Source organism: Salvelinus namaycush, chromosome 8, assembly GCF_016432855.1.
Source record: "Salvelinus namaycush isolate Seneca chromosome 8, SaNama_1.0, whole genome shotgun sequence".
In the NCBI taxonomy this organism is placed as follows: domain Eukaryota; kingdom Metazoa; phylum Chordata; class Actinopteri; order Salmoniformes; family Salmonidae; genus Salvelinus; species Salvelinus namaycush.
This window is the reverse complement of record NC_052314.1, coordinates 55,460,430-55,532,518: the sequence shown is the minus strand read 5'-3', so window position 1 is coordinate 55,532,518 and position 72,089 is coordinate 55,460,430.

Below are 72,089 nucleotides of genomic sequence, written 5' to 3'. Positions count from 1 at the left end.
GTGAGGCTATTTATTTCCATCCCCCAAGGGCCAAAGTACTGATGGTTATCTTTCTCCCTGGTAGTTTAATTGATCAATTAATGCAATTGATTGGTCAGATAGTTCACTAACTGGGAAAATAAATAACACATGAAAGACTGAAAACGAGCTAATGTTGCCTTTTAACGTAATTGAATAACCTTGATCTATATATGCAGTCTGTATACCCATAAAATACATACAATTATTTGACAATTCTCTGAAATCCACTACATAAAGTCATCTCACAGCAGAATTAACAAGGATGTTGCATTAGGCCTACATTGTGTTCAAGTTCTCTCCCCCATTTCTAACTTTCTGACATGATACATAGCCTGGGGGAGACTTCTTATCTTAACATTGTTATCTATGGTGGCAGGTAGCCTCAAGGTTAAAGTGTTGGGCAGAAAAGGTCGCTGGTTCAAATACCGGAGCCGACAAGGTGAAAAATCTTCCGATGTGCCCTTGAGCAAGGCACTTAACCCTAATTACACCCGGGGCGCATTACAAAGGATACCACGACCCCACTCCGTGCGTGTGTCTCAGGAGTAGTTGGGGATATGCAAAAAACACATTTCAATTACACACTTGTGTGTAACAGGACAAATATAAACACCCCCCAAATTATTATTTTTATCGTCCCTCCCTTTAATCACCTTTGGTAGATTGCTATTGCCGAAAATATGTTTTGAAAGTCAAATTTTCACGTGGAGGCAGGCAAACGTTTTATCTCATCGCCTTACTAATAGGTGATAATGTGTTGAGCGTCTTGTGAACGTGCCTGTTTGTCTGCTCATGTGGTAATTGGGCAATCAGCTCTAGTTATTACAATATGGTGATAGGAATCTCCCATCCCTCTCCTCTCTGTTGCATTTTACTATTAAAGAAAGGATGGACAGACTCACCAAAAGCCAAAGTCAGTCATGACTTCTGCTAAAAGTTACAAGGTAACTATGTCAGTCTAGAGTCTCTAGACAAAGGTCAAAGGTCGAAGTGGAAATAGGACAGAAATAGGAGCAGCTTCCAATGGATAGAAGCTTGAATCTGTCACACCCTGATCTGTTTCACCTGTTCTTGTTATTGTCTCCACCCCCTCCAGGTGTCGCTTGTTTTCCCCAGTGTATTTATCCCTGTGTTTCCTGTCTCTCTGTGCCAGTTCGTCTTGTATGTTCCAAGTCAACCAGCAGTTTTCCCCGTTCTCCTGCCTTTGCTATTCTCCTTTTTCTAGTCCTCCTGGTTTTGACCCTTGCCTGTTTCTGGACTCTGTGCCCGCCTGCCTGACCATTCTGCCTGTCTTGACCTCAAGCCTTTCTGCCGCTCTGTACCTCCTGGACTCTGAACTGGTTTTGACCTTTTGCCTGTCCACGACCATTCTCTTGCCCTACTCTTTTTTTGGATTATTAAACATCCTAAACTCCAAACAATCTGCCTCCTGTGTCTGCATCTGGATCTCGCCTTGTGTCATGATAGAATCCCTTCCAGCCAACAGTCAAAGATTCATCGAAACACTCGCTTCCAATTTCGGGAGTACGAAAAACTCGACCCTCACCCATTCCTGAATACTGCGTTTTTTAATGTCACTGATTGGTTAGAGTTTCCACACAACAAGTGTCCTTGGTTTGAATCAGTCCCTGATTGGAGGATAATAATTAAAAATGTGCTGTAGAGGTATAATTATGGATGTAATCAACTCTAAAATCCCGAGTTCACCGCCCATTGTGATTGTTCTACAAATAACTCAATATGTTCACACGGATGTTATGTTTGTTTTGCTTTGCTTACTCTATTGAAAATCGAATGACATGGGTCCTTCAGGTCTGACCTCGAAAACATCTGACCTACAACACTGAGAATAGCCTATGTGGACAATACATCTGAAGGGTTACGAATCCTGTATGTCTCTCTTATACATTGATTAGATTCACTCAGGGAAGTATACAGATCCATTAAAAAAGGTGACGACGGACAGGCAATCTTTATTTTGTTCTGTCACACTTTGGACAGACAGAACGGGTCCGAGCAGAATGGATCGAGTGCGTGAGGGTAGTTTCAGTACCCAAGTTGGAACGAGTTAAACTTTTTAGGCGATCAATCCTGAAATAGCATCTGTCAACCAATAGAGCTCGAATGACAAATCATCCACGCACACCACCAAACGCACTCAGTAGACAACTATCCATCGGAAATATGTGTTGTGTTTAAACTGGCCTCATCTCCATCCTACCTTGTCATAACATCCTATTTTCTGCAACAACAAGCCTTCTCTGAAAGATATTTCAACGTTCATGATTCAGCCATTGAAAATGAAATTGTGTTCTATTCGGAGAGCCTGTAATTATCTTCTTCCTCTACATGTGAGTCTGGGCTTTGCGCCACAGTGCAGATTGTAGGGGGTTACAGACTAGCAGAACATACTCTTTCATTCATTCACTCACTCACCCACTCACTCGCTCACTCTGAGAATCTCTATCTCAGCTTCTAGTCAGGTTAAATGGAGAGAGGTATGCCACACAAAGTAATGACAATTTGTTTTGCAGCTATAATAATTAGTCTGTTAAAATGGAACGAGATGAACGTGTCTCAGGAAATGTTAAATTAATTAAATTGCAAATTGAAATCATGCCGGAGTGCTGAGAACAGCCTTTCGTATTAAAACACCTCTCTGTTTTTCTGTTACGGCTGTGACAATTCAACGTTTACTTATTAACTTGTGTATTACTGCAAATTACTAAGTAATCAAGTTATACATTGGTCACATCATTGAGCCACAAAAGTGTGGCTAAAAAGGTGTCCTTTTTCGAATAAATTCTGGATTCCATGGGTTGTGGCGTCACAATAATATTCGTCCAACTTGACTTCATTGCACTGAATGACAACTTTAAACCAATTATAGATGCCATGCGTGAGTTTTGGCATCTATAAAGAGAACATTTTAGATTCAGGTTTTGTCATCAAAAAAGTTTTCCTTTAGAATCATCTTCAAATACTATTACAGTATTAATCCTCCCCACGGAACATAAAGTATATCAGACATTATGAATCAGTTTGACAAGCTTTTTTGTCAGATGCAAATGCTGTATTGTAAATAATGGTTTGCTGTGTGCGTCGGGACAGAGGCACCCAGGTAATGAGAAGTAGATGAGGCTGGCAGTCAGAACGCCAGGCAGCGTCCCACGTAGAGATTTCAAACCCTGTGTTCTCATCCTACGGCTGCCTGTCGCTTTTGGAACAGTGGGATACTACATCAAACAGCCTTTGCTGGAACAGCACACAGAGAGAGAGAGAGAGAGGTGCAGAGATGGAGGGAGGGAGTAGGAGAGAGAGGGAGAGCGATGGAGGGAGATAGTAGAAGAGAAAGAGGAAGGCAGAGAGAAAGGTGGGGAGAGAGAAGGGAAGTGAGAGGAAAAGGGAGGGAGTGAAAAAGGTGAGGAAAAGATAGAAAGGGAGGGGGCTGAAAAAAGAGAGCAGCAGAGACAAAGAATAGATGGAGGAGGAACGTATCTAGAAAGAGGAGGGTGGGGAAGAACAAAGACCGTGGAGGCAGGAGAGAGAGAGAGGAAAAGAACAAGTGAGAGTTAGAGGCGGTAGGTGACCTGCACAGCAGAATGTACATGGTCAGAGAGCTTGAACTGGGAGTCTCTACAAATGCCTGTGAACACAAGCTGAGTGCAGTGTAATCAGAGAGTGGCAGACAGGATGAATAATTCACAAGTTGCTCTGCTGTGGTCTAGATGCTTCTCACTGACACCTAGTCTGTCATGCCTTCTCACTGGCCTGTTCTGTGACGCCTTCTCAGTGAAGCATGCTCTGTGACGCCTTCTCACTGAAGCCTGCTCTGTGATGCCTGCATGGAGTCATTGTCAGATCACAGCCCGTGTGTTGTTTAAGTTTGGACAAACTCTGATAGATCAGTCATTAGTGTTTCTCCCGCACGCACGCACGCACACACACACACTACACGCACACAGTTGAAGTCGGAAGTTTACATACACCTTAGCCAAATACATTGAAACTCAGTTTCACAATTCTTGACATTTAGTCCTAGTAAAAATTCCCTGTCTTAGGTTAGTTAGGATCACCACTTTATTTTAAGAATGTGAAATGTCAGAATAATATTAGAGAGAATTATTTATTTCAGCTTTTATTTCTTTCATCACATTCCCAGTGGGTCAGAAGTTTACATACACTCAATTAGTATTTGGTAGCGTTGCCTTTCAATTGTTTAACTTGGGTCAAATGTTTTGGGTAGCCTTCCACAAGCTTCCCATAATAAGTTAGGTGATATTTGGCCCCTTCCTCCTGACAGAGCTGGTGTAACTGAGTCAGGTTTCTAGGCCTCCTTGCTGGCACACGCGTTTTCAGTTCTGCCCACAAATTTTCTATAGGATTGAGGTCAGGGCTTTGTGATGGCCACTCCACTACCTTGAACCTGTTGTCCTTAAGCCATTTTGCCACAACTTTGGAAGTATGCCTGGAGCCATTGTCCATTTGGAAGACCCATTTGCGACCAAGCTTTAACTTCCTAACTGATGGCTTGAGATGTTGCTTCAATATATCCACATCATTTTCCTACCTCATGATGCCATCTATTTTGTGAAGTGCACAAGTACTTCCTTCAGCGAAGGACATGGGTAGTCAACATGGCCGAGAAGAAGATACTGAAACCGACTGATGATAAACTGCTCCAATATTACAGTTCATAAATGATTCAAATTAACATGCTCCGTTGATGTACTTAAATGTCATGATTTTTTGTGACCCCACAACATGATGCTGCCACCCCCGTGCTTCACGGTTGGGATGGTGTTCTTTGGCTTGCAAGCCTCCCCCTTTTTCCTCCAAACATAACGATGGTCATTATGGCCAAACAGTTCAATTTTTGTTTCATCAGACCAGAGGACATTTCTCCAAAAAGTACGATCCCATGTGCAGTTGCAAACCGTAGTCTGGCTTTTTTATGGCGGTTTTGAAGCTGTGGCTTCTTCATTGCTGAGAGGCCTTTCAGGTTATGTCGATATAGGACTTGTTTTACTGTGGATATAGATACTTTTGTACCTGTTCCTCCATTATCTTCTCAAGGTCCTTTGCTGATGTTCTGGGTTTCATTTGCACTTTTCGCACCAAAGTACATTCATCTCTAGGAGGCAGAACGCTTCTCCTTCCTGAGTGGTATGATGGCTGCGTGGTCCCATGATGTTTATACTTGCGTACTATTGTTTGTACAGATGAACGTGGTACCTTCAGGCGTTTGGAAATTGCTCCCAAGGATGAACCAGACTTGCGGAGGTGTACACATTTTTTTCTGAGGTCTTAGCTGATTTCTTTTGATTTCCCCATGATGTCAACCAAAAAGCAACTGAGTTTGAAGGTAGGCCTTGAAATACATCTCAATACACATGTATCTGACCGCATTCAGCTACAGAAGAAGCCTGCCTAATGAATAAACACGCAGATGACTTTGCCATGGTGAAGTGACAGGAACTTGGTGTGCAGGGATTACATTTTTTCATCGTTAGGATTATGTTTGCTATTTATCTGTGGGCTACTTGCGAGTTAGATGTTTGTTGATTCAAACCAAAGTTGTTGGGAGAGATATTGACATTTTGAAACTTGCCGATGACGTGTTCAAATGTTCTCTGAACATAATCTGTGGCTTTATCAGTAGACCTGACTTTAAATACTATTTGAAACTTTTCAAATACATCAAGAGTTTCATATACTCTGAAGTGGCAGGTAGGTGGGGTTTGAGCTTTTGTAGGTATTCTATTGGTTACACTGCAAGAGTCAAGCTCAATCCAGCAGAGTTAAAGTATTTTAAATTATTTCAAATAGTATTTACAACCAGGTTTGGTTGTCAGCTTGGACTATAATATCAAATGTTAAAATGCAACTCAAGTCGTTTTTTCTGCAGTATAATTAATGTTAATGAATTTTAGTGTTTTTGTTTGGATTTTAGTAGGGGTTGTAATTTTGCATACCCGACCGTTCTCTCTCCCGAGATTCCTCGTAAGCTGTACTCCCAAAAGGTGCTAAAGTAATCGTCTGATCATTTTCTTTCCCCCAATTTTAATGAGATGGTGTAACTTGATACACAGCAGTTGCTATCATAGGTCAATTGGATAATTAATTAGTCAAGTAAGTTTAATGTAGTTTTAATTACTGTTCTTTGGTGATTCCTTCGCTCTGTTTTGTCATGGTGTCGCATCCTTGATCATTGACGTGACAAAGTGACAGATGAAAAGCTACATTAACTTTGTTTGAAAATGACATTGTTCCAAGGTAGTGAACTTTCACTGGGAGAGAGCTTACACAACCTGCCATGGCAAGGTTAACATTCAGTAACTTTGCTTACATAGCCTACAGTATCTACTGCCTACAGGTCAGCCTGCTACCTAACTGTGCTCAAAGCTATTCTGCTAAAAGTGATGTTTACCTGCCACTATATAAAACTTCTGCAACACAGGTTTGATTCAATAATAGCTCCTTTCTCGGTTTCAGAAGAGCTTTGATTTATCTAACAGAGTGCGAAGACATTCACAAGCAATTTGTGCCGAGAGCTCAGCGAAAGAATCTCCATGAATCATCATAACAGACAACTGACAATAATTACCTATATTAGATTATCTCCCCAGTCACAAATCCCCCACAGAGTAAAAATAGACGAGCAGCCTAATTCTCTTTTCCACTCTAGTGTTTTAAAGTGACTCCTCACATTTCTGAGTACTGCTGAGTCATCCAATATAAGTTGTGGGTCCGTCCATCTGCTGGACTGTGAACAGGGATCAAGCTCTGTGTGCATTTTTAGCATCCTGTATTGACATGGTTTCACACTGTGGTCTAGGCCGGTTACCTTTGCCTTATCGTCCTTCCGTGGGAACTTTCACATTTTTGCACTGATGGTTAGGGTTCGGATTGGGGGAGGGGAAGCTGATCCTAGATCTGTACCCAGTTGGAGGGAGGGAGCAGATTGGGGCTATTTTCTGGGTCTTCGTGGAGCTCTACACCTCAGAGCTCTGTGTGTGGCAGGTGGGGAGCAGAACTCCAATAAAACCACGGCAGCGAAGACACACACACAGACGCACCTCTAATAATGACCGGATGATTGAATAATCAATTGTGTTGTTTAATCAACATCGGTGGTGCATGTGTGCGAGGGTGTGTTTGTGCACCTGTACTTGTGTGCACATTGTTAAACACCCATTGCCCAGCCCCACTAGTGTTACATCACATTCCATCTGTCAGGACCGGGCGGCCAAGCTTCTTCCAGCTTAATGAACATGCCTGTCCCCGGAACCTCTTGGGGACCTCAGACCCCTCTGTGACTGGCAGCCCTTTAACATGCACATCAGAAAGAAAGTTTTTTTTTTTTTTGAATGATTAAGAAAGGCAGAAAGTGGTAGAGGGAGGAGATATACAGAGAGAGAGAGAGGACCCATGCCTTGCGATTAACAATAACCCAGTGCCCACTGGGAAAAGAGTTGGTGCTCAGTTGAGGTTGGGCAGGGTTGTCATGACCATTGTGTCACGCCGAAGGGACACCAACCGAACCCTTCTCAGTTCTAATGATATGTTTCAACCAATAAGGTGACTGTTCTGGACACGTGTCGCACACATACACACGACCACAGCTTGTCACAACACACTGTTATGACTTATCCTGTGGCTGCGAATTGATCTGTTGCTAGATCCCATGGAGCCTTAAGTGTGTTTCAGAGAGCTCTAATAAAGCTGGATGTCTGCTGTTGCTTCTCTGCCAGTCGGACCCCATTGAGATGTGTAGGGACTCATTAGCAGTCCCCTGAACAGGAGCCAACATCAGAAGATGTTCTCTCATGTTCCAACACTGTCACCATGCAGAGGAGGGAAAGGTTGAGAAGCCGTCTGACGATCCCTCACAAACCTCATATCGTGTTTCACCACTGAGGGGTTTTTGACATGTGTCAATGCGGCACTTTGTGTTATTCTCTAAGGCTCTCGAGCAAGGCAGACAAGACGTTCTCAAAACAATGGTGTAACACAAGTGCTGTCCTGTTGTGGTGGTTTAGCGATCCACACTCTCAGAGGAATTATTTTGGAGAATGTTATTGACACATGTTTTTTTTTTGTGTCTGTCTGGTTTGTCAGCATGAACAGTGCTTGAAGAATCTGATTCCCACACGCTCGCAGAAGTATGACGGTGTTTTATTAACGCTCAACTATTGGGAAATCATCGTTTTTAAAAGTAAAATCAGGCTACAATTTCAGCAAACTGCACCTCCAAAGACTTGGTACTAAGAGACAAATCATTGTTGTACTGTTGTACGGATTTACTACGGAGAGATCAAAATAATGATCTTATCTGATGAAGAACGTATGGTTTAAATAGTTGATGCGGACTGCTTCATGGCAGTTCTGAAAATGATTGCTGATTAATGCGTTGTGACCCAAGAAGAGACCGACAATGCTTTAGGAAAAGAGTTGTTAACCTTTAATCTGGTAAGAAGCAAAGCCTATTTAAAACAAAATGAATTGGCATGTTTCATCTCAACGATTCCGTGGACATCAAAGTCCCCTTTTTGTTCTACGCTTCCATCTTCTCTGATCAAATATTCCAAACCGTTCAGGAACGGAACAAATGCAGTGCTTGGAACATGCCTGGGCTGAGTGCGTATGCACGTACTGTACAGCGGCTAGGGAGTCTCACTTGGGCCTTGTCTGACAGTGAGTGAAGGCTACCTGGATTGAATCGGAGAGCAAACAAAAAGGAAACCTGTCAAAAAGCTGTTAAAGAAACAGTGTGACATTTCAGCAATAGGGAAAGTTGGGCATATCAGTGACATATCGTAGGCCCTGCAAACAGCTCCCAGTGAATTGAAAATAGTGCGATGCTTGTTCTCTATTAGCTCCTAGGTCTTTGCTCAAGGATGATTTATGGTTGTAGTGGATGGAGCCTCAGATTGGTGCTGGAAGTTGGCAGCGAGACACACAGCGACGACTGCAAGACCTCGAGAGGAAGCAGCAGGGAAATGGTTCTGAAAATAATCAGGATTTCATTACATTTTGAGATGAATTCATTCTGGCATGCTCGTCGGTTATTTCCAATGGCTACAAAATTGAATAAATACAGCAATCTGTTCTCGCCTTTACCAACCGAAGCCGATGCTTAGCTGTATTTTGGCAAAGAGACAAAATCGGTTAATGCCAGATTGCTTTAGAATTACAGTTGTTTAGACAGTTTTGATGCGGTACACTGCCAGACAAATCCCAGCTCTTCCATGATATCAAAATCTACCTTCAAATTTCAAGTACATCTTTTGATTTTTTATATCAATCCTATGTCTGAGATCAATCGTCTTACAGATGATTACGTAAATACAGTATATATCACAGGTTACATTCGAGCATTCATGCTTTTCGATGTTCTGCATGGCTGCCCAGTAGCTTGATCCGATGGAGACATGTGGAGCAAGGCTCAATTTCATTCCTGACTGGAAACACAGGTTGATAGTGTACATACCTGTCTCCCCTTGAAGATTAGAAGGGACACTTAAAAGCGAAACCCTGGAGCACGTCAAAAGGAAGTCAAGATCTGTGTAGGACTGCCGATGTTAATTTAGATGTCTCCCCCATATCCCTAATGTTCAGACCCAATGAAAAGATACCAAAGGAGACGAACGGTGGCAATCGTCAGAAGAAATAAAGAGGCGGGCCTGTGATGAGATATCTAATCAGATGCACTTTAAAGAGCATAATATTGGCAAAAATCTCTTGGAAGATATTTCCATTGATATGACAAGGCACCAACAACCTTTGAAGTTCCTCCTTTGAGAAATACGACTGCACTTTGAAAGGGATGGATGAAAAACTCTGAAAATTATTTTTTTCTAAATACTTTAAATACTTCTCAAGTTATTTTTCAAACATTTTTTTACAATTCTAATAGTATGCACATACTATAAATCTATTTGGACAGCTTTACAGAGAGATACACTGTCTGTTATCTACATCTCCTTCATTTCACCTTCATTCCCCTGGGAATCTAGAGCACTTCAAAGTCTCAAATCACTCTACCTGGTTTAGAAGTGGTGGAGAAGAGAGGAGTACAAAATGACTGACCAATTTTACCCTTCACCTCTTCAGCCCTGGCCAATGATTCAACTCTCAAATTAGATCAAGGGTTCTGCCAAAGCCTTACCAGGATCTCGTCTTTCTCGTTCTCCTCATTCTTAAGATGGTTACCGGTGTTGCAAATAGGGAGTGGCGGCAGACCGCAGTCTACAAGCTAAGTGGAAGGCAATGGACCAGGAAAGGCTAATGGCATGCATTGGCAGCTATGTTTTGTGGGGCACATAGATCTTTGTGATGTTTCAATATGCAGACGGACAATGAGAATCAATAGCCTACTGGTGACCAGCATGAAAATGACAAGTTAAAACGTCCCAAGTCATGCATTCGTTATTCAGGGGGAATCAAAAATGAGGTATGGATTGATTTAGCAGAGTAAGCTTTGTTGTAATGGGAAACTGAGTCGGCGTTCCAATTCATCCCAAAGGTGTTCGGTGGGATTGAGGTCAGGGCTCTGTGCAGACCAGTCAAGTTCTTCCACACCAATCTCGACAAACCATTTCTGTATGGACCTCGCTTTGTGCACGGGGGCATTGTCATGCTGAAACAGGAAAGGGCCTTCCCCAAACTGTTGCCTCAAAGTTGGAAGCACAGAATCATTGAAATTGTAATTATATGCTGTAGCATTAAGATTTCCCTTCACTGGAACTAAGGGGCCTAACCCAAACCATGAAAAACAGCCCCAGACCATTATTCCTCCTAAACCCAAACTTTACGTTTGGCAATAAGCATTGTTCGTAACTTGTTTTGTACATAATTCTTCTTCAAAGAGTCAGACGCTAGGGATATACTGCAGACACCCGACCAGGTCCGATCCCAGTGATTCACTGGAGAAGGAAACAGAGATTTTGAGGCAAATGATCAGGGTGTCTTGCGAGGATCAGGCGACGAATGGCTAATCTGCCCTTGCCTTCCGGTCTGCAAACTAACGTTCAATCGCTGGAAAATAAATGGGACGAACTGAAAGCACGTATATCCTACCAACAGGACATTAAAAACTGTAGCCTCTGGTAAGACACAGGGTGGGGGCCTATGCATTTATGTAAACAACATCTGGTGCATGATATCTAATGACGTCTCAAAGTTTTTCTCTTCTGAGGAAGAGTATCTCATGATAGGCTGTAGACCACACTATCTACCTAGAGAGTTTTCATTTGTATTTTTCGTAGCTGTCTACATACCACCACAGAGCGAGGTTGGCACTAAAAACACACTCAATGAGCTGTATTCCGCCATAAGCAAACAGGAAAATGCTCATCCAGAGGCGGATGAGTGGCCGGTGACATTAATGCAGGGAAACTTAAATCAGTTGTACCGAATTTCTGTCAGCATGTTCAATGTGCAATAAGAGGGAAAAAAATTCTACACCACCTTTACTCCACACACAGAGACGCGTACAAAGCTCTCCCTTGCCCTCCATTTGGCAAATCTGACCATAACTCTATCCTCCCCTGCTTACAAGCAAAAATTAAAGCAGGAAGCACCAGTGACTCGGTCTATAAAAAAATGTTCAGATGAAGCAGATGCTGAACTACAGGACTGTTTTGTTAGCACAGACTGGAATATGTTCCGGGATTCTTCCGATGGCACTGAGGAGTACACCACATCAGTCACTGGCTTTATCAATAAGTGCATCGAGGACGTCGTCCCCACAGTGACTGTACGTACATACCACAACCAGAAACCATGGATTACATGCAACATTCGCACTGAGCGAAAGGGTAGAGCTGCCGCTTTCAAGGAGCGGGACCCGGAAGCTTATAAGAAATCCCACTATGCCCTCCGACAAACCATCAAACAGGCAAAGCGTCAATACAGGACTGAGATCGAATCGTACTACACCGGCTCCGACACTTGTCGGATGTGGCAGGGCTTGTAAACTATTACAGACTACAAAGGGAAGCACAGCTGAGAGAGCCCAGTGACACGAGCCTACCAGACGAGCTAAATAACTTCTATGCTCTCTTCAAGGCAAGTAACACTGAAACATGCATGAGAGCATCAGCTGTTCTGGATGACTGTGTGGTCACACTCTCTGCTGCCGATGTGAGTAAGACCTTTAAACAGATCAATATTCACAAGGCCGCTGGGCCAGATGGAATACCAGGACGTGTACTCCAAGCATGCGCTGACCAACTGGCAAGTGTCTTCACAGACATTTTCAACCTCTCCCTGTCTGAGTCTGTAATACCAACATGTTTCAACCAGACCACCATAGTCCCTGTGCCCAAGAACACTAAGGTAACCTGCCTAAATGAGCACGTATGTCTGTAGCCATGTAATGCTTTGAAAGGCTGGTCATGGCTCACATCAACACCATTATCCCAGAAACCCTAGACCCACTCCAATTTGCATATTGTACCAACAGATCCACAAAGGATGCAATCTCTTTTGCACTCCACACGGCCCTTTCCCACCTGGACAAAAGGAACACCTATGTGAGAATGCTATTCATTGACTACAGCTCAGCGTTCAACACCATAGTACCCTCAAAGCTCATCACTAAGCTAAGGACCCTGGGACTAAGGACCTCCCTATGCAACTGGATCCTAGACTTCCTGACGTGCCGCTCCCAGCTGGTAAGGGTAGGTAACAACACATCTGCCATATTGATCCACAACACGTGGGCCCCTCAGGGGTGCGTGCTCAGTCCTCTCCTGTACTCCCTGTTCACTCATGACCTCACGGCCAGGCACAACTCCAAAACCATCATTAAGTTTGCTGATGACACAACAATGGTATGCCTGATCACTGACAACAATGAGACAGCCTATTGGGAGGAGGTCAGAGACCTGACCATGTGGTGCAAGGACAACAACCTCTCCCTCAACATGATCAAGACAAAGGAGATGATTGTAGACTCCAAGAAAAGGAGGACCGAGCATGCCCCCATTTTCATCAACGGGGCTGTGGTGGAGCAGTTTGAGAGCTTCAAGTTCCTTGGTGTCCACATCACCAACAAACTAACATGGTCCAAGCACACCAAGACAGTCGTGAAGAGGGCACAACAAAACCTAATCCCCTCAGGAGACTGAAAAGATTTTGTATGGGTCCTCAGATCCTCAAAAGGTTTTACAGCTGCACCATTGAGAGCATTCTGACTAGTTTCATCAATGCCTGGTATGGCAACTGCTCGGCCTCAGACCGCAAGACACTACAGAGGGTAGTGCGTATGGCCCAGTACAACACCGGGACAAGCTTCCTTCCACCCAGGACCTCTATAACAGGCGGTGTCAGAGGAAGGGCCTAAAAATTGTCAAAGACTCCAGCCACCCTAGTCATAGACTGTTCTCTCTGCTAACGCACGGCAAGCGGTACCGGAGTGCCAAGTCTTGGTCCAAAAAGCTTATAAACAGCTTCTACCCCCAAGGCATAAGACTCCTGAACAGATAATCAAATGGCTACCCAGAATATTTGCATCCCCCCAACGCTGCTGCTACTCTCTGTTATCATCTATGAATAGACACTTTAATAACCTTACCTGCATGTACATAATTACCTCAACTACCTCGCACAGGTGCCCCCGCACATTGACACATTGACTCTGAACCGGTACCCCTGTACTGTATATATATAGCCCAGCTATTGTTATTTACTGCTGCTCTTTAATTATGTTTTTACTCATCTCAATTTTTTTTGGGGGGGGGGTATTTTCTTAAAACTGCATTGTTGGTTAAGGTCTTGCAAGTAAGCATTTCACTGAATACTTGTAGTATTTGGCGCATGTGACAAATACAAATTGATTTGTTTGGGACAGGTAGCATTCTCCTGTCATCCACCAAACCCAGATACGCCTGTTGGACTGCCAGATGGTGAAGCGTGATTCATCACTCCAGAGAATGCATTTCCACTGCTCCAGAGTCCAATGGTTGGCGAGCTTTACACTATTCCAGCCGAGCTTGGCATTGTGCATGGTGATCTTAGGCTTGTGTGCGGCAGCACGGCCATGGAAACCCATTTCATGAAGCTCCTGACAAACAGTTTTTGTGCTGATGTTGCTTCCAGAGGCAGTTTGGAACTCGGTAGTGAGTTCTGCAATCGAGGACAGGCAATTTTTACGCGCTACGCGCTTCAGCACTCGCGGTCCCATTCTGTGAGCTTGTGTGGCCTACCACTTCACGGCTGAGCCATTGTTGCTCCTAGACATTTCCAATTCACAATAAGCTCTAGCAGGGCAGACATTTGACAAACTGACTTGTTGTTATGGTGGCGTCCTATGACAGTGCCACGTTGAAAGTCACAGAGCTCTTCAATCATGTCATTCTACTGCCAATCTTTGTCTATGGAGATTGCATGACTGTGTGCTCGATTTTATACACCTGTCAGAAACGGGTGTGGCTGAAATAGCCGAATCCACTAATTTGAAAGGGGCCTCCTCATAATTTTTTATATAGAGTGGCTTGCGAAAGTATTCGCCCCCTTTGCATTTTTCCTATTTTGTTGCCTTACAACCTGGAAATAAAACAGATTTTTTTGAGGTTTTGTATCATTTGATTTACACAACATGCCTACTACTTTGAAGATATGTTTTATTGAAAAACAAACAAGAAATAAGACAAAAAAACAGAACTTGAGCGTGCATAACTATTCACCACTATTCATCACCATCAATACTTTGTAGAGCAACCTTTTGCAGCAATTACAGCTGCAAGTCTCTTGGGGTATGTCTCTATAAGCGTGGCTCATCTAGCCACTGGGATATTTGCCCATTCTTCAAGGCAAAACTGCTCCAGCTCCTTCCAATTGGATGGTTTCCACTGGTGTACAGCAATCTTTAAGTCATACCACAGATTCTAAATTGGATTGAGGTCTGGGCTTTGACTAGGCCATTCCAAGACATTTAAATGTTTCCTCTTAAACCACTTGAGTGTTGATTTAGCAGTATGCTTAGGGTCATTGTCCTGCTGGAAGGTGAACCTCCGTCCCAGTCTCAAATCTCTGGAAGACTGAAACACGTTTCCCTGTATTTAGCGCCATCCATCATTCCTTCAATTCTGACCAGTTTCCCAGTCCCTGCTGATGAAAAACATCCCAACAGCATGATGCTGCCACCACCATGCTTCACTGTGGGGATGGTTTTCCCTGGGTGATGAGAGGTGTTTGGTTTGCGCCAGACATAGTGTTTTCCTTGATGGCCAAAAAGATCAATCAAAGTCCAGCTCTGTGGAGTCTACGGCTTAAAGTGGTCCTATGGACAGATACTTCAATCTCCGCTGTGGAGCTTTGCAGCTCCTTCAGGGTTATCTTTGGTCTCTTTGTTGCCTCTCTGATTTATGCCCTCCTTGCCTGGTCCGTGAGTTTTGGTAGGTGGCCCTCTATTGGCAGGTTTGTTGTGGTGCCATATTCTTTCCATTTTTTAATAATGGATTTAGTGGTGCTCCATGGGATGTTCAAAGTTTCGGATATTTTATTATAACCCAATCCCGATCTGTACTTCTCCACAACTTTGTCCTTGACCTGTTTGGAGCGCTCCTTGGTCTTCATGGTGCCGCTTGCTTGGTGGTTCCCCTTGCTTAGCGGTGATGCACTCTGCCGCCTTTCAGAACAGGTATATATATACTGAGATCATGTGACAGATCATGTGACACTTAGATTGCACACAGGTGGCCTTTATTTAACTAATTATGTGACTTCTGAAGGTAATTGGTTGCACCAGATCTTATTTAGGGGCTTCATGGCAAAAGGGGTGAATACATATGCACGCACCACTTTTCCGTTTTTATTCTTTAGAATTTTTTAAACAAGTTATGTTTTCATTTCACTTCAACAATCTGGACTACTTTGTGTATGTCCATTACATGACATCCAAATAAAAATCAATTTTAATTATAGGTTGTAATGCAACAAAATAGGAAAAACACCAAGGGTGATGAATGCTTTTGCAAGGCACTGTATAGTGTATTTGAAATGGTAAGCAAAAGGCTGTTAACAAGATTAATCTTTAGAGGGAAAACCCTGATCATATCAGATGGATCTACTATATAAATATATATATTAATTTATTCAACCTTTGTTTTAACAGGGAAGCCATATTGAGACGTAGTGTCTTTTACAAATGTGCCTTGTATATACAACATACATATACACATTATACCCAAACTACCCATTACAGCTAGGACCCATTTCTCAATACTTAGGTCACTTTTTCAAAACTCTTCACAGAGTTCTCCTAACCAACTTCCAGCTTGACACAGCAGTTAATTTCACATCCAAAATGCACTAAAACTACCAAAACACTTCATACATGTCTCAAATCAACTCGTTCTTCCATAATACTAGCAAAGGTTGTCACCCAACAAGCACACTTTGTCACTCATAAAACAATGACCTGAAAAACACTAACAACAGGTAGCGTTACACAATGTTTTGTTTTGTGAAATGTCTTTACAAAACAAGAATGACACCTCTCTACTGTTTAGAATTCACTGCAGTATATGTTACAGGAATGAATCAGACATGATGCAACATGCTTCAGTATGTTTTAAGTCATTTTTTGGCATTGAGTGATTCCAAAATACAAGAATTTGTATATACACCATCCACTGATACAGATACAGTAGCAATGCTCGTCAACACTGTCTTCTGCATTAGGCGACAGGTTCTCATCGACATTTCATCTTATGTCATCTTGGGCAATACACCTAGGAAAGAATCTTTGGCATGCCTGTCCATCCCTGGCAATCTTCTGCAGATATGTCCAGGCATCCAGCATTCATTGCATCCAGGAGGGACATTTGATCATGTGGATGGTGGTACATTTGATCATGTGGATGGTGGTCATAAACCTTCCACCTACATGAGGAAAATAATTCCTCTATGGGCTTGAGGAATGGAGAGTAAGGTGGGAGGAAAAGTGACACCATCCTGGGATGGGTTGCGTACCATTCTGTGACTACACGGGAGTGGTGAAATGACACATTGTCCCATACAATTACAAACGTTGGCAGATTTCGCCTCACTGCAACCCTTTCCTCACCTGGCACAACCCTTCAATAGAGGTCATCCAGGAACTAAATGAGACCCTCAGTGTTGTATGACCCAATTAGCAGTTTGTGTAACAGCAATCCATCAGAGGATATTTCTGCACACATTTTGATGTTGGCATCCCTCTGGCCCGGGACATCCACTGTGGCTCTTTTCCCAATCACATTCCTTCCTCGCCGCCGTGTTTTGGCCAAGTTGAAACCAGCCTCATCCACAAAGATGAATATGTGGGGTGTATGCCTGGCTTCAATCTCCATGACTCTAAAATAAATCCACAAGGCAACATAAGAGTTAGGCTATTACGGTAGTTTACATTATACCTAAAAACCTGCCATTGTTCGCCTCTGTCCTGTTTGGTTTTGTTCAAAACCAGTTCTATATTTTATAGTAATCTTACCTGGACATATTGGTTCCTGAGTTGCTTGAGTTCCTCTCAAAGGGGACAGTGTACAACTGCTTCATCCTGACTTGATGTTGTTTCAGGACTCAGAAATAGTTGTTATGCTGACATTGTGAATATTTCCAAATGTAATGGTGTCTGCCAACACACTGTCCCGAATCTCTGTGAGTTTTATGCCATTGTTTCTGATGACCATATCAACGATTGCAGTTTCTTACACAGCATTGGAAATCCTACCTCTCCTGCCTGTGGGAGGTAATGTTGGGTTCTAAGCAGAAATACAAAAACAATTACACACAAGTGGGTTTGGAGGCTTCGCTCAATTTACTTCTGTAATGTGCAGTTCAGTCAGATGATCTTGCAGAATGCACATCTTACCTGTTGTTTTGGCAGAAATGTCTCACAATAGATGCCACTGTTGAGCGTTGCAGATTTGGCTGCAATCTCAGACCAGCCTCTCTCATTGATAGATAATGATTTATTACATGATCAGTTATAGTAGCCCTAATCTCATCTGAGACTACAGCTCTTGATCTTCCTCTCAGTCTTCTTCCACCACGCATACGTACTCCTCTCCCTCTCCCAGCCACTCTTCTTCCTCTGTCAGGCACTTCTCTATCTCTGGCTGGGTCCATGTTTACATTACAGTACAGCATTACTCCTAAGATGTCCCCTTTTGTATGGATGGTAATGAAATTGAAAGACTAACACCTGGGTCGGTGTTCAGCTACAATGGGAATCAGCTGTGGTTGGTCTAATTGTTTTGATAGTATTTCATTTTTAGATTTGGAATATATTTCAATACGGTATTACTGTAGAAATGTAGCAAATTGCTGTCTTATTCAATTGTGTGTTATGTTAGGTTTTACCTTAAGTTTAACTCTTTTGAAAAGAGTATGTAAACATGTGCAAACTGGCCTGTAGGTAGATAGAGTTTTGGTGGTGGTTGTGTCTGAGTGATAAAATAATTCATGAAATTTGAAAGATGTAATCATTGAATGAATTTTGCGCCAAAGCAATGCCAAATTATCCACAGTTTAACACACATAGACTGCCGTTGTGTCCACTGTGTGAAGAGTTTTGAAAAAGTGACCTAAGTATTGAGAAATGGGTCCTAGCGATTGTAAAAAAACAACAACTGTTAAATACAAAAACACAGTCATGGGATGCACAAATACAACATCACAAATCACCCAGAAAAACGGTTACATTCCTCCACAAATAAGTCCCCAATCAATCATTTAAATTGCTCGAACGGCAATGGAACATTAAATCAGCTATGTAGGAGGATCATGTCATCAATTGACAACGTTTATTCACAAAGAGGGAAACAATAGATTATCTTTCCAGATACCCGTATAAAATTAAGATAACATCAGGACTGTGTCAGTAATGGTAAAAGGCCTAGGAGAGGAAGAAGACTTTATTGTCCATTGGAGAAGGGACATTTCTCTTTTTGGGTTAGATTACAACCCTATTTCCTACTCAAATCTGGTGCTGAACACAACACAACAAAGTTATGAGAACCAACGGATTTCGAAAGGGCCTTTTATTAACTTGGGCGACTTAAATGCCAGGCCTTATCTGATTTTCATCCTGGAAGGGATACAATTAAAGCTGTGTCTTGTAATACATAACCCTGATGCATGTGCAACAGATCCCGACGATGAGACACAAAGGGAGATGTCCCTGGCAAGTTGGGAGAGTGAACGATACATCTTTTAGAGCCTGCTGTAATTGGCCGGAGCTGAGATAGCGGAATTGCAGCGGGATACAAATGGCTTTCCTTTGAAGGCTCCTCAAATGGTAATCCTACATCCACTTTCATTGTTCACTTAAGACCAGGCAGTCATCATAAGCGAAATAACCATGATAAATCACAGGGCTCAGAGTTATTCATCAAAGCAAGTGCTGGTTCCTTATGGCTGAGAATAGTCCACTTTCAGACAGAATCACAGCAAAGGACTGTCTTTGGATATAAGGCTAAGACGCCATATACGGAGTTGTTAAAAGTATGGGAAGGGATAAGAGTATGGGATGGAACAAGACTTAGAATCAACATTGGCAGTGATTACAGCAGTGAGTCTGTCTGGGTAAGGCTCTAAGAACTTTGCACACCTGAATTGTACAATATTTGCACAAAATTCTTTGAGCTCTGTCAAGTTGGTTGTTGATCATTGCTAGACAGGTATTTTCAAGTCTTGCCATAGCTTTTCAATCCGATTTAAGCCAAATCTGTAACTAGACAACTCAGGAACATTCAAAATCATCTTGGTAAGCAAATCCAGTGTATTGTTGGCCTTGTGTTTTAGGTTATTGTCCTGCTGATAGGTGAATTTGTCTCTCAGTGTCTGTTGAAAAACACACTGAACCAGGTTTTCCTCTAGGATTTAGTCTGTGCTTAGCTATATTCTGTTTCTTTTTATCCTAAAAAACACCCTAGACTTTACTAATGACAAGTATGCCCATAACATGATGCAGCCACCACCATGCTAGAACATATGAAGAGTGGTACTCAGTGATGTGTTGTTTTGGATTTTTACCCCAAAGATAACACTTTGCTTCCTGGTCTTTGTGGTTGAATCTGTGTTTGAAAATCACTGCTCGACTGAGGGACTTTACAGATAATTGTATGTGTGGGTACAGAGATGAGGTATCATTCAAAAGTCATGTTAAACACTTTTATTGCACACAGTCCATGCAACTTATTATGTGACTTGTTAAGCACATTTGTATTCCTGAACTTATTTAGGCTTGCCATAACAAAGGAGTTCAATGCTTTCAGTTTTTAATTTTGTAATAAATATATTAACTTTTTATGGCTGCAGGGGCAGTATTGAGTAGCTTGGATGAAAAGGTGCCCATTGTAAATGGCCAGCTCCTCAGTCTCAGTTGCTAATATATGCATATTATTATTAGTATTGGATAGAAAACACTCTAAAGTTTCCAAAACTGTCAAAATATTGTCTGTGAGTATAACAGAACTGATATTGCAGGCGAAAACCTGAGAAAAATCCAAACAGGAAGTGTCTTCTATTTTGAAAACTCCATGTTCCATAGCCTCCCTTTGCTGGATTTAAAGGGATATGAACCAGATTCATTTTCCTATCGCTTCCTCAAGGTGTCAACAGTCTTCAGACATAGTTTCAGGCTTTTATTTTGAAAAATGAGCCAGAACGATAACATCTCGTCAAGTGGTCACATGAGTTTTGCTCGCGCAACAGAGTTTGGACAGCCATTGTTTTTCCCTCTCCTACTGTGAAAGACATTTGCGGTTGATATATTATTGATTATATATTTTAAAAACAACCTGAGGATTGATTATAAAAAACGTTTGACATGTTTCTGTGGACATTATGGAAACTATTTGGAATTTTCGTCTGCGTTGTTGTGACCGCTCTTTCCTGTGGATTTCTGAACATAATAATGGATATAAAAATAATCTTTAAGGAACAAAAGGAACATTTGTTGTCTAACTGGGAGTCTCGTGAGTGAAAACATCCGAAGATCATCAAAGGTAAACGATTAATTTGATTGCTTTTCTGATTTTCGTGACCGAGCTACTTGATGCTAAGTGTACTTAATGTTTTGTCGAGCGATCGATAAACTTACACAAACGCTTGGATTGCTTTCGCTGTAAAGCATAATTTCAAAATCTGACACGACAGGTGGATGAACAAAAGGCTAAGCTGTGTTTTCCTATATTGCACTTGTGATTTCATGAATATAAATATTTTTAGTAATATTTATTGAATGTAGCGCTATGCTATTCAGCGGTTGTTGATGACACTTATCCCGTTAACGGGATTGCAGCCATAACAACATTTCTAAAAACATAATTCCACTTTGACATTACGGGGTATTGTGGGTAGGCCAGTGACACTACATATGGGATGGAACATTGCTGTCGCACGTCCTATCAACACGTGAGGGAGAATGAATTCAAAACCATGATTAAAATAACATGCAAACATATACATATGATCTCCTGTTACAACCATTGGAAAGATGAACAAGCAGCATTGCAGAGCAACGGTGCACTACTAGACAGTATCTTGTCTGAATTAAATCAATGTAATATCTATTTTCCAATACAGCTCCTCTCACTATAATAGCATTGAGATTTAAAAATAGAAACAAGCATAGAAAAATAACGGATAATTCCAAGATATGGATTGTTTTAACATTCACATGTCTACCTAGATTCCTCCGTCGAATTACAAGTACGTGGTCACATGGTTATCTTTAATCATAGTCAGCACTTATTGGCCATTACACTAAACTATCCCATTCCGTGTAATTGCATTCTCTAATGGAAATATGGGATTCATTTCAAAACAACCGTATTGATAATAGTATGAAATGGAATGGGCGGCGTTAGTAGTGTCGGCTCATCTTATACTCTCATGATTTTGCTTTGGTCAGAATGATTTAACAATCTAAAGTATTAATTGAACAAAACATACTTAAAATGCAGTATGTGTGGGAGTAACCTTTAGAGCTGTGCCCAGTTGGTGAAATGCCAGTAGCTCAAAAGGTTGCCAGTGTGGTGGCCAGAGACTAGTGAGCATTTTTATCATTGACCTTTACTATAAGACACTCAATTCTTTCAAGTGCCGGGCTACACGCTCACTTAAATAATACAACTCCACTCCAGTGTGCCAAGACATTTACGTGACAAAAGTAAACAACACCAACAGATCGATCTTGCCGTCTGTTGCCAACTTTTCTCTCTCTCTCTCCCTCCAATTCATAATATTCGCCACCGCACTATTTACATTGACCCCTCCCCATCCACTTTTGTACACTGCTGCTACTCGCTGTTTATATGCATAGTCACTTCGCCCCCACCTACATGTACAGATTACCTCAACTAGCCTGTACCGCCGCACACTGACTCAGTACAGGTGCCCCCAGTATATAGCCTCGTTATTGTTATTCTTATTGTGTTACTTTTTATTATTACTTTTTATTTCAGTCTAATTGGTAAATATTTTATTCTACTTGAATTGCCCTGTTGGTTAAGGGCTTGTAAGTAAGCATTTCACGGTAAAGTCTAGACTTGTTGTATTCGGCGCATGTGGCAAATAAAGTTTGATTTGAGATTGAAGGAGGATGATTGCTAACCAGTTAAAAATAGCTCAGAGAAATGGAGACGCCGTGTCTACACACACTGTGGAGGAGAGAAAGAGACTGCCTGTACTGACTGGCGTGCCATAGCTAATTATCGCTGTCTATTTTTAACTCCTGAAATATTATCACAAACAGTGACAAGTCACTCGATGTCCTGTACTGTACCAAGCTTCCTAATGTCAAATCTATGGGAGAAGTGTAAGGTCGAGCATCAAATATGGATGTTGGCACAAAATGTTTACTCAAATGGGGGATGACATTTTAAAAGAGGGCTAAAAATGGCTGCTGAGAAACAAATTCGGGATATAAACACAAAGGAAGTGTTTTGGCTTGGCAAGATACTGAGAGTCACGTAGACAATCCAAGTCACTCGCTGCTTTTTCACTTTTCATGCAGCAGTGCATACATTTCTCATCTGGCCCAGCTGGAGGATAGGGACTCAGGTGTGAGAGGAGAGGAGAAAAAGCGAGGGGCAAGGAGGAGAGAAGAGAGGAGCGTTGTGAAAGGAGTGTGTTGCACGTGTTGTCCCTTGGCCCTTGGCTCTCTGTGACACATAAAAGTCCTAACACTCTTTAAATGCATTTTCCCACCTATTCTGATGTGTGAGTATACACAGAGAGTACTGTGTCGTGTGTGTTTTTCCTGTGTGTGTTTGTGTTTCTGTATGTTTGTGTGTGCATGTGTCTCTATCTCTGCCTGTGTATATGTGTGCACTTCAACGCTTTTCACCCCTTGACTTTTTCACCTCTCGGAAAGTAAAACGTTAGGAAAGCATGGATCCACATCGACTCAAGGAGTCGGAGGCATTTCATGCTTTAATATCTATCCAGCACTGCTTATTGATGAGCTGACGCCGCGGTAGGCCTGAAACGAAGGTAGTTTCATTTCCCCATCTGACTTAAACATGGGATATTGGCAGTTGCCTTTAATAACAGATGTATCCAGAGCGGATGTCTGAATTGTCAAGCGTTTTGGGATGGATCAGTCTGGTGATGTGCTTACTGGTAGTGGACTAACAACAACTAAATAGCCAGAGGGCATTGACTCTCACAAACTGAGAAAAGTAAATTAAGAGGAAAATTAGTTTGGTAACACTTCACTTGAGTCATGTAAATTAGTACTTGCCAGCTGTGGCCAAAGTGTTAACCCACATACCTAGACTATAACTGTGTCATAACTCAGAGGAAAATGTTGACATTTTCGACGTCTCTTATCATTCACTATTATGCTATACATAATGTATGTAATTATGCTGTAATGTGATAAGTAATGTGTAATGTTTATCACAACCTGTAAAGTTTTTAACTAAGTCTGTAACACATTTTAATTAGTGAATCAGCAACATTTGCCATCTCTTCTGCCACAGACTGAAAGAGAAGACGACGTCTGTGCTGAAACAACATGGCCGCCACTGAGTTTATGTGCATGCTAGCTTCACACGTTAATCATTTCTTCACCGTGAATTATGCAAATCTGGCTTATCTGATTAGCCATTAAAAACAAACATTATTTTATCTAACTTTTCTAACTGTGTTATTATGTAATAATACCACATTTTCATGTTGGTATAGCCGAGGAGAGGATATTAGGGCGGACAATTCTCTAAGCTATGTGTGGTTGCTGTGTCTGAATATTTTACTCAGATAATTGAGCCAGCCGATGCATTTAATACTATACAAACGGACATTTTTTTTACGTCCTTTGTGGTCCTTTGTAACTCAGTTGGTATAGCATGGTGCTTGTAACGCCAGGGTAGTGGGTTTGATTCCCGGGACCACCCATATGTAAAATGTATGCACGCATGACTGTAAGTCGCTTTAGATAAATGGTGTATATATAAAAGTAGCAGAAGTTGCTCTGTTTTTTCAGATTCAGAGCCAATCTGATAGTCGAGACGACAAACAATTCGATGTTCCCCCTCAGTTTATTTAATCTACTTCAACCTATTTCGAAACATAATAACAATCATTTTGTGGGCATGGTTAGAACATTCATCAGTGTGTTTTGGACTCAAGAGCTGTACGGAGTAACACACGACTGTTTTCGCAAGCAGCACGACCTCCCTCCGCAAACAAATTCCAATTACCCCAGAGTGATTAGGGACAGCCTGCCTCCACTGGAGCAGTTGGTGATCAGGTCCCTTAATGTAGGAAATCACAGAGAGGAGGAGGCGCCTCCACGTACAGTCTATACTCACTGAAGTTTGTCTGGACCTCCATTTTATTTACTGGACTTACCTTCACCGACTTGATTTACTGGTATGGGGACTCTGAGGTCCTATTATGGACACCTTACTCTGGAGCGTCTTAGTTATTCAGTAGTTCCTTTGTTAGTCATTGGAGTTCCATTGAACTCACCGGAGTTCTTTCCCTCCGGGCAAAAATTGGTTGAGTAACTGATACCCTTTTCACACTATTAAGCTAAGCCATGCCAAGCTGTACCGTGTTGCCCTGGTTACTCATGCACCCTAGCTGGAACAACTCATTGCGATTTAATTTGAAATTGGATGGAGTTCATTATTCATAGGAATCCCTCAATATATAATACACTAGATTTGATTCAATTAATCCTCCTTCGCTATTGTTCCAATCTAATCACTGAATTATCCTCTTTCACAATGACGTCCACCTTTAGACAAGGTTCACTTGACATATTCCATCAGGTTGACGGCCAAGGGAAGTGATCGTAATGGAATTCCTGTCAGCTTCGCGTCATGGACTTCCTGTCCATAGAATCGTCTTTAATGAGTTCTAGGTTTGGTTTCAAATTTCATCCTATTCCCTTTACAGTGCATTTGACCAGGGCCCACAGGGCTCTGTTCCAAAGCAGTGCACTATATAGGGAATTGGCTGCAATTTGGAACGCTGTATGAAAAAGAGACAATTTGGCCTTTGACACGATGCTCCTCAGTTGCTCAGTTGTGTTATGATGATGTCTAGTTGTATCTACTCTGTACTGTTCCAGGGTGAGTTTTGTAGGTGACTTCGGCTCATAGCTGACATGGCATACTATTTATTTCGATAACCCAGCCACACAGAGCATTCGTTGAAAAATAGATTTCTGACAGTTAATCTTCTGTGCGTAAACTAACAGAATTTGTTCGCTCTTCTACAAGTGCCGTGGGTCTGTGACATTGAGAGGGAAAAAAGTATTACTTTGGCTTAAAAGCTTTTGGGAAAGTCATTCCTGTACAGGAGGTTAGGATGAATAGGATTTTCTCTCTGCATAATTATCTATAAGGGCACCCAGATGCAGACACGAGAGGCAGCTGGTTTGAGTCTTTGATATTTATTAAACAATCCAAAAGGGGTAGGCAAGAGAATGGTCGTAGACAGGCAAAAGGTCAAAACCAGTTCAGAGTCCGGGAAGTACATAGTAGCAGGCAGGCTCGAGGTCAGGGCAGGCAGAATGGTCAGGCAGGCGGTTACGGAGTCCAGAAAACAGGCAAGGGTCAAAACCGGGAGGACTAGCAAAAAGAGTATAGGAGCAGGAGTACGGGAAAACACGCTGGTTAACCTGAAAAACATACAAGACGAACTGGCACAGAGAGACGGGAAACACAGGGATAAATACACCAGGGAAAATAAGCGGCACCTGGAGGGGGTGGAGACAATCACAAGGACAGGTGAAACAGATCAGGGAGTGACAATTATCCATACAACTAAGAATTATCATAACCTACTTTCACAAGCTATTACCATATTGTAATAAAAATAGTACTTCAAGGTGTGAACAGAGGCTTTTTCACGATATAGAGTCAATTACATTCAACTAAAAGGTGCCAAAAAAACAAAAACTTGGTATGGTGCTAAAATGTGTTCTTTGGAGTGTGTGATGTGTGCTATAGAGTGAGAGAGAAGGAGGAGAAGAGAGGGAGGAAGGGAGGAAGGGGGAGAAGAGCTAGGGGAGGAGAAGAGAGGAGGAAGAGGAAGAGCAAAAGGGAGGAGGAGGGTAAGGAGAAGAGAGAGAGGGAGTAGAAGAGTAAGAGTGTGCGTTTGTTTGCTTTGGAGGCTCGGGGTCTCTAAGCTAGCGTGCTCCCAGCTATGGGGATTAGGTTGAGAAGTGGAGCGAAAAGGACAATAATGAAGTTGAGCAGCAGAAGGAGAGAAAGACACAGACAGAGAGAGAGAGAGAGAGAGAGAGAGAGAGAGAGAGAGAGAGAGAGAGAGAGACCCTACCAGCAAAGTGCAGGAATGTGATTTATAGTATAATCTTTGACTTCCAAGTCACTTCTTTCTGACTACCTCCCATGGAATGTTTGTGTTTCATGACCTTCACTACTGCAGGGGTTTGTGCGTGTCCACTACAGAGGTGAAGCTGACATGTTTTATCAGTACATTAAATCAATCCGGGATTGAGCTGATATACTGTTATGTGTATTGCTGTGGTATGTCGAGTGTTTGTGTGTTAACTGTTGTATGTCAGTGCAGCTGGGAGGTCAGCTGAGACTTGCCACAGGAGAGTGCACAAGTATGCACGCACACACACACACAAACACACACACACACACACACACACACACACACACACACACACACACACACACACACACACACACACACACACACACACACACACACACACAAAGAGGTTAACATCCTATTGTAAAAATCATCCAACTATACTTTTGTGAGTCACAAGGTGATCTGTGCTCTTTCTCTAGAGATGCCAGCCTCTGTAAAGGGCTCAATGTTTAACCCCTAAAAGTCTAAGCCGTTGGGGATTAGCAAACATATGGAATTATTTTAAGATTTAACAATGGATAGATTTGGAATTTCGTTTATATACACATATATACACTTCTCAAAAAAATAAAGGGAACACTTAAACAACACAATGTAACTCCAAGTCAATCACACTTCTGTGAAATCAAACTGTCCACTTAGGAAGCAACACTGATTGACAATACATTTCACATGCTGTTGTGCAAATGGAATAGACAAAAGGTGGAAATTATAGGCACTTAGCAAGACACCCCCAATAAAGGAGTGGTTCTGCAGGTGGTGACCACAGACCACTTCTCAGTTCCTATGCTTCCTGGCTGATGTTTTGGTCACTTTTGAATGCTGGCTGTGCTTTTACTCAAGTGGTAGCATGAGACGGAGTCTACAACCCACACAAGTGGCTCAGGTAGTGCAGCTCATCCAGGATGGCACATCAATGCGAGCTGTGGCAAGAAGGTTTGCTGTGTCTGTAGGCGTAGTGTCCAGAGCATGGAGGCGCTACCAGGAGAAAGTCCAGTACATCAGGAGACGTGGAGGAGGGCAACAACCCAGCAGCAGGACCGCTACCTCCGCCTTTGTGCAAGGAGGAGCACTGCCAGAGCCCTGCAAAATGACCTCCAGCAGGCCACAAATGTGCATGTGTCTGCTCAAACGGTCAGAAACAGACTCCATGAGGGTGGTATGAGGGCCCGACGTCCACAGGTGGGGGTTGTGCTTACAGCCCAACACCGTGCAGGACGTTTGGCATTTGCCAGAGAACACCAAGATTGGCAAATTCGCCACTGGCGCCCTGTGCTCTTCACAGATGAAAGCAGGTTCACACGCACATGTGACAGGCGTGACAGAGTCTGGAGACGCCGTGGAGAACGTTCTGCTGCCTGCAACATCCTCCAGCATGACCGGTTTGGCGGTGGGTCAGTCATGGTGTGGGGTGGCATTTCTTTTGGGGGCCGCACAGCCCTCCATGTGCTCGCCAGAGGTAGCCTGACTGCCATTAGGTACCGAGATGAGATCCTCAGACCCCTTGTGAGACCATATGCTGGTGCGGTTGCCCCTGGGTTCCTCCTAATGCAAGACAATGCTAGACCTCATGTGGCTGGAGTGTGTCAGCAGTTCCTGCAAGAGGAAGGCATTGATGCTATGGACTGGCCAGCCCGTTCCCCAGACCTGAATCCAATTGAGCACATCTGGGACATCATGTCTCGCTCCATCCACCAACGCCACGTTGCACCACAGACTGTTCAGGAGTTGGCGGATGCTTTAGTCCAGGTCTGGGAGAAGATCCATCAGGAGACCATCCGCCACCTTATCAGGAGCATGCCCCGGCGTTGTAGGGAGGTTATACAGGCACGTGGAGGCCACACACACTACTGAGCCTCATTTTGACTTGTTCTAAGGACATTACATCAAAGTTGGATCAGCCTGTAGTGTGGTTTTCCACTTTAATTTTGAGTGTGCCTCCAAATCCAGACCTCCATGGGTTGATAAATTTGATTTCCATTGATAATTTTTGTGTGATTTTGTTGTCAGCACATTCAACTATGTAAAGAAAAAAGTATTTAATAAGAATATTTCATTCATTCAGATCTAGGATGTGTTATTTTAGTGTTCCCTTTATTTTTTTGAGCAGTGTATATATATATATATACAGTTGAAGTTGGAAGTTTACATACTCTTAGGTTGCAGTCATTAAAAGTCGTTTTTCAACCACTCCACAAATTTCTTGTCAACAAACTATAGTTTTGGCAAGTCGGTTAGGATATCTACTTTGTGCATGACATAAGTACTTTTTCCAACAATTGTTTACATGCAGATTATTTCACTTATAATTCACTGTATCACAATTCCAGTGGTGGCAGCATCATGTTGTGGAGGGTGCTTTGCTGCAGGAGGGACTGGTGCACTTCACAAAATAGATGGCATCATGAGGCAGGAAAATTATGTCAATATATTGAAGCAACATCTCAAGACATCAGTCAGGAAGTTAAAGCTTTGTCACGGGTGTCTAACTCTTCCTCCTCCTCGGACGAGGAGAGGCGAGACGGATCAGATGACCAATATGCAGCGTGGTAGTTTGACATAATGACTTTATTAAACAAGACGAAAAACGAACTAACTTGAATAACTAACAAAATAACAAAACGGAGTAGACAGACCTGGACATGCGAACTTACATAAAACGAAGAACTCACGAACAGGAAAAATGACTACACAAAAGAACGAACTGACAAACAAACCGAAACAGTCCCGTATGGAGTTACAAACACAGACACAGGAGACAACCACCCACAACAATCAATGTGAAAACACCTACCTTAATATGGCTCTCAATCAGAGGAAATGAAAACCACCTGCCTCTAATTGAGAACCATATCAGGTCACCCTTTAACAAACATAGAAACACATAACATAGACTACCCACCCAAACTCACGCCCTGACCGTCAAACACATACAAAATAACAGAAAACCGGTCAGGAACGTGACAAGCTTGGTCGCAAATGGGTCTTCCAAATGGACAATGACCCCAAGCTTACGTCCAAAGTGGCAAAATGGCTTAAGGACATCAAAGTCAAAGTATTGGAGTGGCCATCACAAAGCCCTGACCTCAATCCTATAGAAAAATTGTGGGCAGAACTGAAAAAGTTTGTGCGAGCAAGGAGGTCTACAAACCTGACTCAGTTAAACCAGCTCTGTCAGGAGCAATTCGCCAAACTTCACTCAACTTATTGTGGAAAGCTTGTGGAAGTATACCCAAAACGTTTGACCCAAGTTAAACAATTTAAAGTTTACCAAATACTAATTGAGTGTATGTAAACTTCTGACCCACTGGGAATGTGATGAAAGAAATAAAAGCTGAAATAAATCATTCTCTCAACTATTATTCTGACATTTCACATTCTTAAAATAAAGTGGTGATCCTAACTGACCCAAAACAGGGAATTTTTACTAGGATTAACTGTCAAGAATTGTGAAAAACTGAGTTTAAAGGTATTTAGAAAAGGTATATATATATATATATATTATATTATATAAAATGTTTATTTGGCATTGAGTACTATAACCCATAGAAACACATTGAATAACACATTCTTAAATTGCAAAAAAGACAGTCAAAGAAGAATAAGAAGGTTTTGAAGTATCTGTCCTCCATACTTCCATTAATTTGTATGGGTAACCTTCAGACTAGTCACATGACACGTGTGTGGCAAAATGGAGAACACCATAATTTTCGTGAGAGTCTCCCCTTTCCACAGTGGGGTCATATTAGTTTGTAGGCCAAACCATTCAGATGCTAAAGATGTTTACATGAGAAGACCGGTTTTCGGGATGTCTCATGGTCTGACGCACACTGCTGTCGGTCTGCCACCTTCCACTGAAGATGCGGGAAGGCGGACATAGGCGGATGCGGTGGATTGCGAGCCATGCAAAAAACAGATATCTAGCTTTTATTACATTACTTAGATTGGCGCATGTGTGCGTCAATAGACTCTTATTAACAGGCTGCTTTGTGTGTGTGTGTGTGTGTGTGTGTGTGTGTGTGTGTGTGTGTGTGTGTGTGTGTGTGTGTGTGTGTGTGTGTGTGTGTGTGTGTGTGTGTGTGTGTGTGTGTGTGTGTGTGTGTGTGTGTGTGTCAGGGTTGGGCTCAATTCGAATGGCAGGCAGTCAATTCAAGAAATAAACTAATCGAATAGTCAAGTAAAGAGCATTTACTTTCAATGACTTCTCAATAAACTGAAAGCTATTTATTTCAAAAACGTTTGAATTTCTCAATTTTAAATTCAAGTCACTTCCTGAATTGACTGCCTTCATTTCGAAATGAGCACGAGCCTGTTGTGATATACACATGTGTGTGTTCTGTCTGTGCCTGCATCTGTGTGTGCCTGTTCTTGTGCGTGCATCGGTGCGTGAGTGTGTGCGTGCATGTGCATCTGTGGTGAGACTGAATCTGTGGGCCTGTGTAGTGCGTGCTGATGTAACCGGTGTGAAATGGCAAGCTAGTTAGCGGTGCGCGCTAGTAGTATTTCAATCGGCAATGTCTTAACCCATCCTCAGCTGCCTCTCCTGAAGCACCGCTCTGAGACCTTGATGTAGTTGTTTCCCTCACTCTGCAATGGCCAGGCTTTTGCTGAGCGATAGATAGACAGCGCTGCTTCAGGAGAGGCAGTTGATGATGGGTTAAGAGGGTCCCTGGTTCGAGCCCAGGTCGGGGGCAAGGAGAGGGACGGAAGCCATACTCTTACGCTCAGCCAGCATACTGCCGTTTCCACCAACGTCACGTCTAACACCTTTAGCTACGTCCCGCGCTCACTGACGCAGCACTTGAAAAGAGCAAGGAAACAAGTGAATGCGGTGGATAGAGTTTACAGTGGCCATGGAGAGGTGCATTTGTTTCTGATATATACTCTTTCCTTGGAAATATTGGAGTGTCCATAGGTTATCCACTCTTTACAGTTAGAGTTGGAAAATTCCACTAAGTTTGTCAAACAAAAATTTCATATTTTTTTGTAGAATTCCCGTTTGGAAGATTTCCAGAATCAGGAGTGAATACGCAGGAAATCCAAAACCTCCACCCAGGATTTCTGGAAAACCTAAGAATTTTGGAAAACTTACCGTAATTTAGCAACTCTAGGTATAGTTTAAGCCTATAAGACCTAGGTAAGGTGTAGTGTGGCCACAAACACTGCATTCTGCTTCAATGCATGACAATATGTATGCAATGCGTATAGACTTTTTACGAATGCAGTACGCTTTGGTTATGAATTTCATTTGAATTCCTGATGAAAAAGGGTTTCAAAATATTTGCAACCCTCAATTGAAACAGCACAGCAAAGCTTTCTGCGACCGTTTGCATCTGGTCTGTGTCCCTTAATGTTCATCAACTTGACACTGATGAATAACACTGAGTGTACAAAACATTAAGAACATCTGCTCTTTCCATGATATAGACTGACCAGCTGAATCCAGGTGAAAGCTATTATCCCTTATTGATGTCACTTGTTAAATCCAAGGAGACAGGTTAAAGAAGGATTTTTAAGCCCTGAGACAACTGGGACATTGACTGTGTACGTGTGCCACTGAGAGGTTGAATGGGCAAGAGAAACTATTTAAGTGCCTTTGAACTGGGTATGGTAGTCGGTGCCAGGCGCACTGGTTTGAGTGTGTCAAGAACTGCAACGCTGCTGGGTTTTTCATACTCAACAGTTTCCTGTGTGTGTCAAGAGTCCACCACCCATAGGATATTCAGCCAACTTGGGTCAGTATCCCTGTGGAATGCTTTTGACAGCTTATAAAGTCCATGCCCCAACGAATTGAGGCTGTTCTGAGGGCAAATGGTGTTGAAACTCAATATTAGGAAGGTGTTCCTAATGTTTCGTACACTCAGTGAAGAGTGGTTCAATATCCAGCGTGCAAACTGAACAGCTTATCTTCTGTGAAAATGCAGTGATGCAGCCAGCAGGAGGCCGCATCTAGAGAATACTCTGTCTACGTACCAAATGGCACCCTATTCTCTACATAGTGCACTACTTTTGACCAGAACCATGTGTGGGTCCTAGTCAAAAGTAGTGCGCTATATAGTAAATAGGGTGCCATTTGAGACGCAAGATGCATGTCTCAAACAACCTCCATGTGTGCCTTGACGAAGAGCCAACATCCTTTAGCCAAATGCTCCCTCTGGAAGCATCCACAACTCTACAGCAAACAAAAGGCTGATTTTTGCAGTCAGATGAACATGGTGTGTGACAATGTGTGAATCCAGACATGCTTTTAAATCTGCTCAATTGTCCTAAATAGCTAGCCACGTCCCAAAAATGGTTGAAAATCTCTTGGTTTCCTTCTTAGCTCAATTGACCAAAAACTGTCTTAGAGGACATCTCACGGACACCAAAGTCTTGCTTTTCTTTACTGTTAAAGTAGGTTTCCTCCCATACCGTTTCACTCCATTAATTTCTTTGCTATTCTTAAAAGAGTGGTGCATATTTTGACAGGGGCGTTCATGTGGAACTGAACAATTCACCTTGAGAATTTATGAAGTGGCAAATTGTTAGACAAGGGTTTCGTAGAGGTAAAGGACTAGGCTGCGGCATGGCAGAATGCCCGCGCCCTTGACCATTGGGAGACCGATAGGATACAATCTCAATTAGACAAGGGTTTAATTAAAAATAGAATATATCAAATATAATGAAGATTATGTACTTGATGTTGCCCTTGATTGTATACATCTATTCCTACTGTAGCCTTAAAGACCGGTTTCCGAGACACAGATTAAGCTTAGTACATGACTATAAAGCATGTTCAGTGGAGATTCTCCATCGAAAGTTTTTAAGACCAGACTTAACCTTGCCCATGATGTTTTGGGTAGTGCGTTTCATTTAAGGATTTTTGAGTTGGTGGGTTTAAAACATCTGATGAAAACTGACTGCAATCCTTCTGAACAAAGGAAAATGTAAATGCATTATTAATAAGCATACTCTTTGTGAACTGTATAGTACAAGGTTTTTTAATTGGGGTTGTAAGTTCATTCCTTGATTACTTCTCCTTGGACGATGTACTCTACGCTTCAAAAGTTGGTTTACTCTCCATGTTTCACCTCAAAGGCTTAGGTTTGCTCTCTGTCACTCTCTCTCTCTCTCTAACTCGGGGCAGCAGGTAGCCTAGTGGTTAGAGTGTTGGGCCAGTAACCAAAAGGTTGCTAGATTGAATCCCCGAGCTGACAAGGTAAAAATGTGTCGTTCTACGCCTGAACAGGGCAGTTTAACCCACTGTTTCTTGGCCGTCATTGAAAATTAGAATGTGTTCTTAACTGACTTGCTTAGTTAAATAAAGTTTTTTTTTTTTTTTTATCTCTCTCTGTGACAAACTGCAACAAAAGTTATTGAATATTGCAGACCAAGAACAGCTGACATGTAACCTTGGCTTCCATTAAATCCTTGTCAAATGAGAAAGGAGGATATAAATAGATTTAACCTGTTTTGACTGAAGGTGAACTAACAGTTCACAAAAATACTATGTAGTATAAATTCTTGATCAAAGCACGCTTGTCTGTTTGTCTGTCTGCAAAAAAATCATCCAAAGTAAAACCTGCAATTTTCTGAGACTTTTTGTGACAGTTTCCTGTCACAATATAATTAAATGTGCAAGTACTACTACAGCTGGCAAAATAAAATCTTAACATATAATGTATTAGAATAACATTTAATATATTCAAATAACATAATTTTCCCATGGCAAGTTTAGTAAAAAAAAGGGGGGGGGGGTGACTTCACCGTTTATTGGTTTAAGGGAGTGAACGTTATCATAATGAAAACATAAAGTTGATTGAGTACATGCCTACCATTTACCCTCACTTCTTGGACAGACCAGAGCCTTAGACATGCCGTATTAGATACTGTTCTTCCTCCTGTAAGTATTACATGGCAATGCAGGAATTTTGATAGCGCAGAGGGCTGTGGGCCAGAAGGTTGTGGGTTTCACAGACCACCATGGATAAGAGCAAGGGTGAAAAGATCTCCTTTGTAGTCAAAGCATTTCATGAATCTATCATCGTATTTGCAGGTCTGAGAAAAAAATGCCTTTTCTAAACATTTCACGCAATTCTACGTCATTGTACAATATTAGCAGAATATTTTTTAATACCACACACATTACCGAAATGATAGGCTAAGAATGGACAGAGAGATATGCCTGTGTTCATCTTATTATATTTCTCCAATGCCAAATCAGTATGTCTTGTTTGCAACGAAAGTGTCCCTATTTGCGAATAATTAAATCTGAGATGTCATTAGGAATCTGAGCATTTTACTTTCAAATGTTAGGCCTACCTTTCCACCGCAGACAGAGTAGGCCTACCTTTCCACCGCAGACAGAGTAGGCCGACCGACGCAGAAAAATATAAGCTTTAACTGCTGCCTACTCTTCTTCCGTGGCTTAACCCATTGAGAGAAGGCCACAAGTGTTTAGCTAAAAGCTGTCTGGGTTTAAACATCTTCTATTGTACAGAAAGAGAATTGCTTAATCAATTGACAGTGACAGAATACATTTTTTGTCTCCCCGGCTTTAGAAGGTTGTAGCTCAGCCTCGGAATGTCAAAGAAATGAAACAATGACATCCCCATATGCTAACACACAGTATCGCCCTAGCACCATGCCTGCCGTGCTAGCGGGAGGCGGGGATGACCAGTACACAGAGTCCTTCTCCCCCCACCTGTCCGGCACTGTTTCCCGCAGTTCTGTTAACGATGGTGAGGGCAGGTGTTCGGCAGGCGGGAGCAAAGGACACTGTCGTCCCCGCCTCCTGCTAGCACAGCAGACTGGATGCTAGGGCGACACCGTGTGCTAGCTAACTAGCTAGCTTGTTTGTTAGTGACACTGTGCGCTAGCATTGTACTTTTATTAAATTCAACGTTTTGATCAGCAGGTGATCACTGCTCAGCATAGTGAGTGGGTTTTCTAAAAGGTAAGGGCAAGGCCCCGGGGTATGGGTGCCCTTTAGGTGCACCATCAAATGGCATTCAGAAGGGAGGACTGGCGGTTTTTGGTGTTTCTGGGTCACAGGGAGCATGTGACCTACACTCCCAGCCTCTTCTACTGGACTGAATGATTTATTACCTCACTCAGCCTCAAGAACACACTGCCAGAGAGATGAAGGGAGAGAGAGGGAGAAAAAAAGAGAGGAAGAGGAATATGAGGGAGAGGGAGACAGAGGAAGAGATAGAGTCTGGGCTGCACTGGGGGACCTGGTTGGTAGTAGGAGAGAGAGAGAGAAAGAGGGAAAGCGGGAGCGAGTTCAGAGCAGACCGTCACTCGTTTTGTTTCTTACACACCAGGCTTTATTCAGATACATTGCAGATCTAATTTAAATGTGTAGAGTGGACATAGCTGTCTTTATCATATGGCTGAATATCAGGTCATCTCTGTTCATACGGTTTCTTCCTGGGTCTTCAAAATGCCTGGCATCTCTGACTATGCCACAGGTGTATACAACACAATGTGTGATACTGAATTAGTCCAAATTAGTTTGTAGCCATGCAACTGGGGTCTAAAGGAAAACAAGGAATGATTTTAAGGGTTGGTAAATGTTGTTTTAAGGTTTGTTGCTGACTCACAACCAGTTGCTGCCTAAATGACGTTGTGCAAACATATCCTTTCCTGTCACGCGATGTCATGCAAGTTGTTTTGATTGCTTCTGAGATTAAGTTGCAGCTTTCCTGGGTTTAGGTGTTTGTCCGACATGGACAAATAATTATGCACAGCAGCTAAGCTCAGAGGTAACTTGCTCAGTTTGAGCTAACCTTTTGTGTAATCCCCTCAGGGTATTCTCGAATTGAAATGACATGCCTTTCCTCTGACATTTTGTTTTTGTGTGGTCTCACAAGAGGTTGCTCAGTAAACGCGATTAGGAAGAAGTAATACGAAAGATGCACGCAGTGAGGTAACAGTACCAGTAACAATAGATCATCTCGGAATTAAAGGTAAAAACCTCTACAAATCTTAACTCTACGCTTTGAGTCTCACAAGGGAACAAGGGGAACAAGGGGAACAACGGAACAAGGGGAACAAGGGGAACAACGGAACAAGGGGAACAAGGGGAACAACGGAACAAGGGGAACAAGGGGAACAACGGAACAAGGGGAACAAGGGGAACAAGGGGAACAAGGGGAACAACGGAACAAGGGGAACAACGGAACAAGGGGAACAAGGTATTAAGGGATTTCTTGTTGGAACAGCTCATCAGGTTTTTGTATTTTATAGACCGATCTGACGTTGGTCTCATTTTTCAATCAGGCAACAAATCCTTGGCAGCGGTAGCCAACCCTGGGAGCAAATCATTGATTGTGGCCAGTGTTCAGCTGGTTGCTGAGGCACCTGTAAAGAATTGAACACAAAACATTGAAAGATTTGATTTACAAAAACCTTAAACGGCGAATTTCACAAACAGCGGCACCAGTAGAACAGTGAGGAAGGTGACAAATAGATTTTAATTAACTGTGGCCGAAGTGCTGCTCGCTATTAGAGAGGAATTGATCGGGACCGAGATCCAGTTAGACCTGTTTCCTCAGAATTGGCAGTAGGCCTGTGTTTCACAGAAGGAGGGTCGGTGACTTGCCAGAAAATATTCCAACAATCCTTCAGGCTTAAACTATTATGGCGAGCCAGTCATAAAATATTGTTTAATCCGACATTCTCTATCAGCAGGACACACACACACACACACACACACACACACACACACACACACACACACACACACACACACACACACACACACACACACACACACACACACACATACAAAAGTACAAGGACATGCACAAGGCAAGGTTTTTTTTCATCAAAATACCTATTTCATTCACCAAAGCTAATGTACACATTCAATGGGCCTTCCACGTTTTCATGTCAAAATGTATGTTGAGAGAGACGTTTTTCCCCACTCACACTTCCATTACGGCAGACCACATAATGGAAAGGGACAGAATAGTCATCTTACACAATGGCATAAGAAAGAGCCCGACATACCATTCACGCCATTTGCAAATCTAATACAGGGGGAGGCCATCTAGGCGTAATTAATTGTACAGTATCTTGAAAGGGGGGATATGTACATTTCCTTTCAAATCCCCTTTGATTACAGTGGCGCATACTTATCACTAGCTGTTAATGGTATTCCAATAACATGGCCATACCTGCTATGTCTGTCTCCATTATACCTGCACTTTGAGTTGGATTTGTTCAGGGTGACAGATTGAACGAAGGACGGAGGGATTCTACAGGAGGTCTCAAGCTAATTAATTTACAAGGGGGAAGGAGGACATTTTCGGACGTTTTTCTTGACGGATCACAGATGCTCTTATGCCTGAACCTCAAAACTGTAAAATCACACCTCCTACACGTCTCCTGTACAACGATGCTCGTCACCGTTCAATCTCCTGTAGTGCTCTTTTGCCTTTAAAATGTTATTAGGTTTTGACCCGTTTGCAGGTCAGCGTGTAGCGTGTTTAAAGAGGTCTTACAACCAGAACATTGACGTGGTGTTTAAGACTGATGGCAATAGCACACCCAAACCTCGTAGCTTTTCAATTTAGCTTTTCATAAATGCTTTTGTTCATCAATTGCTGATATAGCCTTTAAGACTTTTCCGTATTGTGAATAACCTTTTTTGTATTGAGTTTGAGCCTAATGTATTTCACATATTTTCAATATCTTCTATATTTTCTTATGCGAAAGTGAAACTGTTGGCCCTATTCACTGAAAACTGTTGCGGTAAATTCCACAACAGAATAACTAATCCCAGTCTTGAAAAGGTTTTCTTTCTCAATTGTTTCCTTTTGAATAAGAGGAGCCCTTAGACCTCACTTGACTTCCGTCAGTTCCTCAGTAGGGCCTCTCTGTAATCGGAAATGAAGTACAAACTTAGTAAAGGCTCCTCTTACTTATTTTGTTAAGTACTGTTTTAGTGGTACATGTGGAGCGTTCATCTCAAAACCCAGCAGGATTGTTTCTTATAACGGACCTCGATTCATTTCAATGCTTTTTACTCGTGTTTACTGTTTTCTTGACTTTGTCTGTGTCCTCAGAGTCTTAGGCTATGTGGGGATTTGACTGTGTGGGTTTTTAAAATAAAACACTCTGCCTTAAGATGTACTCAATGGGATGCCTGGGTAATCAGACAATTGGAGTGCTCCAGGCAGAAATTACCCACAAGCCACTGTAGTGGGCACAACACAGACAAAACATTTCCTGTTTCATAATCAAACAAGATGTTCTCTTCCGGCATGGAAGTTCATAATCTCTCACAATGAAATTTGCATTGTCAATGTTCTTGTAGATGTCTGTGGTAGAATTAAATAAATCCTATAGCTTTTTTTTAAAAAGTAATTGCGTAATGTTTATGCTTTGTTCTCTGCTATTACCACCGGTTGGCTTGACTGTACATTATTCATTGTTATAACATTGGCCTTTGGACGAGTTGCTGGAACTTTCCTTCACACTCACCCTCAGGGTCTGCATTGTCTACATTAAAACCTGTCAAATAAAATCATACCGGGACTCCATGTTCTCAGCGATTGTTCGACACATTCATCGTCATGTCTGAACAAGTCTCCACATATCTCACGAGACACAAGACACAAGACAGTTGTCCCCGAAGGCTATTATTTACGTAATACAATTTTCATTCTTCATTGGGGATGCTGGAATATTGATACCCTTACGGCTACTTAACATTCTCAAACAATGTATGTGATTGACATCACTGACAGAGAGTGCAAAATAATAAGGAAAACATTTAAATAAGGGGGAAAATGTTTCGTCCAACTTAAACTAATACTGGGAACCATATTAGAAATACATCAGTAGAGATTCAATGAAGAGTATTATGAATGGCCACAGTTTTAATTACAGGTTATTGGGAAGCAGTGGTCTTTACATCATGATTACAGGTCATTGGGAAGCAGTGGTCTTTACATCATGATTACAGGTCATTGGGAAGCAGTGGTCTTTAAATCATGATTACAGGTCATTGGGAAGCAGTGGTCTTTACATCATGATTACAGGTCATTGGGAAGCAGTGGTCTTTACATCATGATTACAGGTTATTGGGAAGCAGTGGTCTTTACATCATGATTACAGGTTATTGGGAAGCAGTGGTCTTTACATCATGATTACAGGTTATTGGGAAGCAGTGGTCTTTACATCATGATTACAGGTTATTGGGAAGCAGTGGTCTTTTCATCATGATTACAGGTTATTGGGAAGCAGTGGTCTTTACATCATGATTACAGGTTATTGGGAAGCAGTGGTCTTTACATCATGATTACAGGTTATTGGGAAGCAGTGGTCTTTACATCATGATTACAGGTTATTGGGAAGCAGTGGTCTTTTCATCATGATTACAGGTTATTGGGAAGCAGTGGTCTTTTCATCATGATTACAGGTTATTGGGAAGCAGTGGTCTTTTCATCATGATTACAGGTTATTGGGAAGCAGTGGTCTTTACATCATGAGACGACTCCTCTAACACTTCCAACCCTTCCCTATTGATTTCTGTTATCTCTGTTATCACACACCAACACATTGGCAGGCAGATCACGTTTGTTGATCATCGTGTCGAAGACTAATAAAGGAACAAAGACTTGTTAGCGGGAGACTGTACAGAATAGTATCGAACTTAAAACAAGTGATTGTTAATACGGCTGTGCAGTTTTTTTATTTAATATACAGTAGGTAATTAAAATACATTTTACCAAAACATACTTAAATCTTTCTCTAACATACTTAACATTGAATCCAAAAAGTCGATTTCGTAACCTAATACATCCGATAATAACCACCGAGCTCTGTTGACAGAGCGGTGCCCCTTTCTAGGAACTTTTGAGGATTTGACATGTTGTGGTGGTCGTCTGCAAAGTTGTTTCCACAGGTCGCTAAAAGCTAAAATAAGAGGAATGTCGTTATTAATACGAAAAGTTTATATTAAAATATGAAAATGCTACATGTCATGTCTCCAAATGGAATCATGTATTTTACCTTATTGTTTTATGTCAAATGGATTCGAGAAGAAAGACAAGTTCAATGGTGAGCCTGTCAGTTAGCCATAATTCTCAAACAGCATCCAGGCTACATGACGCAATGCTATTTTCCAATTTTTTTACCACTGTTTTTTCTCTGACCTCCATTCTTTTAGTCACCCTAAGTTTGGCCATCATACAAGGGTAAAAAAAAGCAATAACTTTTGCACTGATTATGATAGAGACATGAAGTTTAGACCATTGATTTTTTCTTAGAGGAGTATCTACACAATTAACATATTATTTCACCCATTGGTCCAAAATGTTGGTTTTGATTGGACACCCTATAAAACTGTAACATTTTCCTTCAGCCCCATGGGAAAATGTGTAGAATTTCAGGAAGTTTGCTTTAAAATAGCTTTCAATCCACCATGAGCTGTGTATGATCTTCACAGACCGGCTCCCTGATTGAAGTGGGGACCGTAATGGCGAGCGACATAATAGCTGCATCATGTTTAGCTCCCCTCAGGAAAAAATTGCGCCATTCTCCCTGAATTCCCAAATAATTACAGAGCATCTGCTATAATCAGCTGACCACGGTTGTTAGTAATTCATTTCAAACGCGTGTGCCTAACGATCGCCGACACATCACGCAGGAGTCAGCCAGGGCCAAGGCTGGCCTCCTGGAAGAATAGAAAGGAAACAGAGCCTTCTCGGCTTGCCACATGATGCTAACTAAGCCTACTGCTAGCAAAGAACCACAAAAGCAATTAACCCAAAGTTAATTAGAAAATACCCTCTCCTAATTCAAATGGATGAGAGCGTGGTGTTTGGATTGTATAGCGGATAATTCATGACAGGGCCCCTATAATCACTGCAAGCAGAAGCCCGACTCATTAGAATAAATCACACCTTCATTCACAACAGAGGATTCTCCAAGCCACAAATTTATAAATCAGCTATGTCCCTTCACACATGTATCCGATTCCTAGCAATTCCTTGCCGTTTGCTTTAAGGAAGTATGAAAATCCAAATTAAAACTTTTTTAAACTGTCCAAGTGACTGTTGGCTGCTCAAATAATTACACACACACACACACACACACACACACACACACACACACACACACACACACACACACACACACACACACACACACACACACACACGCCCGCAACCATAAGGCTCTCCAGAGGGTAGTGCGGTCTGCCCAACGCATTACCAGGGGCAAACTACCCTCCAGGACACCTACAGCACCCAATGTCACAGGAAGGCCAAAATGATCATCAAGTACATCAACCACCCGAGCCATTATCTGTTCACCCCGCTATCATCCAGACGGTGAGGTCAGTACAGGTGCATCAAAGCTGGGACTGAGAGACTGAAAAACAGCTTCTATCTCAAGGCCATCAGACTGTTAAACAGCCATCACTAGCACATTAGAGGCTGCTGCCTATAGTCATAGACTCGACATCACTGGCCACTTTAAGGAAATAACACTATTCACTTTAATAATGTTTACATATCTGGCATTACTCATCTCATATGTACAGTGGGGCAAAAAAGTATTTAGTCAGCCACCAATTGTGCAAGTTCTCCCACTTAAAAAGATGAGAGAGGCCTGTAATTTTCATCATAGGTACACTTCAACTATGACAGACAAAATGAGCAAAAAAATTGTAGGATTTGTATGAATTTATTTGCAAATGATGGTGGAAAATAAGTATTTGGTCAATAACAAAAGTTTATCTCAATACTTTGTTATATACCCTTTGTTGGCAATGACAGAGGTCAAACGTTTTCTGTAAGTCTTCACAAGGTTTTCACACACTGTTGCTGGTATTTTGGCCCATTCCTCCATGCAGATCTCCTCTAGAGCAGTGATGTTTTGGGGCTGTTGCTGGGCAACACAGACTTTCAACTCCCTCCAAAGATTTTCTATGGGGTTGAGATCTGGAGACTGGGTAGGCCACTCCAGGACCTTGAAATGCTTCTTACGAAGCCACTCCTTCGTTGCCTGGGTGGTGTGTTTGGGATCATTGTCATGCTGAAAGACCCAGCCACGTTTCATCTTCAATGCCCTTGGTGATGGAAGGAGGTTTTCACTCAAAATCTCACGATACATGGCCCCATTCATTCTTTCCTTTACACGGATCAGTCGTCCTGGTCCCTTTGCAGAAAAACAGCCCCAAAGCATGATGTTTCCACCCCCATGCTTCACAGTAGGTATGGTGTTCTTTGGATGCAACTCAGCATTCTTTGTCCTCCAAACACGACGAGTTGAGTTTTTACCAAAAAGTTCTATTTTGGTTTCATCTGACCATATGACATTCTCCCAATCTTCTTCTGGATCATCCAAATGCTCTCTAGCAAACTTCAGACGGGCCTGGACATGTACTGGCTTAAGCAGGGGCACTGCAGGATTTGATTAATCTGGCACTGCAGGATTTGAGTCCCTGGCGGCGTAGTGTGTTACTGATGGTAGGCTTTGTTACTTTGGTCCCAGCTCTCTGCAGGTCATTCACTAGGTCCCCCCGTGTGGTTCTGGGATTTTTGCTCACCGTTCTTGTGATCATTTTGACCCCACGGGGTGAGATCTTGCGTGGAGCCCCAGATCGAGGGAGATTATCAGTGGTCTTGTATGTCTTCCATTTCCTAATAATTGCTCCCACAGTTGATTTCTTCAAACCAAGCTGCTTACCTATTGCAGATTCAGTCTTCCCAGCCTGGTGCAGGTCTACAATTTTGTTTCTGGTGTCCTTTGACAGCTCTTTGGTCTTGGCCATAGTGGAGTTTGGAGTGTGACTGTTTGAGGTTGTGGACAGGTGTCTTTTATACTGATAACAAGTTCAAACAGGTGCCATTAATACAGGTAACGAGTGGAGGACAGAGGAGCCTCTTAAAGAAGAAGTTACAGGTCTGTGAGAGCCAGAAATCTTGCTTGTTTGTAGGTGACCAAATACTTATTTTCCACCATAATTTGCAAATAAATTCATAAAAAATCCTACAATGTGATTTTCTGGATTTTTTTTTCTCATTTTGTCTGTCATAGTTGAAGTGTACCTATGATGAAAATTACAGGCCTCTCTCATCTTTTTAATTGGGAGAACTTGCACAATTGGTGGCTGACTAAATACTTTTTTGCCCCACTGTATATACTGTATTCTATACTTTTCTACTGTATCTTAGTCCGCTCTGCTCTGACATCGCTCGTCCATATGTATACAGTCTTAATTCATTCCTACTTAGATTTGTGTGTATTGGGGTATATGTTGTGTAATTTGTTAGACATTACTGCACCGTCAGAGCTACAGTAGAAGCACGAGCATTTTCGCTACACCCGCAATAACATCTGCTAATCAACTGCATGTGACCAACAGCATTTGATTTGATTTGACACCTGCACACACACACACACACACACACACACACACACACAGGCGCACACACACAGGCGCACACACACAGGCGCACACACATTGTCTGGAAAGGATTTCCACATGTTCAAGGGATCCTCTGAAAATCCTGTTTTGGAAGCCTTGGAAGAGTAAGACATCCCGTCTACTTTAAAGGCGGTCTTTAAAGCGTTTGTTACAGCACATAGAAGTGCTCTTGTCATCATCGTGGGTTAGTTTGAAATGCCATGGCTGACATTGTCCAAGGTCACACAGGCTAGTGCTTCTGAGTCATTGTCTAGAGAACGCAAGATGGATTAGATCTGTCTTCAGTAGGTCTGGATAAGGACTGTTAAATGAGATCAGAGAAAGCTCATCAGAAGGCTCCATCCTCTCTGTGTGTGTGTGTGTGTGTGTGTGTGTGTGTGTGTGTGTGTGTGTGTGTGTGTGTGTGTGTGTGTGTGTGTGTGTGTGTGTGTGTGTGTGTGTGTGTGTGTGTGTGTGTGTGTGTGTGTGTGTGTGTGTGTTCTAAAATAGAGCTGAACCTTGAAATACTACATTGAGACACTCAGTGATAAAAGTGTGTGTGCGCAGGGTCTTTGTCTGAATCTGTTCCAGTACGGCTGAGAAGCATCTCATGTCACCTCATTTAATTCAACATCCCCGGCACGGTAAACACAGACACACATTTCCAGTCTCACTACTCAAAAGCCTTCCCAATGGCCCTCAATTCAATCATATTCTGTCTCTTCTATGGACTGTTTCGAATTGAATGTGTCCGTCAGAACATCTCTGTGTGTGGTATGTCTACATGCTCCACATGATGTCAGGCCCAGAATTCACAAAGAATATCAGAGTAGGCGGTGATGTAGGATCAGTTTTGCCTGTTAGATCATAGTGAATGAGATTATATGAAAAGCGGGGGACCTGATCTTAAATCAGCTCTACTACATTGAGACACTTTTTAACGTGTTTGTGGTTGTATTATCCTCATCCAGCTATGGTTCACTTTTACCAGTGGTGTAAAGTACTTAAGTAAAAAATACTTGAAAGGACTACTTAAGTTGTTTTTGGGGTTATCTGTACTTTAATTTACTATGTATATGTTTGACAACTTTTACTTTTACTTCACTACATTCCTAAAGAAAATTATATACTTTCTACTCCATACATTTTCCCTGACACTCAAAAGTACTCATTACATTTTGAATGCTTAGCAGGACAGGAAAATGGTCTAATTCACACACTTATCAATAGAACATTCCTGGTCGTCCTTACTGCCTCTGATCTGGCGGACTCACTAAACACATGCTTCCTTTGTAAAGGATGTCTAAGTGTTGGAGCGTCCCCCTGGCTATATGTATCTTAAAAAAAGAAGAAATTGGTGCTGTCTGCTTTGCGTAATATAAGGAATTTGAAATGATACATACTTTTACTTTTGATACTTAAGTATATTTTAGCAATTACATTGACTTTTGATACTTAAGTACATTTAAAACCAAATACTTTTAGACTTTTACTCAAGTAGGATTTTTACTGGGTGACTTTCACTTTTACTTAGGTCATTTTCTATTAAGGTATCTTTGATTTTAGCTGTTTGCTTAGCTCCTGTATCCAAGTCCCAGATGTGTCTGACAACATCATATATTTTTACTCAAGTGAGCGATTTCTACTTCTGCTCTGGGCACTGTTTAAAGAGATTAAATGTTCACTTGGTTCCTCTTGGACAAGCACTCATGTATCACAAGTGATTAAACACAGCCGTGAAGATGCCAAACGGCAACGATGCCAGCGGATAATATGGCAGCTCGCTAGCTGTCAGAGAAAATCCAGAATGGTGAAAGCTGTCTCTGAAGAAATGACATGTAATTGAAATATGAATGCTGGATGTTATTTTGTTGTTTTCTCCCTCCCATCTGAAACATCAGAGGAAACAAACAACATGGAATCCCCAAGGGATTCAACGGAAAAGGAAATAGGTTTTTGGGAACTTTAGTGGTTTCTGTGTTATCTTTTCCCTTTTTCTCCAGTTTTGGCAACCACCTCGCCCAAGCCCTTCGAACAAGCCTTGGCTGCATCGGTTTCATCACCGGGGCTTTCATTTTGAGGAAAAAAGGCCCTTCAAAAGTATCAGAGTAATGTAGCTGCACAAGCTACCTCTGAAGATCTCCCCCCTTTGCTATTAGCACTTCCTGTGGCGCGGAACATATCTACTTCTTACAGGTGCAGAGTCAAAGAGGTGACTGCAAAAACATTCCCCGGCTGACAGAGAAAATAGAAAATGGAGGCAGATGTTTCTATTTTTCCCTCCATTTTTCCAGGAACTGGCAAAGACCGGGACGAACCAGTCGCTATCCTCACTTGCAATTCCCGGACCCCATAGGGATATCCACAGGCTGTTGATTACATGCAATTGAAGCTGCAGAGAAAGGAAGTCAAAGTTGGATAATGGTAGGCAAGAATGAGACAAGGCTGTAACAATGTCAGTAGGGCTTAAAAGAAGAAACCTCATCATTATACAGTATGCACCTAAAAAAGCCAATGTAATGTATTCTGATTCCTCCATGTTTCCTCTATAAAAAGTCCCATTCCTTTTTCTTCTTTCACGTATTCTTTCCCTTTATATATTCTCCTGCAGATCTTCTCGATGTTAATGTGTACATATATTAAGCTGACAAAAGCTTGACGCACTCTGCGAGTTCCTTTTAAAAAGGCAACTCATCTCTTCACACCAATGCTGATGGCTTTTGCATCTGCAGATGTTACCGTACCACTACCTCGGCTGACAGACGTTTTCTTTTTCCTGAGCTAATTGATTGCATATGGGGGAGTGAAGGAGTAGCAGGATGTCTCTCGAGAAAAGAGCGTATTGCCTTGGATCAGACATAAAAGAACTCGTCTCATCAGTGAGCACATATTTACAGCCCGCGTCAGGTGTTAGTTGAGATTCGCCCTGTCATGAAAGGAAAGTTATTTTGTAAATGCGTTTCATATTGCACACCGTGTTCTGTTTCATACTGATAATATGACAGACGATCTGGAACGATTGCATGCATTATAGCCAACAACAACAGCAAGCAAACACAATGCTTAAGGACAGATAGTTCAAAAGATAGATTTGAAATAGTGAATAGCTTCCATTCCGTTTTTCTCTGTATCACAATTCTGTTTATTTCACTGAAGAATACATTGGGATATTTACTTGCCTAGTTAAATAAAGGTGAAATAAATAAATACAACTATTTACATTGCAACGGGGTGCATCGAATACTGTATTTGTCATCCCTGAATCCATCCACAGTCAATGCCTGAATTATGAAAAGGTTGTTATATTTCATAGAGGTGATTACGGCCAGGTGTAATTACGTGGGTTCACTGAATGACTCCGCTTATGCATCGTTGAGTTTCATTTAACATTGAGCGCTCGAAGCTGCAAACCCCATCTTCCCTTTTTGCGAACCTTAATTAGGCAAAAGAAAGCCTTTTATTAAACTGTTCACCGTATCAGGGTTTCTTAAATGCTAAAGGGGAAAGAACGTAAGACTTGAATTTATCTAAAAAAATAACCAATTTGCCGAAACACCACTGTGACCAATTCATGAATTAATTGACAGAAGTTCTGTACTTGTGATTCTGATATGATCCTTTAGGACAGCAAATTATGGAGAACATGATAATGTAACGTCTTTGAATAGTCACGAAAACAATGAGTAATCACTTATTCACCTGCCTGCGGTATACTGGAAATATGCAGGAACCTGACGGTAAAAGTCCATTTTAAAATATGAAACTACTAGTGGAAAGTTTTGTCCAATAACATTGAGTCGTCGGTCGCAATGAGAGGAAGGGACTTGACTGAAAAAGTCAATACAAAGTGTGAAATTACCACAGCGTTTGAGTGCTGTTTACTTCCATGTGAATGCTGTTTACTTCCATGTGAATGCTGTTTACTTCCATGTGAATGCTGTTTACTTCCATGTGAATGCTGTTTACTTCCATGTGAATGCTGTTTACTTCCATGTTAATGCTGTTTACTTCCATGTGAATGCTGTTTACTTCCATGTGAATGCTGTTAACTTCCATGTGAATGCTGTTTACTTCCACGTGAATGCTGTTTACTTCCACGTGAATGCTGTTTACTTCCATGTGAATGCTGTTTACTTCCATGTGAATGCTGTTTTCTTCCATGTGAATGCTGTGTACTTCCATGTGAATGCTGTTTACTTCCATGTGAATGCTGTTTACTTCCATGTGAATGCTGTTTACTTCCATGTTAATGCTGTTTACTTCCATGTTAATGCTGTTTTCTTCCATGTTAAAACTTCTTAAGGACAGGGGGTGCTGTTTTCACTTTTGGGGAAAATCGTATCCAATTTAAACGGCCTCGTACTCAATTCTTGCTCGTACAATATGCATATTATTATTAATATTGGATAGAAAACACTCTCTAGTTTCTAAAACCGTTCTAATTATTTCTCTAAGTGAAACAGAACTCTTTTTACAGCCCATTTCCTATCCGGAAGTGAGATTTCCAAAAGCGAGGTCTCTCTTCAAGAGCTTGTCTATAAAAGGGCATGTCACTTATGACTGTAGAAACACGTCATACACCTTCCCCTGGGTGTCATGCGGAAGTGAGAGCAGAAATGACTTGATTATCTCGTTCTGGGATTGAATACAACCTCTTGGAGTGAGAGGTCCGCCATTATTTTTTTTTGGAAGGCGCGAAGTTGGACCTGGAATCGCCTCCTGGAAAACCGTCGTTATAGGTGAATATGATCTCCGGCTTCGATTTTATTTGATACATGTCACAATATCATCCTAAAGTATGTTTTTTCAATATAGTTTAATTATATTATTGAAATTTATTCGGGACTTTAGACGTGATGCGTTGGAGGAATTTGTTCAAGAAGGAGAGGTTAGCGCCGCACGGCCAGTGTGCTTGCTAATTCAAGAGGGAAATAGTTCGTTCTGGATCCAAACAAAGACGGTTCTGAACAAAGGACCCCTTGTACAACATTCTGATGGAAGATCAACAAAGATAAGGACCCAATTTGGGATGCTATTTCATATATCTGTCGAACTGTGCTATCGCTACCGTTTGCCTTGAATCAATGCTGTTGTGTGATAGCTATTGTAGTAAGCTAATATAACGATATATTGTGTTTTCGCTGTAAAACACTTCAAAAATCGGAAATATTGGCTGTATTCACAAGATCTTTGTCTTTCATTTGCTATCCACCATATATTTCTCTGAAATGTTTTATGATGTGTAATTAGTTAGTTGATGTTGGTGTCTGTATTTACTCTGGCTACTCCCGTGCTATTTCTGACTGTAGCTATGATGTAAAACTGATTTATAGCTCAAATATGCACATTTTTTGAACAAAACATAGATTTATTGTGTAACATGTTATAGGACTGTCATCTGAGGGAGTTGTTTCTAGGTTAGTTAGGTTGGTTCTAGGTTAGTTAGGTTGGCTTTGTGCATGCTACCTGCATGCTACCGGTGCTGTGAAAAATGTCTGTCTGTCTTTTGTATTTGGTGGTGAGCTAACATAAATATACGTGGTGTTTTCGCTGTAAAACATTTTAAAAATCGGAAATATTGGCTATATTCACAAGATCTTTGTCTTTCATTTGCTATCCACCATATATTTTTCTGAAATGTTTTATGATGTGTAATTAGTTAGTTGATGTTGGTGTCTGTATTTACTCTGGCTACTCCCGTGCTATTTCTGACTGTAGCTATGATGGTAGCAGTAATGTAAAACTGATTTATAGCTCAAATATGCACATTTTTCGAACAAAACATAGATTTATTGTATAACATGTGATAAGACTGTCATCTGATTAAGTTGTTTCTTGGTTTCTTTGGTTTGTTCTAGGTTAGTTTGGTTGATTTTGATTTTGCTACCTGTGCTGTGAAAAATGTCTGTGCTTTTTTCTATTTGTTGGTGAGCTAACATAAATATATATTGTGTTTTCCCTGTAAAACATTTAAAAAATCGGACATGTTGGTTGGATTCACAAGATGTGTATCTTTCATTAGCTGTATTGGACTTGTTAATGTGTGAAAGTTAAATATTTCTAAAAAAATATTTTTTGAATTTCGCGCTCTGCCTTTTCAGTGGAATGTGGGAGGAGTTCCGCTAGCGGAACGGGGGGCGAGACAGGTTAATGCTGTTTACTTCCATGTGAATGCTGTGTACTTCCATGTGAATGCTGTTTACTTCCACGTGAATGCTGTTTACTTCCACGTGAATGCTGTTTACTTCCATGTTAATGCTGTTTTCTTCCATGTGAATGCTGTTTACTTCCATGTGAATGCTGTTTACTTCCATGTGAATGCTGTTTACTTCAGTATGAACGTATCATAATGAACTAAATACAGTTACAACAGATTCACAGTCAAAAGAACCTAGCAGCAAAGTAATCTGGTATATGTGGACACACATTTCTCAGGCTACTAGTGGGGACACTGACTGGACACAATGTTTATTACTAGGGTGACTCAATGACATCCATCTGAGATGTCTTGACAGGAAACTGGAGCAAAGACTCTGATTGAATGTGATATAGCACTATGTGAAGGTATCATGAGGCGCGACCGCCATCGACCTCACTGCCATCGACTGGCACATCATGACCTCTCCATCCCACGGTTCCATTTCCCATCAGGCAATGCCTGGGCCTGGAGGCACAGTCAGCCACAGAGGTATACCTGTCACTGGGTTAGAGATATGACATGCGCTGGTAGCTCAATTACTGCCACTGCCAGTCTAGTGATGCAATTTCCTGGGATAAGGTTCGCTCGTCAGAGGTTTGTCTATCCAGAGACCTGTCGTGAACTCCGACGAGTAGCGACTGGTCCAATTATCCATCTGAAAAGCATCCTGATCTTGGCCCTCGTTCAAAACCCAAACCACCTCTGTAATGGTGACAATTATCCCAACACAGAGAGTGCAATGAGGCTGGGCAATGTGCCATGCTAAATTTGTTAGCAATCTAATTTGGTTTAGAACTGGTGATGATGGTGTGATTTGATAAATGGGTACACCCAGGCCTACTGTTGATTGCTGTGGGTGAATACAGATAAACACATCTTAATGATGAATGTCGCCTTTGAGATCTGGGATCTTAATATGCGATCACACTGAGGTATTTTCAGTACTGTAGTGTGGATGCAATGGTTTTCTCACACGGTGTGTGACAAGTCAAGTGCCACTCCGCCATATCAAAGGTCCTAGCAGTTCTTAAGGGGTTCAAGGGTTCATGTCTGTCTGTCTGTCTGTCTGTCTGTCTGTCTGTCTGTCTGTCTGTCTGTCTGTCTGTCTGTCTTTGTGTGTGTTTTTGTGTGTGTTTGTGTGTGAGCTGCAGGCTGATAGGATTGGATTAGCTCTGCTGAGCCAGCAGCCGTGTCACCTTGCACAATGACCTCGTCTCGACTCGGAGAAGTGAGCGGAGTACAAACTGGTCAAGAGTTACTCTGACCTGGAGTTTAAACCATTTTAACCATATAAAACGGTTTGAACCTTTCAGTCAGCCTAACTCTGTTAACTGAATACCGCAGCATTTCAATTTGAGCCTTCTAATTTCACCGGATCTCGAATGAATAACAATTATAATAAATTCCTACTTCTCAGTGAACTTTATCAAACTACAGAGGAAGCGTTTTGCAAACATTCCCAAAGATTGAATCCAGAAGCCTAGAGTGAAATGGATTCATGATGTTGGGATGGCTCAAATAATTGAACTTTGAATGTATTATGCAAATGAGCAGAAATCCTATTAATTTGATCCGGACTCAAATATGTGTAAGGAAATTACATGGCTCCATCTTTTGATAAAAGTCAGCAGAAAGTTCTCTTTACTTTACCATACAATGTACATGTTATACATTCCTTTCATTTCTTCAGTTCACAAAGTCCCTTGTTCTTACCAGACCCGTTAATACAATAGTGGAGTCAAATCAGACCCTGTACTTCAAAATGAACCTCTCCAATGAAATTGCCCCTCGTATATTTTCATCTACGCACAAGTCCACTTATCAGGACTGCCCCAGCTAGAGGTAATGATAATTGTAGGCCGTGCATCCACTCCCTCGATTTCAAACCTGCATCAATGTAACAATAGCTCAGGGCCTGGTTTCCCAAAAGCATCTCAAGGCTAAGTTCATCGCTAGAAACTTCGTAGGAGCGTCGATAATTCTCTGAGCTGTTTCCCAAAACCATCGTTATCAACGTTGAACTTGAAAACGCTTTACAAACCTAGTGATTGGCATTCTTTAATGGTCTTTGCCAGGGCTGGGTTTCGTAAAAGCACTAAGATGGTCTTAATTACCATTGAAACTAAATGGATGAAAGGTTATCTCAGTCCTACGATGCTTTTGGGAAACCAAGCCCAGGTCTGTAACACTGATGTCATAAAATCCAGTTAGCACTCAACCCAACGCCGCTTATAGAAAATCAAGGGACAGCATGAATATCATGCTAAGAATGATGTGTATTCACAGATGAATCGGCTGGCATATAGATATTGATCCAAAATTCCCCCAAATCAACTCAAACGTAGCTCAGTCTCTGAATCTCAAATGAAAATGCTAAATAAACTGTCTGTTTTAGTTGAGCAACAATGTAATTGTCCTCCATTAAAGGTATATGTTTAATTCAGTTGAGAACACCTGTAACGATTGTCGTTGGTGGAAGGAGAAGAGGACCAAAGTGCAGCGTGGTACGTATTTATAATAATTTAATAAAGAATGAATACTGAACAAAAACAACAAACCGACAAACGAACAGTTCTGTAAGGTGCAAACAAAAACACTAAACAGAAAATAACTACCCACAACCCATAGTGGGAAAACAGGCTACCTAAGTATGATTCTCAATCAGAGACAACGATCGACACCTGCCTCTGATTGAGAACCATACTAGACCAAACACATCGACATATAATGACTAGAACAAAACATAGAAAAACAACATAGAATGCCCACCCCAACTCACGCCCTGACAACTAAAATAAAGACATAAAAAAGGAACGTGACAACACCGATTGGCTAATGGCAAACAAGCTGTGTCAACCATAAACTAAAAGTACAGCTGTCATGCTCTCAAACAAATTATTGTTTTCAAAAACCATATTAATGGATTGCTTTTATAAATGATGTTTCGATGTTGCATTTAACTGCCGAAAATGCTGTTATCGAGGTCATTCCCTTAGTATGTGACGTCACAGTTCAGCATGCGGGAGAGCTCAGAGATGATGGCTGGTATTTACAAATTTACAAGACGTAGTGAACACAACATCACACTCAAACCAAGAAGTGACTATGGATCTGTCTAGGGAGTGACGGGGGCGGAGCCCACATACACGTCTCAAGGAACCATGGAAACTTGTGAATCAACGTAGTCCTGCAACAGTGGTAAATCTGATTAAAAAAAAAAAATGCTGACCAAGTCTAGGACAGCCAAACAATAGCCGAGGATAAGTAAACATCAGTTTATCAGACTAGAATCATAATCCTCTTTACAAAATGTTGGAACATGTCCACAATAAGCCACTCACAGAGGTGGACATCTTACTGTAAGTAGCTGGGGCACCTTCAGCAAGACGCAACATTTAAGAACATAACAAAACAAAAAACAAAATAACATTTGAACCTTTATTTAACTAGGCAAGTCAGTAAAGAACACATTCTAATTTACAATGACGGCCTACTCAGGCCAAACCCAGACGACGCTGGGGCAATTGTGTGCCGCCCTATGGGACTCTCTCACAGCCGGTTGTGATACAGCCTGGATTCAAACGGAGTGTCTGTAGTGACACCTCTTGCACCGGAGATGCAGTGCCTTATACCGCTGCGCCACTCGGGAGCCCAAAACATTCAGATAGAAATATGCTATGTAGAATAAATATGCCTCTCTGACATGTAGAATAAGGAATCACGATGGCTCTATTGATGACATTTCTATATGCAATGTTAGACAATGTTTGGCTATTTTATGTGGCCTGGTGAACTGACAGCTGTCATTGTGTCAGCTCCATAATCAAACCAATTCACCTTCAGTATACATTATTTCCGCAGTATATTGGGGAGTTGAAATGCCTCTGTAGTTCACGGTTTTGTACCTATAATACCACTGTCTGCCATTCTCTGTCCTGAAATCCCTCTTCTTTCAGAGCAACCTTTAAACACAAGGTTAAACTTCTACAGGATAGGATGCGGTCCGAGAGCTTCTAGTAGCGCCTTGTCCTCAATATATCAGTCAACCTGATTGATTTATCTATCGATAACTCTAATGGGCAAAGTTCACCTTACGGTTCACGGGATGCCATTTCTTTAATAGCTCTTTAATTGTGTTAATGAACGTCACATTTGCCCTCACTGTAAAAGGCGATTAGAATATTGATCTTGGCATTTTACAAAGGGAGGACGTTCCACTTTAATGACTGAGATCCAATATTCAACATCAAAGGAGCGTATCTTGACTTTACCTCAACTCCCTTTCCCTCTCTCTCTCCGACTCTCCCTCTCTCTTTTTCACTTTCTCTCTCTCTCTTTCCCTCTCTCTCTCCGACTCTCCCTCTCTCTTTTCCACTTTCTCTCTCTCTCTTTCCCTCTCTCTCTCCGACTCTCCCTCTCTCTTTTCCACTCTCTCTCTTTTTCTCTCTCTTTTCCTCTCTCTCTTCCTCTCTCTCTCTCTCGCTCTCTTTCATACTCTCACACTACCTACCTATCCCTTTGTGTTTTCATTAGACATTCACTGTAGGCCACTTTGACTGCACTATGGGACCACACTACTCTACAAAAAAAAAGCATTTCAATTTAGAACGCACTGAGAGAGCCAAGCTGGGCAGTTTGAGAACAAAGGCAGGGCTGTCCCCTTTCTCATGGAAAAATAAACCAGTCTGGGAGTTCCGTGGCCAGACAGTGTGAATGATGAAATTCCTGAGCAGAAAAGTATTGGACTAAAAGGAAGAACGTGACACATCTCTATTAACCCTTTACTCTGTTAACAATAAGGCAATGGACACACTAATTACAAACACAGGGCATACTCACTCCATTTTATTTACTTTATTTTACCTTTATTTAAACTAGGCAAGTAAGTTAAGAACAAATTCTTATTTACAATGACGGCCTAGGAACAGTGGGTTAACTGCCTTGTTCAGGGGCAGAACGAAATATTTTTACCTTGTCAGCACGGGGTTTCGATCTTGCAACCTTTTGGTTGCAAGTCCAACGCTCTAACCACTGCCATGTGTGCTTTATCTATCATCATATTCGATCTCCTAGGTCCACTTTTCTTACTCATAAATAGGTTGGAGTACACTGTTAGTCCTCACCTAAGCATTTTAAATTAGAGTATTAAAAGGCCACAATGGAAATACGTCTACGACCTAATTAGTTGATTGTGTTCTCCTTGTAAGTTTTTAATGTGTGTACTGCCAGGTATTTGGTATTTTGGTTGTATTAGTACTCTAGACTACGTAATACATCAATGCATTTGTTCATTCATTCATTCATTCATTCCAACCAACGTAGCATTTCAGACTCTGAAAATCTTATATTTCAGTTGCAACGGTTTAGCGTCTATAGATAGGCCATGTTTCTCCAATATTATGAAGGGTGATCAAGGCAACAGGTCTCAATATAGCCCCTACAGAGGAAGCACACAGATGGCAAATTCCACATAACAGTGTCCCTAAATAGTGGAAGTGTTATACCCTGTCTAGGGTATACCCCCCCCCCCCCCCCCCCCCCCAGCTGTGGTAATGAGACCACTCTGGTCTGAATATCTTTGTTTATATAAAGGCTTGTGTCCCAAATGGCACTCTATTCCCATTATAATCCACTACCTTTGAACAGGGGGCTCTGGTCAAAAGTAGTGCACTATGTAGGGAATAGGGATCCTCATACTGCAAACTGGATACTATTATCACTACCAAAAAGTCCAGGCAAGCCAATCATACAGATGAATAGAAAAATGTAAATGCTGCGAATTGGAACATTTGGATCAGAGTGCAGTTTGGGAGAAAAGCTATAAATGAAATGCAGGCGCTCAGGAAAAGGCTTTGGAGTCCAAAAGGAGGTATTGTGGTCAGACAGAAACAGCTATGTTCTATCAAGGCGGGTGGTTTACCTCCATCTAACTCCGGGATGGGAGCCATGCCAACAGCTAGCTACAGTTCATATCACAATGTTAATAGAGCCTGTATGTTTTATGTTCATATTTCCTTTTAGGGGGAATTTGGTTTATTGTGTGTGTGTGTGCCATTCAAATGTGCTGAGTTTGTCATTATCCTATGGGTATGTTACTCTCCTGTACACCAACGACATCTGTACCATACCTAAGAATAGGAGCAAGATTTTCATTTTCAGGGCTTGAAATTACATTTTCCTGTGTCAACAATAGTAGTCGAGAGCAATGTACCATAGAATACCGGATGTCATATAGGCTTTACATGTTTCCTTCTAACCTTGGCTGTTGCCACAGCAAAAGTCAGAACCAAATAGAAATGCTTCTACTCACTAAAAGCCTACTTCTGACTTTCTAGTCAGTTCCAAATGTCACCATATTACCTATGTAGTGCACTACATTTGACCAGAGCTCTATCGGTAAGGCACTATAAGGAATTGGACACTTCATAGGGAAAAGGGTGCCATTTGGGACGTATCCTCTGAAGTGGTACAGGATGTGCTTTTGTACTGTGACAGTGACCTTGTGCCACTCCATTCAAATTCAATGTGGGATAAAAGGAAAGAGCAGTAGTCTGTCTGTAAGGCACATTATTACTACCACCCAGTCTGTCTGTAAGGCACATTATCACTACCACCCAGTCTGTCTGTAAGGCACATTATCACTACCACCCAGTCTGTCTGTAAGGCACATTACTACTACCACCCAGTCTGTCTGTAAGGCACATTATCACTACCACCCAGTCTGTCTGTAAGGCACATTATTACTACCACCCAGTCTGTCTGTAAGGCACATTATCACTACCACCCAGTCTGTCTGTAAGGCACATTATCACTACCACCCAGTCTGTCTGTAAGGCACATTATCACATTATCACTACCACCCAGTCTGTCTGTAAGGCACATTATTACTACCACCCAGTCTGTCTGTAAGGCACATTATTACTACCACCCAGTCTGTCTGTAAGGCACATTATTACTACCACCCAGTCTGTCTGTAAGGCACATTATCACTACCACCCAGTCTGTCTGTAAGGCACATTATCACTACCACCCAGTCTGTCTGTAAGGCACATTATTACTACCACCCAGTCTGTCTGTAAGGCACATTATTACTACCACCCAGTCTGTCTGTAAGGCACATTATTACTACCACCCAGTCTGTCTATAAGGCACATTATTACTACCACCCAGTCTGTCTGTAAGGCACATTATTACTACCACCCAGTCTGTCTGTAAGGCACATTATCACTACCACCCAGTCTGTCTGTAAGGCACATTATTACTACCACCCAGTCTGTCTGTAAGGCACATTATCACTACCACCCAGTCTGTCTGTAAGGCACATTATTACTACCACCCAGTCTGTCTGTAAGGCACATTATTACTACCAGCCAGTCTGTCTGTAAGGCACATTATTACTACCACCCAGTCTGTCTGTAAGGCACATTATCACTACCACCCAGTCTGTCTGTAAGGCATATTATCACTACCACCCAGTCTGTTTGTAAGGCACATTATCACTACCACCCAGTCTGTCTGTAAGGCACATTAGCACTACCACCCAGTCTGTCTGTAAGGCACATTATTACTACCACCCAGTCTGTCTGTAAGGCACATTATTACTACCACCCAGTCTGTCTGTAAGGCACATTATTACTACCACCCAGTCTGTCTGTAAGGCACATTACTACTACCACCCAGTCTGTCTGTAAGGCACATTATCACTACCACCCAGTCTGTCTGTAAGGCACATAATTACTACCACCCAGTCTGTCTGTAAGGCACATTATTACTACCACCCAGTCTGTCTGTATGGGGCATTATCACTACCATCCAGTCTGTATGCATGGGGCATTATCACTACCACCCAGTCTGTCTGTATGGGGCATTATCACTACCACCCAGTCTGTCTGTGAGGCACATTATCACTACCACCCAGTATGTCTGTATGGGGCATTTTAACTACGACCCAGTCTGTCTGTATGGGGCATTTTCACTACCACCTAGTCTGTCTGTATGGGGCATTATCACTACCACCCAGTCTGTCTGTATGGGGCATTATCACTACTACCAAGTCTGTCTGCATGGGCTGTTATCACTACCACCCAGTCTGTCTGTATGGGGCATTATCACAACCACCCAGTCTGACTGTATGGGCCATTATCACTACCACCCAGTCTGTCTGTATGGGACATTATTGCTACACCAAATGTACATGTTCAGACCAGATTGGCCTTGAGAGGCTATAGAGGACAGCCATTTAAAACGTCTTAGGGATAGCCCCCGTCAATTTTGCCTAAAATGACATACCAAATCTAACTGCCTGTAGCTCAGGCCCTGAAGCAAGCATATGCATATTCTTGGTACCATTTGAAAGGTGTCACGATCGTCATAATAACTGGACCAAAGCGCAGCGTGATCTGGGTTCCACATCTTTTATTACTATGTGAAACTCAAAGCAAAACAAAACAATAAACAAACAAACGAAACGTGACGAAAATGCAGTGCTCACAGGCACTACACAAAAACAAGATCCCACAAAGCACAAAGGGAAAATGGCTCCCTAAATATGATCTCCAATCAGAGACAACGATAAACAGCTGCCTCTGATTGGGAGCCATACAAGGCCAACATAGAAATATAATTACCTAGATGACCCACCCTAGTCACACCCCGATCTAACCAACATAGAGAATAAAAAGCTCTCTATGGTCAGGGCGTGACAAAAGGAAACAATTTTAAGTTTGTGGAAATGTGAATTGAATGTAGGAGAATATAACACAATAGATCTGGTAGAAGAAAATACAAAGAAATAACCAACTGTCTTTTTCTACCACCATCTTTGAAATGCAAGAGAAAGGTCCCAGTTCTAGCCATCACTCTGGTTGTAATTCCGATGGTGTCCTCGCCGATGGTGTCCTCAGAAAGCAGCAGTGTATGTGCGAAGTTTCAGACGGGTAATTGAAGTATGAGCGATCTCCATGACATTTAGTGTGAAGTCACCCAGGTACATTTGTGCAAATCGTGAAGAAGACCTTTGCATTCATATTACATTTTTCTGCAAGAATATCGTCAAATCTGTATACTTGGACCTTGATTTAGCTTTTCCAGTATTAGTAGCCATATTATAAGTTCAACATTTGCAAAACAACCAGTTTTCATAACTTCATAACTGAATATTCTTAGAATCTTTGTCCAAAATGAAAAGGCATGCTGTCGTACAAGGTTAGTAGCTGCATTTTATGACAGATACATGGTTTCCAGATATTCCCGTAAAGCCCAGCTCATTGGCTATCTAGCTAGCTTTGTTTGACCCTGATTGGTGCTTATTTGACAAAGTGAGAGTCGTTTAAGTGAAGACCGCCCGTGTCATTGGCGTGCCATGAAGGCGTCGCTCTCTGACCAAATATGGTGACCTATAGGATATACTACACCCCTAATGATATAGTGAAGTCTGGTTACGTTCTAGGATCTCTGAGGAATACATACGAACGTGATCTGACTGTTTGAAACAACATTTAGGGTTAGATTTTCACAGATTCCTTTCTTTGCAAATTGAATGAGTGGAAATACAACCTCGATCGTGTATGCTATATGGACCTTTTTAGGATATGAAAAATTATTTTAGCTAACAAAACGACACTTCATGTTATCTCTTGGACCCTTTGGATGATAAAGCAAAGATTTCAGAATGTAAGTACACATTTCACCTTCAGAGGTGAATTTATCAAACCTATCTCGGTGAAAAAAAGTGTTTTGTTGTTTGGAGCTCTCCTCAAACAATAGCATGGCCTTTTTTTGCAGTAATAGCTACTATAAATTGGATAGTGCAGTTATATTAACAAGAATTTAAGTTTTCAGCCGATATATGCGTGATTTACAACTGTCCCGTTAACGGGACGCCTATTTGCTGCACTTGTTCCCATTTAAGAGGCACTATTCTGAGACTATAGACTCACTCACAATAGCAGCAGGATACATTGGAACATGGAGTTCACTGTGGTCCATAGTTCAAAGGCAGGCTAGTGGGAATCCAAGAAAAAGGCAGGCTAGAGTGTGTGTGTGGGAAAGTGTGTTTGTGGGAGGCGTGGCATGTGCTTGGGTGGTATGTGTGTCGGCGTGTGTCTGCATGTGTGTCTGTCCGTCTGCCTGTCTGTAGGTGAGTGTGCCTGTCTGTGTGTGGGCGTGAATGTGTGGTTTGAAAACCTCTCGTTCCAGACACACCACACCATCGGACAGTTGAGAGTTGAAGGTCAACTTCTCCAGATATAGCCACATCAACCACCAAATGTACAAGCTCAGACTTTCTACACAGGTTCAAATTAGGTTTCACGTGTGTGGGCTTAAAGATTTAGGCACAAAAGCCTCTTAGGAATACGAAAAACAAGATGAATAATTGGTACGAGATTATTTTCAAACTTTTTCAGGTTTTGTACAGGGAAGGCTCACAATACTATGTGGGTCAATGGTTTTAATCCGATGAGAGGGTACTAGAAAACCGGCCACTGTCATATAAAAGGTCATTCCATAATCTGGGAATCATAGTACATCCTTCCTCTTTGTACTCATCCGGTAATCCCTGGGACGACAAGGACTAAGGCTGTGTCCCAAATGGAACCCTACTAGGGAAGTGTGGAACATCAGCATGGACAAGAGAGTGTCAGATTGCAGCCGCTGGGAATATCCCGTAGGAATGAATTGTATCCCTATCCCATGTGAATTATAGCTGGATTTTCCATTAGATGGATATTTAAATGCTTTGTGGGTTTTGGAGGGGATGACTAACATTGTGTGTACGGAGAGGTTTAACAGGAACGTCTGTGGATTTGTGTATCCTAGTGGGATGTGTGTGTGTGTGTGTGTGTGTGTGTGTGTGTGTGTGTGTGTGTGTGTGTGTGTGTGTGTGTGTGTGTGTGTGTGTGTGTGTGTGTGTGTGTGTGTGTGTGTGTGTGTGTGTGTGTGTCTGTGTGTGTCTGTGTGTGTGTGTGTGCGAGCACGAGAGAGTGTGCCTGTGTGTCAAATCCAATTTAATTTGTCACATACTTCATAAACAACAGGTGTAGACTAACAGTGAAATGCTTTCTTACGTGTCCTTTTCCAGCAATGCAGAGTTAAACATAAAGTTTTATATACAATAAATAAATAGACACAATGAATGAATACACAGTGAATAGCGAAAAACAATAACGAGTACATATAACATGGATATATACTGGGAGTACCGAGTCGATGTGCAACGGTACAAGGTAGTTGAGGAGCTTTGTACTGTACAGTACACAATATAGGTAGGTGTAAAATAACTAGGCAAAAGGATAGATAATAGAGAGTTGCTGCAGCATCTGTGGTTGGTGTGTGTGTGTGTGTGCGTGTGCGTGTGCGTGTGCGTGTGCGTGTGCGTGTGCGTGTGTGTGTGTGTGTGTGTGTGTGTGTGTGTGTGTGTGTGTGTGCGTGTGCGCATGTGTGTGTGTGTGTGTGGGGTATGTGTGCATATCTGTATTGCCTACATGCATGTGTGCGTGCGCGCCATTGAGTGTGTGTTCCTGTTAATGTTTGGTGTGTGTTTGTGTGTTTGGCGTGCTTTCCTGGGACTAGCAGTCTTGTTTAGCAGTCTTATGGCCTGGGGGTGAAGCTGCTCAGGATCCTGTTGGTTCCAAACTTGGTGCACTGGTACCTCTTGCCATGCGGTAGCAGAGAGGGCAGTCTATGGCTTGGGACTTTGACAATTGTTGGGCCTTCCTCTGACACCGCCTGGTATAGAGGTCCTGGATGGCAAGAAGCTTGGCCCCAGTTATGTACTGGGAGTACTCACCACCTTCTGTAGCACCTTGCGGTCAGGTGCCTTGCAGTTGCCGTACCAAGCTGTGATGTCAAGATGCTCTTTGTGATGCAGCTGTATACATTTTTGATGATCTGATCATTTTCCTGAGGGGGAAGAAGAGCTGTTGTGCCCTTTTCACAACTGTGTGGGTGTGTATGGACCATGTTACTTCCTTAGTGATGTGGACACCGAGGAACTTGAAGCTCTAGATCTGCTCCAATACAGCCCTGATGGGGGCGTTCTCGGCCCCTCTGTTTCCTGTAGTCCACAATCAACTCCTTTGGCTCATCGTCGTCGGTGATCAGTCCTATCACCGTTGTGTCCTCAGCAAACTTGATGATGGTGTTGGAGTCATGCGCAGCCACACGGCCGTGGGTGAACAGGGAGTACAGGAGGGGACTAAGCACACACCTCTGAAGGCTTCGTGTTGATCGTCAGTGTGGTGGATGTGTTGCTGCCTACCCTCAGCGCCTGGGGGCAGCCCATCAGGAAACCCAGGATCCAGCTGCAGAGGGAGGTGTTCAGTCCAAGGTTCCAGAGCTTGGTGATGAGCTTAGAGAGGACTATGGTGTTTAATGCAGATATGTAGTCAATGAACAGTATTCATTTTGTCGAGGTGGGTGAGGGCAGAGTGGAATGCAATAGTGCGATTGCATGCACATGTGTGTGCGTATGTTTGTGTGCTCGCGTTTGTGCATGTGTGATCAAATGTCATTGTTTTAACGAGGACTGTTAAAAGGTCCTCCTCAGCCACATTGTCCAATGCCAAATCTCTTCAACACTATCTATCCACTGCACAGTATCTCTGAGCTGAATGTGCTTCAGGTACAAGATACGACATACGTGCCGTGCAACAGAACATTATGCAGAACCACGCTTTGCCTGAACAGCTTTCTGTGCCTCCATTTCAGTGACTTATCCACCATCTCCTTTCTCCCGAGTGTTTGAAATTGTTCTATTTCCTGCGAAGGGCACATTCAATTATGGACTTATACAGAAATGTGGCTGACCAGAATGTTTCTAAAGCAGCCCATACGGCATCAGACCCAAATGTGCTGAAACACTAACAGATGGTTTGTTCCACCGTGGCATGTGTGTGTGTGTGTGTGTGTGTGTGTGTGTGTGTGTGTGTGTGTGTGTGTGTGTGTGTGTGTGTGTGTGTGTGTGTGTGTGTGTGTGTGTGGGCGCGATGGGGCCAACAGGGCACCATATCAGAGCTAATCATTGACATACAGCTTCGCAGTTTCGAGACACTCAGTGGTGAAACGGATGAGAGAGGAGAAGTTATCCTCCACCTTCTCCTATTCAAAGTATTTAGAACATTTAGAGTCAAGGATCAAATTCTCTAGATATAGCCACATCAACCACCAAATGTGTGTGTTCAAACTAATCCGATTAACGATGCTGGGCAGATGCTGCACTTAATGTGAGCAGACTTGAATTCAGGACTGATTTACTTTAATGTACACTACCGTTCAAAAGTTTGGGGTCACTTAGAAATGTCTTTGTTTTATGAAAGAAAAGAAAATTTTTGGTCCATTGAAATAACATCAAATTGATCAGAAATACATTGTAGACATTTTTTATGTTTTAAACGACTATTGTAGCTGGAAAGGGCTGATTTTTAATGGAATATCTACATGTATGAGCAATAGGACACGTACATTAGAGACGCCTCACAAGTCCTCAACTGGCAGCTTCATTAAATAGTACCCGCAAAACACCAGTCTCAACGTCAACAGTGAAGAGGCGACTCTGGGATGCTGGCCTTCTAGGCAGAGTTGCAAAGAAAAAGCCAGATGGGCAAAAGAACACAGACACTGGACAGAGGAGCTCTGCCTGGAAGGCCAGCATCCAGGAGTTGCCTCTTCACTGTTGAAGTTGAAGCTGGTGTTTTTCAGGTACTATTTAATGAAGCTGCCAGTTGAGGACTTGTGCGGCGTCTGTTTCTCAGACTAGACACTCTAATATACTTGTCCTCTTGCTCAATTGTGCACCGGGGCCTCCCACTCCTCTTTCTATTCTGGTTAGAGCCAGTTTGCGCTGTTCTGTGAAGGGAGTAGTACACAGCGTTGTACGAGATCTTCAGTTTCTTGGCAATTTCTCGCATGGAATAGCCTTCATTTCTCAGAACAAGAATAGACTGACAAGTTTCAGAAGACATTTCTTTGTTCTGGCCATTTTGAGCCTGTAATCGAACCAACAAATGCCGATGCTCCAGATACTCAACTAGTCTAAAGAAGGCCAGTTTTGTTTCTTGTTTAATCAGAACAACAGTTTTCAACTGTGCTAACATAATTGCAAAAGGGTTTTCGAATGATCAATTAGCCATTTAAAATGATAAACTGGGATTAGCTAACACAGCGTGCCATTGGAACACAGGAGTGATGGTTGCTGATAATGGGCCTCTACGCCTATGTAGATATTCCATTAAATATCTGCCGTTTCCAGCTACAATAGTTGTTTACAACATTAACAATGTCTGCACTGTATTTCTGATCAATTTGATGTTATTTTAATGGACAAAAAAAAAAGTTTTTCTTTCAAAAACAAGGACATTTCTAAGTGACCCAAAACTTTTGAACGGTAGTGTACTTCATAGAGTGTGCCATTGGATTTGAATCAGGATATCTGAACTTTAAATTGCTTTCTAAAATAATTTTTACAAAAATTACTTTTAGCTATGACTCAGGAAAGGTACAGTTTGCATTAGACACAATTAGCATAGATCTGATGCTATTGCCGTAGACACAGACCGCACTAATGGAAAAATACAATTATGTTATCAAATATGCAAACGATGACCTCGGAATATGGAAATCCAATAAACATTGAAAGTTATGAGTAACTACTTAGACTTTTAAAGGTCACCGAATTTCCAGATTACTGATGATTTTTTAAATGTTTTGAATGAGGATGTCAATGGGAGGCTTAATTGATTAATATGTCCATAACATGCTGCACTTCGGAGAAATAAACTTAAATGAAAAAATCTATTTTGTTCATGAAATTACATTTGTTACCCAGAATTAGTCAATAAATATGTGCTAATATTGATCACAATTAAGAGTTTCCTAGATTTAAGGTATTTCCACCCTGTTCATAGGTGTATGTTGGTGAACAAGTGCATACTGTATATTCACATGAACCTCTATATGTTTGTGTACAGCATGTGGGTGAAAGCGATCGGGTTTCACATCGTGTCTTATTTGAGTTCCTGACCCACATATCTCTCATACAACCTCATTCCTTAGACAGGGAGCGGCTAGAGCTAGCAATGCCTAGCGCTAGCTGATACACTTCCCCCTTCACCTTCGGTTCTACGGAATCACCCGATGGAGCACATCAAGAGTCTCATCCGTTTCCGTAGGAATTCCTTGGTCCGGAGAAAAGGGCTCAGCTCATAGTGGGTGGGGAACGAGGCACATGGCCATTTCAACAAGTCCAAAATAACTCTTGGTGTGTAGCAAGCCAGTCAGATCCAGCCAGGGCCAGCGTTCAATAAGAAACCATAAAAGTCTGGATATAGATGTTTTCAAAGGCTTATAACTGCAAGTGCAACCCCCAGCAACATATGAATGGAGAAAAAAAGATATCTCAACTCAGTCAAGTTCAACTCGGTTTTCTGCCCTATACAGGCTAAATGTGTGACTGGCCGGGTAATAGCAGAGAAAATCTGAAAAATAGGCCTGTATAATGCAAAGATGATAAATAGGCCTGTATACTACAAAGATGATAAATAGGCCTGTATACTACAAAAATGATAAATAGGCCTGTATACTGGAAAGATGATAAACGGGCCTGTATAATGCAAAAATAATACTTTTCTGAAGTATATGCATACTGTAGGACCAGATCAGCATAGCGCTGCATATAATCCAATCAAATCAAATGTTATTTGTCACATGCGCCGAATAAACCGGGTGTAGACCTTACAGTGAAATGCTTACTTACAAGCCCTTAACCAACAATGCTTTAAGAAGTGTTAATTAAAGAAAAATAGATAAGTAAAAAAATAGAAAACAGAAGATAGTTCTGTATCTTCTGTTATTTTGGATTCTCCCTGCTGTCTAAGGGGCCTTTTCTTCTTTTTCTTCTTCTTCTTCTTCTTCTTCTTCTTCTTCTTCTTCTTCTTCTTCTTCTTCTTCTCTCACTTGGGTAAAGGCATGTTGGTGGTCTTGGTGTATTGTCCTGTGAACTGCTGTCCACTTGCGATGCTAAGAAAGGCATGAAAGACATGACGGTTATGTTTCATATTGATAGTGATAACAGCCTTTTATGTGTAATAGAGACTCAGTCAAGGGAAACTGTCCCCCGCTCTTAGTGACACGCTTTAAGACCTCTACATAGTGGATGGGGAAAGCAAATGAAGCGAAAACAAAGGATAAGTGCCGGCATCTCTCAAAACAATCCACACTCCCCGCCTGCGATATCTGCCCCGACCTTGGTCATCCATTTTACGACCATTTAAACAACAATTTTCAGTCTTGTGGAGATACTTTGTGCACTGAGGCTTTTAGGGAGGAATATGTTGTGCTGGTCAGATGGAGACGTTGATTGCAAATGGCAACTCTTAGGCTGTAGATGCTACTTGTCTGTATGCGAGTGCACGCAAATGTGATAGTTAGTCATCCTTTCAGAAAGCTTCTGAAAGCTTAAAATTACACTTTACCTTGGCTTTTGGTGATTTGGAATGAAAAGTGCATTTGAAAACACTGCAGTAGTAAGAGAGAGGAGTCACAGAGATAGAAACCTTATATTCAATATACCCAGCACCGTACCATTGCCTACATGTGTGAATACGCCGCTTTTATAAGTTCTGTAATAAAACAATGAAAAGGGACCAAGACAAGTATTCTTGATGAGCAGTAACCTTCTCTTTTCTTGACTTTCGAAGATCTTAATGGCCCTCCATTAATAAACCACTTCACTAAGGCTGCGTTTACACGGGCAGCCCAAATCTGATACTTTGCCTAATTATTGACAAAAGATCTATTCTGATTGGTCAAAAGACCAATAATTAGGCAAAAGATCAGAATTAGGCTGCCTTTGTAAATGCAGCCTTGGCGGTAGTAGAAGCCACATCCTCCACAACGATACTTCAATCATTCAATCTCATCAAGGCCACTTAGTCATCATAAAGATAACCAAATAGGCATGGCGTCATATTGTGCAGAGAAATTGAGTCACCGCAGCACAATTGGCCGTAATGAGCATTATAGGCCTTATTTCTAATCTAATGAGGGAGCTCGGAATTACCTCAGAATCCCACCGCGACTCGTGAGGTGATTGGACAGCATTGCAGTCTGCAGCCGTGTTTGAGGCGTATTAGCTTCAGGCCGACTCAGGGATCTGCAGCAGGATCCATCAGGACTAATGACTTCACACAGAGGCAGCGGCCTTCAGCAGGAACACAGAGGAAGCTGCTATTCATCACCGTGATTTGGGATGATCCCTATAATTGCATGAGAGTCCCGACTAAGGGGGCTTTAAGCCAAAGAGGCAGACTGGCTGTCATCTGCATAATAACCCTTTGGTTTTCACTCCTCTCTGAGAGAATGAGAGAGAATGGTAGCGTCTGAGAATAATGGATGAGTCGGTTGTCATCCGTGGAACCTGCTAGTGTAAAAGCATGTGTGTCGTGATGTGTGTTTTGTCCTATATTTGTATTTTTAATCCCAGCCCCCGTCCCCGCAGGAGGACTTTTGCCTTTTGGTAGGCCATCATTGTGAATGAAAATGTGTTCTTAACTGACTTGCCTAGTTAAATAAAGGTTAAATAAATAAACATTTAATAAATTAGTGTGGATAGCACCTTTTTGCGTGTCCATGATTTCAGCCTGTCTGTTTTCCAGCTTCCCCGCTGTGTTTGGAAACACAACCACACTCAGTCGCAAAAAGGCTGTGTGTTAACGCTGATTGTTTTGTGTGAGTCGAGAGTGAGGCACTGAAGGCCTGAGTAAATTCCTAACCCTGGCACTCATTAGGTGTGTGTGTGTGTGTGTGTGTGTGTGTGTGTGTGTGTGTGTGTGTGTGTGTGTGTGTGTGTGTGTGTGTGTGTGTGTGTGTGTGTGTGTGTGTGTGCGCATGTGTGCGTGTGTGTGGGGTATGTGTGCATGTCTGTATTGCCTACATGCATGTGTGCGTGTGTGTGGGGTATGTGTGCATGTCTGTATTGCCTACATGCATGTGTGTGTGTGTGTGTGGGGTATGTGTGCATGTCTGTATTGCCTACATGCATGCGTGTGTGTGTGTGGGGTATGTGTGCATGTCTGTATTGCCTACATGCATGCGTGTGTGTGTGTGTGGGGTATGTGTGCATGTCTGTATTGCCTACATGCATGTGTGTGTGTGTGTGTGGGGTATGTGTGCATGTCTGTATTGCCTACATGCATGTGTGTGTGTGTGTGTGTGTGTGGGGGGTATGTGTGCATGTCTGTATTGCCTACATGCATGTGTGCGTGTGTGTGGGGTATGTGTGCATGTCTGTATTGCCTACATGCATGTGTGTGTGGGGTATGTGTGCATGTCTGTATTGCCTACATGCATGTGTGTGTGTGTGGGGGGTATGTGTGCATGTCTGTATTGCCTACATGCATGTGTGTGTGTGTGTGTGTGGGGTATGTGTGCATGTCTGTATTGCCTACATGCATGTGTGTGTGTGTGTGTGTGTGTGTGTGTGTGGGGGGTATGTGTGCATGTCTGTATTGCCTACATGCATGTGTGCGTGCGCGCCATTGAGTGTGTGTTCCTGTTAATGTTTGGTGTGTGTTTGTGTGTTTGGTGTGCTTTCCTGGGCCTGTGCAACCCTCCCGTCAAGGTTGTCTTTGCGGGTATAATTCTCTGCTGGATGAGGGGCTGACACAGGGTCAGGACCTCCACTGAGACAATGTTCACCACCCTTGGTGGAGTCAAACACAAGGATTTAGAACTGCTGAGAAGTGGAGAACAGATCAATTGTGCCCTATGAGGGTTAAAGGGCATTTTGTTTCCGACCATAAGGCCTGTGCTTTGTTTCACAAGGCCTCTCAACTAGATATCAACTAATATATCATCCGATTTATAATTACTTGAAGAGCATACAGTATAGATTCCAGAAATACGACACAGGGGTTGAAAAGTCTGTTGGTTGCAAATTAATTTGAGGTTAAACATGATTTACCATTGAATCTACATACACTGAGTGCACAAAACATTAGGAACACCTTCCTAATATTGTTGTTACCCCTTTTGCCCTCAGAACAGTCTCAATTCCTCTAGGCATGGACTCTACAAGGTTTTGAAAGCGTTCCAGTGCGCATTCAAACTGGTGTTCCTGGCACCGACTACCATACCCTGTTCAAAGGCACTTAAATATTTTGTCTTGCCCATTCACCCTCTGAATGGCACACATACACAATCCATGTCTCAAATGTCTCGAGCCTTAAAAATCCTTCTTTAACCTGTCTCTCCACCTTCATCTACACTGATTGAAGTGGATTTAACAAGTGACATCAATAAGGGATTGTGGCTTTCACGGTCAGTCTGTGTCATGGAAAGAGCAGGTGTTCCTAAAGTTTTGTGCACTCAGTGTAGTATGCCAACGTGAACGCAGCTTCACGTTGTACACAAGTCGACAACATTGCTGTGAAGTGTTAATATCCCTGTTGACTTGAAAGAGCGTAAAGACAACAACGGACTTAATAGGTGTTTGCATTGAACATGTCAAGCCAACGAGGCCCTCCTAGCCTCCCCTCGGACCTGGCCCACCTCGAGGTGGGGGGGGGCCTCCTCCAGCTGCTGGCTGGTTACAGTGGCTGAGCATTACTCCAATGTGTCATTATCCTAAACACGTTCAGGACTCCGTCCCCTGGCTGCTTCTTGCCTGCCACTAATGGGGAGTGCCCTCCTGTCCGTCAGCTGAGGCGCTGGCTCGAGCAGGTATGGGGACCAGACTAGATCCAGTCCAGGGGTTTGCTGGTTCAGCGCGAGTGGCGACTGGACTAACGGTAGTCCTGGGGGTCACTGCGCCACAGGCTGGAAGTGGAACTACAGGGTCATCTGTGGAGCCGGGAGTGTCGGAAGAGGCTCCTGTGTAGCTATTTAGAGCCTTGGTAGCAGAGTCTCTCTGCGAGCTGGAGGAGGAGCTCCTGCATCAGCCGAGCGACGTCTGAGGCCAGCAATCTGCCACATAAAGGAGATGAGCCATGCAATCCATGCTGTGAATGGCCTGTGGCTCCCTAAGGCTCCAGAAAGGGAACATAATCTAGCGTGTAGCCGTCCTCCTCTGGACTGCAGGCGGGATGTATGGCAAGTAACCCGTGTGCCCTTCTCTGGACGCGGCCACAGTTGTGCTAGAAAAGTCACAAATCCATCTCAAAGGACCATGAAATGGAGCGGCTCTCCAGTTGGGCTCCTCTGTATCCCACTGACACCTTTCCCGGTCAAAAGAACAAGGCAATCTCACAGAGATTTACACACAGGGAACTTTATTTCCAAAGGACAAGTGAGGTGAATGTGATTCTGTCAGGTGTCCGGCCCCCTAGCAATCACCTGACCCTGGCAACCTAGCAGTGACCAGGTCACAGAGGTCACTGGGAGTTTGGGGAGCCAGTTTATGATCCTTCAGTCCTTCTGGTATCTTGGGGGATGGGTGGGGGGAGGTGTGAGATGTGATTACAGAGGAACAGCACCACAAGTACAATATATCTAACCTTATCAACCTATTTTGCACTGTGTCCTGGTGCAGCCCAACGAATGGCTGTCAAGTTGAAATGAACATCCGTGACTTGGTACCTTTGAGGTCTGTAGAGGCTGGTGGGTGGAGCTATAGGAGGACAGGCTCATTGTAATGGCTAGAATGGAATAAATGGAACAATATGAAACATGTAGAAACCACGTGTTTGACTCTGTTCCATTTATTCCATATTATTGTCCTCCTATAGCAGCTCCCACCAGCCTCTACTGATTGAGATTCTTCTCATGTCCATGACAAGGCTGGTATCCTCTCATTTGATCATAATTGGGCATTTTGGGAAGACATATGGAGGTGTGCCTATTATTAAATCTGGACTCATAGCTCTTCATTTAACTGTAATTAAGTCACAGCAGATTTCTGGCTCCTCCTGTGGAACTAGATGAAACCACCTTAAGTCTGTAAAGGGATTCATTGATGTCCCAGCTGCCTAACAGAGATAGTGCAAGAGTGCTTTTTCCTATTCTGTCAGGGTTCCATTTTCTATTAGGTTTTCAATACAATATCTGTCTGTCTCTTTATTTGTTAATTAATATAACCTGTTATGATGTTAATATGTATTGCACTATTGCAATTTAAATGTTTTCATAAATGTTTTAATTTTACCAACTAAATTGTTCGTTTCATGCTTTAATCAGCCATGACCAAGAGCAAAACTATGCAATTAATAAAATTGAAATTATAATGGTTGGATAATATAGAGAAAATAACAGGCCTGCATTGCACTTGCAAAGCATATTAGGTAATGAGCAAAACTTGTTTTATAATTAATTAATTCAGTTCTATGTCACTGGAAGAAAAAAATGGCCATGACAGCTAAAACAATGCCCTCTGGGTAAAAAGTGGATGAATCAACATTGTTTCCACTGTATGTCAGCTTATATGAACCTACTGTATCCATGATTCATTATTGTCTCCCAAATTCGAACCACAGTGTCTGGAGCAACTCCATTCCTTTTTAATTGAACTCTTATTTTCCATGTAAATTCACCGTAAAAAGATATTTACAGTAACGATTTGGGGAGAGTTGCATGGGAGAAGAGTAGGATTGGACAAACCAAGTGGAAGCT